Source organism: Dipodomys spectabilis, unplaced genomic scaffold (assembly GCF_019054845.1).
Source record: "Dipodomys spectabilis isolate Male_0828 unplaced genomic scaffold, ASM1905484v1 ptg000032l, whole genome shotgun sequence".
NCBI lineage: Eukaryota > Metazoa > Chordata > Mammalia > Rodentia > Heteromyidae > Dipodomys > Dipodomys spectabilis.
The window spans coordinates 9,849,465-9,921,553 of record NW_024870709.1 but is presented as its reverse complement, the minus strand read 5'-3'; positions in this window follow the sequence as shown (position 1 = coordinate 9,921,553).

Below are 72,089 nucleotides of genomic sequence, written 5' to 3'. Positions count from 1 at the left end.
GCTTAAAACGTGTGTTCAGAAACAACTTTTGTAAAGTCCCTTTTAAACTAAAATTGTTATGTCCTCAGAAAAAAAGTCCTCACACTCATCCAGTAAAAGGAGAAACTGAAAGATAGGCGCTGCAATTTCTAATGAGGTATGTTACAGAGCTCCATGATGTATCCAAGGCACAATGTGTAAAAAGAAGAGAAGGTGTCTACATAAAAAAGTGTTAACACCCACACACACCCCCCACACACACACTGCAAATGAACCACATCTGCCAGAGAGACAAGCCAGTCTCTAATTCCTACTTTCTAAATCAAACCATTTCAACTTGAAGCAGATGAATGTCATGGGGGAAAAAACCCCAAAACTTCTCCATTAAAAGTTTATCAGAGCCAGGCACCAGTGGCTCAAGCCTGTAATCCTAGCTACTGAGGAGGCTGAGATCTGAGGATCATGGTTCAAAGCCAGCCCAGGCAAGAAAGTCCATGAGACTCTTATCTCCAATAAATCACTAGAAAACTGGAAGTGGCACTGTGGCTCAAGTGATAGTGAGCTAGCCTTGAGCTGAAGAGCAGAGCGCAGGGACAGTGCCAAAGCCCAGAGTTCAAGTCCCAGGACCAACAAAAAGAAAAGTTTATTAGAATGTGAGTTAAAAACTGTATGTAATCCTTGTAAAAATAGCTCTTCCTTCCCCTCTCTACATATTATATATACACAATTTATTTATTTATTTAGGTATGTATATATTTAATTTTAGAATATAGCCCTCTAAAACATACAGAATTCAAAGAAAGGGCAAGGGGACAGCAATGAAGGAGTTAAAGCCTTTAGAATTCCATTTTCATCATACATGGGTGACTATCTCTTTAAATAATTTAAATCCTTTCCATCAACTACAAAGCTGTTTTGAAGCCATTTAGCTTTGTTCTTTACATGTGTTCTAATTAAGAAATGACCTTGTCATCACACACACCAGAAATCCGGGATTATTTCCTACAGCAAAAAATTCACAAGGCGCCCCCAAAAAAAGAAGAAGGAAGAGGAAAAACAGACTTCTTCCTCAGTTCCACACTAAAGGAAGTTGTTGGATGGCTGCATGCTGAAGCAGTTTCACCGCATAATTTTTTTTGTTGTTGTTGAATGTCACAGGGCGGGTTAGTGTGACCTTGAGCTGCATCAGCAGCACAGCAAGGGTCGAGATGCCTGCAGGCGCCCTTGTACTGGATTTGCAAGACAAAAACCTTCAAACTGGCTGAAGGACATCTTAAATCTCTTCAAAGGTTTTCTGAACTAATCTGGGCTGCTCTTAGCAGGATCTGAGCCAGTGTGAGAAGCAAAATTAAAAACAAGGTCTCCGACAGGATGTTGTCTCCTCTTAACCCTTCCTAAGCAGAAGAGAACCAATCTCCAGCATTCCAGAAAAGGGTTTACCTAGAAGCTTTCTTTCATAACAAATTATGTAAGCAAGCAGTCACAAAAGACTGGACAGTTAATAGTACTTAAAAAAGAGTAAACAACCCTTGCATTGTGCTTACTAATAAATTCTCCTTGATATTTTTTCCTTGTACATATTTTCATGTAATAACTAAAAGCCCTTTGTGTACTTTTAGATTTGTAGCACACCCACAACTTAGCATAACAGAAATATTTCCATCAACATTAATCTCTAGAATTTTCAATTTTAAAAGAATAAGCTTTTAACTGGTTAAACCACAAACTTCATGCATATTGCATCTGGGATACTAAAATTACAAAGAATAAAACTGCTTCCTATGGTTAACAGATTTCTTATTCCTAAGTGAATGGATATAAAGAAAGAGGGGAAAAATCAGAATATCAGAAGTGCACATAGGTAAAACAATGTCAGTCTTGTTGTAAGAAAGATTGGCATGTTGTAAGAAAGATTGGCATTTTGCTATTATTGCTTTTTAACATGGATAAAAGTATTAGCCACAGTAGAGTTGACCTGGAATGGGTCCCCCCAAAATTCATGCTTTATAAACTTCATCTCCAAATTCAGGAGTTAATGTTAATAGTCTTTGCAGATGGGGCCTTTGGGGGATAATTGGGATTAGATAAGGTCATGGAGGTAAAGTACTCAACAAGGCATAGGGACAAGGAACCACTCAGCTTAGCAGGTTTGAATCTAGCCACAAATCAACCTCTGACATCTTGTGCTGCAGCAAGACGACCCTCACGAATACCAAGTACCATATTCCTGGAATTCTCAGTCTCTAGAATCATGAGTAAATTCATCTGCATTCTTTATTAATTAATCTCAGGTATTTTGTATAGCAGCAGAAAACAGATTAAGACAAGTGTGTTTGATTTTTCCCTTGGCAATACCCCCAGATGAATGAAACAGTCCCAGCTCTCAGAAATGAAAAGTCCAATGAAATAAATGACTGTAATACTTAAGATGCATTAACCTAAAATCAGCATATTAACATTTATGATGGTAGTTCACCATGATCAGGTATAAGATACATCATGATTATTGCTAAAGAGTAATTAATGTAAGGTAAGAAGTTTCTCAATGTCTAAGAATGTGCAATGTATTCCCTTTAAAAAAACAATAAATCCAAGATTGTGTTGAATAACAACCACACACAAATTCATTCAGAGACACTTTCCCAAAGTACAGGAAAAGGGTAGAGTGATCTGTGTTCATAACACATGGGAATGAACAGTACACACAAATCCCTATGCAAAATGACATAGTAGACACTGACTGCATGAACTGCTATAACCGAAGTATGTACAAAGTAACCTAAAACACAAAGTAGGCTATGTATATACTATGTTTCTCATTCCTATCTCTATGTGCAAGTGATAATGAGAGATGTGTAAAGACTAGTCTGGCAGAAAAGAATGGCGGCTATTCTAGGCTGCACAAATACACTTGCAAAGTCAGGGAAGAACTGATTGTGTCAAGAAAGAGGACTCTTCCTCTTGACTGGAGACTAGGTTGGAAATGCTACTAGACCAAAGATTGTTTTTTTTGGTCAGTTCTGGGACTTGAACTGGTCCGTTCTGGGCCTGGGCACTGTCCCTGAGCTCTTCAGCTCAAGCCAAGCGCTCTACCACTTGAGCTATAGTGCCATTTCCGGTTTCCTGGTGGTGGTTAATGGAGATCAGAGTCTCCGGGACTTTCCTGCTTGGGCTGGCTTTGAACCATGATTCTCAGATCTCAACCTCCTAAGTAGCTAGGATTACAGGCATGAGCCACGGGCACCTGGCTTAGACCAAGAACTTTTGAGTCAAGGCCATGCCAAGGAGCTTCTGGCCTTTATCTGGTGGACAGTGGAAGGTTTATAGGCAGTGAGATGATTACATGCATATTTTAAAACAAAAACAGGAGCTCTGGGATTGTTGATAGCTTAGAGATGAGAAGAACTTGTAGAGCAGCTAGTGCAGAGAAGCATAGTCAAAATAAGGCAGGGGCGGGGAAGTAGAAGAAAAAGCTCTGAAAACAATGAAAGATTGTTTAAATATTCAGAAAAGTTTGCAGCAAATGAACTGTGCTATAAAATAGGAGCTATTTAACAGCTAACGATGAAAATAATTAAAATAACTGCAATAGTTTAAACCTAAGGTGTATAAAAAATTATGTTGGAGTGATTCGTATCAAGTTTTAAGGAAAACAAAAATTTTGTTAGTTTTTTTTTTTTTTAACAAGTCAGCATTAGCTCTTGTTTGGAATCTGAACTTTATACATTTTGAATATCAATCTTCACTAAGTATTAGGTAAGGGTTCTTCTTGTTAAGAAAGACATATGTACCTGTCCAGAATAATCTGGAGACATGTTTCCTTTGGCTCTGATAGGGAGTGAGAAGTGATGGATTGTTTGTCTTAAATTATCTGGTTAAGTTATTGTTGGAGTTAATAGTTTCATCTAACACTAATAAGAAAAAAATTAACTGGGTAAGTACTTACTATTTACACCTACTATGTTTGGACATAGCATTAAAAGATAAAAACTTCCAACATTCTGTGGGCTTTGGCTTCTAGATTATCACTCATTAATGATACTAAGTCCCCAAATTCCAGTCAAATCATGACATCATCTTACAATAAAAAGACCATGAGTTAAAAGAGCTGTTAATAAATCAAGAGTCTGAGTAGCAGCCATCTTGTATTGCCATCCAACTGAAAGGTACATAATGCATTCCCAGAACCCTCAGGGAAGACCCTGTACCTACGCAATTTGAAGAGTCGTTAAATACTCTAGAGACTGACTGTCCTGCTAAGACCTCAGAAAGAATTTAACAGAGTATCAGCCAAGGTAAGAGAGTAGAGAGTGAAAAAGAACAGGAGCCACTAGAGCCAAGTAAATATCTGCCAGAGAGCAGACTGTACTCTCAGAAAAGGAGTTCCAACATCAGGGATCAGGTTAAGGCAAGAGGAGGAGAAGGTCAGACAAAGGAGAGATGAAGGAAAGACTTAAAGAGAAATCTATTACTGCCACCAAAGAAGACATCAACTGTATTCCAGTGACTTCATTAAGAAAATTACTAAACCCCCAAACCTCGGCAGAAAGAAGAATCCTTTTAAGGGGAATCATTTTGAGGAGTATTTGGAAGTTCACAAGTCATTTAAAAGTCAGGGTTACTGTCAGGGCATAACTAGGAATGACCTTAACAGTATCCACAAATAAAATGACTTCTCCTTGAGTAAGCATCTCTTGTCTCATGACTGCCAAGCTAGCACTGGTAATTAGTTCCAGCACATTCTATGTCTAGACATTAATAGGAGAGAGGGTAATATGAGAGGTCTTGAAGATGTTTAAAAAAAAAAAAACCACCAAAACTAACCTAGAAACATGAAAGCTAAGTTGTATTACTAAAACAAAATACAGACTCTGAAAAGTCCTGCAACACAACAGTTTTCAAAGTGTGGTCCAGGGCTCCCAAGGATACTGATGATCTATTCAGTAGGGGCAGGAGATCAACTACTTCTATAAGACTAAATACTAACTGCTTTTTTGGTATTTTTCTCTCTTGAGTGTACAGTGGCATTGTCCAGAGGCTATGTCATTGCTCTGATAACAAATGAAATGTTTTCTGTGTTTTTAAACTTTTCTCATTTTAAATTTTGAATGTGGCAAGTATCATGATATATGCCTCCCACCAACAAAAACTTACTTGGGACCTGAATGGTTTTAAGAATCTAAAAGGATCCTAAGAACAGGAAGTTGAAGTACTTCTGTGCTACTGAGGTAAAAGAAAGACAGTCTTGGTTGTCTTCAAGCAAAATATCTACTTTCTAATTCCAAGAATTTCTCCCATAACTATCCAGATAAAGAATGTTTTTTATGCATCATCTAGTTGAAGTAAGAACAATCTTTTTGTAAAGAAGAATAATAGACTAAGGATGTCTTAAAACATCTCAGCATTATTCTGAATTTACTATGAAAAAGTACCAAACCCACAAATTCACAAATGTTTGTAAAGAAGCTGGCAGATGTTAACAGCTGAAACTACAAGGATAACTAAGTGATAAAGTAGAGTTTACTAAGTCTACAATTTGGTCATGAGAAAATATAATCTGTGATATAGTGTGACAATACTTAAGAAAAGGCATGGACACAAAATAGAGAAAGCGCCAAAGGGCAAATTTGGGGAAAAAGAACAGAAGTCAAAGGAGGGAATTATCTTCAGAGGAGGCATGTAGATAATGTAGATAACTCTAGGGATAATCAAGGCTTTGCCAAATGGAAAATAAACTTTAGCATTCTTTAGAGTGAGGGACTTCAGCCCAAGAAAGGGAGTATCCATGAAATAAAGTATATGTTAGAAAAGCTTTGCTGGGCCCTAGTACCTGCCTATAATCCTAGCTACTCAGGAAGCTGAGATCTAGAGGATCGAGGTTTGGAGTCAGAAAGGCAGGAAAAGTCGGCAAGACCCATCTTCAATGTAACTAGTAAAACTGGTCTGGAGTTCAAGCCCCATGACTGACAAAATACAAAAAACAAACAAACAAAAAACTGGTCTAGCAGACTAGCTCAAGTGGTGGAAGGGCAGCCGCCAACAAGAAAGTGAATGACAGTATAAGGCCCTGAGTTTAATCTCCAGTATCATAAAGGAAAAAAAAAAGGGGGGGGGGGGAATTCCTCAAAGAACAGAATTGCTAATAACTGGGTAACTTTTGTAGAATGAAACAATAACCCAATGTCTGCTGAATTTAATGACAAAATATTGGGACTTATTTTCCATCTTTTGCTTAATTTCCAAGTTGACATGGGCCAAAGCCTTTTAAAAGTATACTAGAGTTGTATACCTAAGTATACAACTCTAGTATACTTGAGTTACTCAAAAGTTGAAATAAAATGAAAACACACAAGCAAGAACTGGACCACCACCAGGGATACTTTGAGACGTTCCAGTCTAGAGGTCAGTCTACAATAGGCAGGGAGGGAGCAGAGAGGCCTGGCAACAGCTGGAGAATAGCTTCACAACAGAAGCATGGCAGTTTGGCAATAAGAACCATCTTGCATATAAAATGAAAAAAAAAAAAAAAGAGATCAAGATAGTTAAAAATTACTAGTTTATTTCTCATCTAGAAATGGAAGGTTCTAGTTTTTTTTTTTAATAAAATGTATAATAAAAACTCTTAGAATGGCACCAAATTCAGATGCGCAAACCACAGACTACAAGGTTGAAGGGCAAGTGTGAAAAGAATCAAGGAGAATATCAAGTTCACCAGTTAGCCCAAGCGAAAAAGACAAAGTGAAATGGCAGTACCATCCACAGATTTTTAAATTATTTTATTTATTGGAAAACTTTCAGAGAAAAGAATTCATATGGGGGTTTTAGTATAGTAGGAATTTCCCTTGATCAATGAAAGGACTAAGTAAAAGAGATAAAACATGTCCTGTTTTAAAGATATTATACTTAGAAAATGCATTAATTATAATAACATTTTCTACTGCAATAGCAAATTAAGGTTGATCATTATGCTATACAAATCACTACGTTTGTTTTCATAGAGAAGTGACATATACAGTGGCATTTTCAGAAGCTCTGGTCACATCAGTAAAGAGGAAATGATAAGACTAAAATAAGATGGTTGGCTGTGAGAAAGGAAATTAGAGTGAATGGAAGCAATGTTGAAAAGTAACAACACTTCATCTGAGCCAAGCAATCAGATTTTCTTACCAGGGTTGTCCACGAAGCCAAGGAAATGCCAATGAGACAGCCAAACTGGATAATGGCAATTATAGCCATGTTGGTATATGGCGATGAATGGTTACCGATTTAACTTACTCAGACTAGGTATTGATCTTGTTTTGCCAGTAACATGTTCTTCCTAAAAGTTGGGGGTAGATGTTTGAACAGTTTTTTATAAACTGCTATTTCTTCTGATCAGTGGCTTTGTTTTCTAAAGTTTTAGTCATCTGGGATTCAGTTTGGTTAGTACCATACACTAAGATATATTTGAGAAAGAGAAAACAACTTTTTGCTAATTTTATAGTAGTGTTACAGTTGTTCTAGTTTATTATAAGTCATTATTCTTCTGTTGTGCCTAATTCATAAACTATGCCAGGCATATAGGTATAGAAAACAGTGTGGAGCTGTAGATGTAGAATTCTGTAGTACTTTGACATCAGGCATCCACCTGAGAAGTATGGATAAGAAGGGGAAACCACTATTCTTCCATTGCTATTGCATCAACAAGCCGTTTGTAACAATCTGGCAACCTAACCTGTCAGAACTAGCTGAATCACTGGCTATTTTTGTATCATTATACAGATGGCTCTACATGTAACATAAAAGTAACACAAGAACTCAATGCATTTATGCCAAGTCATCAACAATTCAATCACACATTAATAAAAAGCACAAAAAAATACAACAAAGATGCGTTTTATTTTGTTAGCTACTATATAAGATGACTATATCCTTGACAAGAGGTTAAGTATTAAAGTAAGGAAGGAAAATTTGGTCTAACACATAAAACCTTTATGACATTTGTGAAATTCAATAACAAAATTATTTTCTCCCTATATTCTTCATTTTGCTCTCATTCAAAGTGACGTTCTTAAAAATAAAACATTAATCTTTTAGAATGTTACTATATGACAAAATATATAAGTACAAAGTCTTCAACTAGTCAAATACTGATCTATCAGATTCACCTTTTTTGAGACACAAGCTCCTGATGAATGGGAAGCCTACTGAGAAGAAATGAGACCCACATCTCCCAATTTATTTGACCAGGAGCTCCTCATTCCAAATGCTGAATTGCTTAATAATAAACGCATTATAGAACATATGCACCTGATGTATTCACTATTAAAATCTTGAAATGTTTTTGAAACACTTTTTATGCTTTTAAAGTTATTTACTATTTTAGAAAATCAATTTTTAATCTAGAAAGAAAATCCAACTCTGATTTTTTTCTTTTCCCTTCCTCCATCCCTTCCTCTCTGTCTCTCTCTGTACCCCGTTTTGCTTTGTTCCCTTCCATTTTTAGAAATGCCTTGACTAATGCCACATCCCATGTAGCCTATGCTGGCCCCAAACTCTTAATCCCACTACCTCGATCTCCAGAGTGTTAGATTATTGAATTAATTTGACACAATGGTATGATTATAAGATATGATAAATAAACATTAAAGAGCAAAACTGAAATGATTACATCACTTGGTTTTCTGAATATAAACAGAGTAATTAAAGAAATGTACTATAATCACTGGACAAGCATATTAATTCCTTTTTTTCTATTTTCTTTCCTTTCTTTCTTTCTTTCTTTCTTTCTTTCTTTCTTTCTTTCTTTCTTTTTTTGGCAGTCATAGGGCTTGAACTGAAGGCCTAGGCACTGTCTCTGAGATTTTTGTGCTCAAAGCTAGTGTTCTACCATTTGAGCCACAATGCCACTTCCAGCCTTATCTGTTTATGTGGTACTGAGGAATTGAACCCAGGGCTTCATGCATGCTATTAAGCCCATTCCCATTAAGCCCATTCCCAGCCCCAAACATATTATTTATATAGATAAAGGTTTGGCTCAAAGTTACCTTCCCTATTTGGAAATATCATGGTAAATTATTGACACCAAATTTTAGAACACTGTATCTTCCACCTCCCTTCTACCTGAGTCTGCAGTATATTAGCTGAAAGTGAACTCATCATGGTGCTTTGCACTTGCCCAAAAATAAATAGCATAAGGTTTAAAAGCATAAGAGATGGCAAATGAATTAGGTTGTAGCTATACTAGAAAACAGGAATGTTAGCCAGGCGCCAGTGGCTCATGCCTGTAATCCTAGATACTGAGGAGGCTGAGATCTGAGGATCTCGGTTCAAAGCCAGCCCAGGCAGGAAAGTCCATGAGACTCTTATCTCCAATAAAACACCAGAAAACTGGAAGTGGCGCTGTGGCTCAAGCATTAGAGTACTCACCTTGAGCTCAAGAGCGCAGGGACAGTGCCCAAGCCCAGCGTTCAAGCCCCACAATCGACAGAAAGAAAAAAGAAAAAAAGAAAACAGGAATGCTAATCCAACTAGAATTAACTACTCAATCATCTGTTTTGTTCACTGCTCACCTACTTATGTTAATGTAATCCAATTATTCTATCATTTCTCTGAAATGTCTTGTAAGTGGTAACCATTTTGCAGAATTCCAAAAGTAATCAGTGACCTATACCATAATTAACCCACAATAACAATACATTTTGCTATTTTTCTTGAAAACAATAATTAACTTTTATTTGAAGTCAGATTGCTATTTCAGGTTTTATATTAACTTTTTATTTCCTGTGGGTTTTTTTTTTGTTGTTAAAACCTAATAAAGTAACATCAGCACAAATATTATTTATTTTGTTAAGCTTCCCAACCCCTCTCCAGAAGTAGCCTGTCCATGGCATCCTCAAGAAGATGTTTGTTTTTCTATTAAACCTTTTTGTTGTGTTTAATTAATTTATTTATATTTATCCTTTACTTATAAATTCCTTCAAGGTAGGATGTTGGTCTCTTTATTTTCTTAACCACATTGTGTAGTGAAAAAATTCACACAGGTAAAGCACAGAATATGTATTTGGGATTCTAAGATAATTTACAACTGAGAAAGAATTGTCTGAAATACATTAAAGCTACAATGATTAAGCCCAAAGAACTCAGGAAAAATATTCTCACCCTCTGTTTCCAAGCTTTGAGTGTCTTGCTTTCCGAGAAGGAAAACTGAGAAGGCTGCTGAAAAGTAGCTCTGGTGTCATCTGCAGTCTTCAGATTCTCCCCTCCTCTCTCGGGCAGCTGTGCACCATAACAAGACAGAAAAGGTAGTTTGGTAACAATTCCAAACAAGTTGCAAGTCCATCTAATGCGATTCAATAAATGTGGTACCTTTTCTTCTTCAAGTACAATATAGAAAGAGTCCTTTGGCAGGGAAATATAAATTGTGAGTATGTGTGTGTGTGACACATAAGTATGTCTTTTTTGCTTTGATTTAGCTATTCCAAGCCTAGAATTACTCTGATTAGAAGGAACAAAACAAAACAACAACAACAACAACAAAAAACCCAGCTGTGGAGGACATGTACATATATTTAGCTTTAAGGATGTTCCCTATACACATTGTTTCTAATACAAAAAAAATTAGAAATATCTATTAAATGTCAATTTTTTTTAAAAAACTAGAGGTATATTAAGAGATTATTATCCCACTGGGATCTATGTAGTTTCTAAAATATTATATTAGGAAAATCAGTTATACTGGAAGCTATAAGTGATAAAAAGGAAGTAACCTTTTGTTCAACATAATTGCATTTAAAATTTTACAAAAATAAATGTAGCAATTACTCCTGCATTTGAAAGTATTATTTTATCTTCCTTATAATCTATTCTAGTTTCTCTACAATAAAAAACATATTGCTTTCCTAATTAGAAGATTAAAGGATGAAAACAGTCATAATTTTTTTTTTTTTGGTTGGTCATGGGGCTAGAACTATATGGGCCTGGGCACTGTCCCTCAGCTCTTCAGCTCAAGGCTAGTGCTTTACCATTTGAACCACAGTGCCACTTCTGTTTTTTTCTGTTTATGTGGTGCTAAGGTATGAAACCCAGGGCCTTATGCATGCAAGGTAAGCACTCTACCACTGAGCCACCTTCCTAGCCAGAAGACAGTCATGATTTAAAACTACCTACTTCATAGTAGAAGTATGAAATAACAATTCTAAGAGGGAGGTACACACTATGGAGGTATTTCTTTCTGGATTTTCATGCCATCTCCATTGAATAAAGAAGCAGGTTTGGTCAGAAGAAGGAAAAATGGAAGCAGTCATTAAGCAAGACACATGCTTCACCAGTTGGCTGCAAAGTTCTTTCACAAACAGTATCTTATTTGATCTTCTAACTCAGTGAAATAACTAGAGTTCAGATATTGAGTAGAAACCCAAAAATGTATCTTAAAATCAAATCAGTCCTTGATTTTAATTCTGATAAAAGTTTTCAGAGGAGCAGGAAATAATCATATTCCTTAATCATTTATAACTAGAAAAAAGCTAGTTGCACATGTATTTAAAAATACGAAATTTGCAGTAATACTTATTAGAATGTGATAAGAACTTCAGGAAGGGGGACTGGGAGGGGAAGAGGGAGAAAAATGAGGGAAGGGGTAACAAGTTAGACAAGAAGTACAATCACTACCTTACTTACGTGACTATAACCCCTCTGTACATCACCTTGACAATAAAATTTTTAAAAGAAAAGAAATGGATAGAACTAAAGAGGAAAGGAAGAATCATGAAAAAATTTTAAAATAAGAACTTCAGGAATTTTCTCAAATTATAATCTCCAACCTTGGATACCATACCCAAAGCAAACCCATCCAGCAGCTTGTCAATGTTATCTATCAAATCAGTGAAATTCCAGCAGAATTTAATTGTCCCATTCTCAGTTATATTTCTCTCCTTCTTGAAATATATTATTACCTTCTATTTTAAAGTTAGAACAAGAAAGTAACCGTGACTATATTTAAGAATGCTGTCAATGGTGACCTACAAATTGACGTCAAATGATTCAACTTGATGGGATTTTGAAATTTTATCTTTCTAGCTTACTCTTTTTTCAGTATAGTTACCCAGAAAAGAAAGTCTCCAAACAGACATATTCTGTTTTAAAAAAAGCAAACTACCAACTATTATACAAGAGTAATAATAAACATTTTAAAGGAATGTTATTAAAGGGTACCTCAGAATATGATGCTCCAAAAAAGCAAGATCCTGTTCATTTGCAATGAACATAACTTAGTTCAACACTGTGCTGGAATTACTACATGAGTAAGACAAACATGGAATCAGAATAAAATAATTGAAGCAGTGAACCTAAGGAAAAAGAGAAAGCTGCTTTACTAAAGCCTTGAGGAACTGCTTCTTGGAAGAAACAATGCTATGATACCCAAATATCCTGAAGCTCTCATCATTAAAATAATAATAACCAAAATATTTTCCAAAGGCCAAGAAGAAAACAGGATTTGATTACCTCAACCTGAAGATGACAAGGAGTGATAAGAAGTAAGCAAAGCAGAAAAATGGAGAAAAATGAGAATAGAGTAATTCAGGTTTGTTTTCAGTAACATGTATATGGACTAAACACACAAAGACTCGCAATATGGCAAGAATAAAGACCACAAGATTAAGTGGTAAGTCTAGAAACAAAGTCTACATAAATCTAGAAACAAAGTTTCAGTTTTTGTTCATGTTTTCTACAAGCTCAAAAATTAGCTGTATAAAACATCAGAGTGAGAAAAACTTTCTCTAGAACCTACAGTCCAATGTTGAATCAAAGTAGTACTCTGTTCCCAACTTTTAAGGGGAGAAGTCAACTTTTCCCTACAATTATACATTAGCTGTAGGATTTTCTGTTGTTGCTTTCTCTACTTACGGTTTGAGTTTGTTCATTTGCAGGATGCTATCAAAAGCTTTTTCTACATCTACTGAGACAATCAGCAGATTTGGGTCCTTTGTTCTATTAATAATACATATTACATTAATTGACTCTGTTAAAAACAACCCTTCTAGTGTGAATGTGAGTTACACAGCAAGCATCATGCAAGTGGTACAAGACCCAATGCATTTTTCTGTAAGGTCACAAAAAAGGCAAGGAATATAAACAATGATATCCCCACAATACAATAAAGCAAGAAAAATGAAGCTAAATGGATTGACAAAAAAAAGTTCAAAATATCCTTGTATGTAGTCCTTATCATTTTGTGTGTTGGTAATTCTAAGAAATCTGCTCAAAAGAAACCCTTTTTCAAATGCTTAGAAATATAAACAATAAGATCCCCTAAACCAAGACCCATTTGCATTTCATTTATATGCTAGGAATGCCATTACCTATTCTAAAAATGAATTCATTCATTTACAACACAGCTAAAAAAATGACTTATTAATAAGCTTAACTAAAGGACAAATCCTGCATACTCAAAACTACAAAGCATTGTAGACAGAAATTAAAGATCTAAACATAAAATGATATAACCCATTTTCCTCTTGATAAGACAAAAAGATTCAACTGACAATCAAATTGATTGGTCAATTGCCCAAACTAACAGAGCAAAATCCCACCTTGATTGTTTTTTTTAACATTAAAGTTACAGGTCTTAAGTTACCTGACATCAAAACTTACTATAAAGCTGTACACAAAAATATAAATAGGAGAACAGAATAAGTGTACAGAAGAATAAATGCACATTTGTGTCATTTATTTTTTTCTCAATGTATCATCGCAATTTAATGAAAAAAGTTTGTCTTTTGAATAAATGGTGTTGAAATATTTGGATAGCTATGTGCAAAAGTGAATAGATATGTCAGTAAGTGTAAATTTTTATAACAACATAAACAATTCAGATCATATTTGAATCAATTAAGACAACCAGACCTCCAAAAAGAAGAAACAGGCAGAAAGCTTGGAAACTTAAGCTAGGAAGATTGCTTAAGTAGAGCAAGAAAAACACAATCCATTTTTAAAAACTGAAATACTGCAAAAATCTTCAAATGACACAAGAAAAAAAAAAAAACAAATCCTAGAGTGGGAGAAAACATTTGCAACTCACAAAAAGAACAAGAATTGATAACTATAATTTACTAAAATCCTCAGAGAACTCACCAATAAAATGAATTAACCATTTTAGCCATTTTTTTAAATCGGCAAAAGACACAAAGGCAATTCACCCAAAACAAAACAACATATGAATATTAAGTTAACATATAAAGAGATGTTCAATATAAATCATTAGTCATTAGAGAAATGCACATAAAATCCTACTAAGATAGCTATAACTTTTAAAAATTGATCAAATAAATGTCAAGGTGGGAGGGAACAGAGAGAAATAGCTACCTATCACAATGCTAGTAAGAATACAAAACAGGCTATCTGCTTTGGAAAACAGTTTGGTAGTTTGGTAGTTACAAAGTAGCACACATTTTCAATGCCCAACAATTTAAAACTTAGACATTAAACAAATAATGATAGCAGTGTCCATCATAAAAGCCAAAGTTGTAAACAAATTGAAACTATACATCAATTGGTAGAGAGATAAAATATAGTGATAACAAAAATAAAAAAATGGCTAATGCAATGAACTGATAACAAAAAAGCACAAATTGCAGCAATGTAATACTTAGTAGAAAAAGCTAGACTCAAAGAATATTGTATTAACTGACTCTATTTATGTCTGAAATATCTAGAACTGCTAAAATTGTATTTTAAAACAATTTTACCTCCTGAAGAAGACAAAGAGGGAAGCAGTACAGATGAACATTAAGAAACTATTTGTGGCAGTCAAAATGTTCTAAACCTGGACTGTGGCAATGCTTTCACATCTAAATAAACTCACTCAAATTTATCAAATAGAATAATTACAATTGGTGCATTTCATAGGATTTAAATTATACACCCATTTAAAATTTCAGTAGGTGTACACTGCCTGGCACAGGTGGCTCATACCTGTAATCCTAGCTACTCAGGAGCTGAGGATCATGGCTCGAAGCCAGCCCGTAGTCTCTTAGCTCCAATTAATCACTCAAAACCAGAAATAGAGCTGTGACTCAAAGTGGTAGAGAGCTAGCCTTGAGCACAAACACAAAGTGACAGGGCACAGGCTCTGAGTTCAAGCCCCACCACCAACCAAAAAGGATATACACCAAGAAGGTATGGTGGTACATGCCTAGAATTCCAAGTACTAGGCAGGCAGAGAGAGATACGAGGATCATAGTCTCAAGCCAGCGAGGGAAAAAGTGTAAGACTCTGGGAAAAACAAAACCAAACCAAATTAACCAATAGCAAAAGGACTGGGGTGTAGCTCAAATAGTAAAGTGCTTGACAAGCAAATGCTAGGCTGAGTTCACTTACCCCCCAAGAACCCACAAGAACAGGCTTCTTTTTCTTTTTAAATAATTTTTAAAAAATGTATCTTTAAGTAGTTGTAAAAAGGACTTGCCACTTAAAGCAGTTTATGAATATATCTTGATCAATGTCACGCCTTTCAACATTCTCACTGATCCCTTCTCCACCCACCCCTCCCTTTACTCTTCTTAATTTTTTAGGATGTACTTGGATCTTGTCTATATTTCTCCCCTCTTCTCCTCTATCATTTGTCTACTACTTCCCCCTTGATCCCTTTCAAGTACAGGCTATCTGGTGTGTTTTCTTTTTCTGAACTTTGACTTTGACTTTCTAAGGAATCATACCATTTGAGATCTCCCTTGAATCTACCATACTGCAATTAAAATACATTCATATACACTTGCATACCACCCAATGTTTTTATTTATGAATTTGTAAGCTAAATTTAGCTTCCACATATATACAGGAAAACATACATCCTTAGTCTCTCTGGGCCTGAGTTTTTTCACTTAACACAATGTTTCCAAGTCTTTCCATGTCTTTACAAATGGCACTATGCCATTCTAATAGATAAATAGAATCTCACTGTAGATATATACTGCAGTTACTTGATCCATTCATCTACTGAGGGGTATCTGGTCAGATTCTAAACACTGATTCTATAGTGAGGCAATAAACACGGTTGTGCTGGTAGCTTTACCATATCCTGGTTTATAATCTTTTGGGAAAATGTCCAGGAGCAGAATTGCTGGATCATAGGTTAATTCTATGTTTAATTTGTTGAGGAATCTCCACGCTGCTTTCCAAAGTCATTAAACAAGTTTCCAGTCCCACCAACACTGTATTTGGGTTCCCTTGTGGCTGCATCCTTACCTACATCTATAATTGATAGGAATATTCATTCCAAAATCATTGTACCACTAGTTAGCATGCCAGCACAGTCTGAAATCATCTAGGTGAGGACTCTGAAGGACATAATCTAAAATGTCATACCCCTTCTCTCAGATCTTCCATTCTGCCTTCTTTGCTTCTACTTTATTCAGCATTTATTAGTAAGATACCATAACGGCCAGTTGGATATACACTGGTATACAGTGGTATACACTGGAAAGGCCAGCCTTTTGAAAGGTAGAGACAAGAAGACTGCTTTTTCAGACCAACCAAATATTAGAGTCCCTATCTAAAAATAGACCAAATATGGTGGCAGGCACACACACACACACACACACACACACACACACACACACACACACATGTAATCCCATCTAGGTAGTGAAAATAGGAGGATCATAGTCTGAGACTGGCTGGAAGCAGGAGGAGGGACAGAAAGCAAAACCTATCTGAAAAAATAACAGAAGCAAAAACTAAACTGGAAGCATGACTCAGTGAGAGTGTCTGCCTAGCAAGTACAAGGGTTTAAGTCCCAACCACAGCAATGCAAAGAAAAACAATAACAACAAAAATCACCAGAAGATAGAATGGATTTGTCCATTTACCAAAAAAAAAAAAAAAAAAAAATGTAAGCTCCACAAAGACAAAGAAGGATTTTCTTCTCTTTAGTTGAGTGCTAAGGCCCAGCACCTAGAACAACTATAATTCATTAAGTAGGTACTCCACAAGCCTGACTATTTTGTGATCTCAGAGGAGAGTTGGAAAAAATTTGAAAAACACTACAATCTTCACTGGATATGAAAATGTTATGGCCTCAAACTTACTTGCTGGCAGAGCTCACCCTCTTTCTCTTAGGAGATAAATCCTAATTAGGCCAAGCTACTTGTGACAAGTAATGTTTACTCCAGTAATAAGGGGCATGGACTTAAGTACATGATGCAAATTTGCCCAATGGAACTTACTAAAAATGTCTTTGTACTTCAAATAGTAGAGGAAAATGCCAACTGCAGCTAGGAACACTGCCACTGTCGATGTTCAAGATGCAGGGAAGAGAAGGAAAGTACCAGGTAGAATGGTCTTTGAGAACATCTTTAGGACAACTAACTACTGGTACTTTGAATTTCCAGGTGAGTGAGTTGAGATACTACTGACTGTTTTAAGTTAGTATTCATACAATCTTCTATAACTTATGTTTTCACTAACAGAATATTTTTTCAACTATTCACACAATTTCATGTAAAATGCCACAATAAATTAAAATGTAAGTGGGTTCATTCACCTGAGGGAAAAGACACATAATTTTAAGTCACATTTTCTCATGGGAACCTTACAAACATCAGCATAACATTTCACTGATCCTAATTAAATTGAAAATAAATATATGTCAAATCAAAGGCTTTCCAAATATATTATTGAAAATAACAAATGGTAAAATCATGCTCCATATTACCACCTAGCTAATGATGTTCTGCAGAACTGTACGTGCTCATCCAAAGGAAAGAAAATGGGAAGGAGAGGAAATGTAATCACTGGAAGAAGGAGAAAGGTCCCAAGGCCAAATACACTCAGGAGATGATGAATTAAACAGAGGATGCAAAGACACAGTGGAAACAAGGGGAAATAACACTGTAGGTGAATGCCCTGTAGGAGTAAAGTGGAGAACCCTACCAGGTGAGATGCTCCCCTGTCATTCTTCAAGTAGTCCTACATTACAGGTCAAGTTGGAAACGGAGTGGATCAATAATGGTCTGAGTCACAGGACTAATTTGAGTCAAAGGGCTTTTATTTCTAACTCAAAGCTAGGTATTGATGGCTCACACCTATAATCCTAGCTACTCAAGAAGTCAGACTAGGGAACGAAAAATCTGTTAAGACTATACCTCAAATTAACCAACAGTAAGCCAGAAGTGGAGCTGTGGCTCAAGTAGCAAAGTGCTAACCTTGAGCAAAATAGCTTAGGCACAGAGCCCAGGCCCTTGAATTCAAGTCCCAGAACTAACACAAAAAACAAACAACAAAAACAAAACCCTACAATTTTAGTTAGTAGCCGTTCTAAAACTTTATTAAAATCTAGAAATCTTCAAGTTTTATAACAATGTAACATGTCACAATGCCTCTTCGTACAATATTTAGTAATGGGACTTAAGAATTCTTATAAATTCATCAATTTCCCACTAGAACTCAAAATGGGAGATTTTTAAATTTTACTTAAAATAAACAATAAACTTGAAAATAAACTTAACTCTATAAGTAACATCAACATTTGGCTATCATTTTCAGAAAAATATTTAATCATGTCTCAGAAAAAACAATACATGTAAAGCCACTAAAAGTAAGAGATTTCCTTCAAGAAGTTTAAACCATATTCTCTAGTACTACTGGAATTTTAAATTGGTACAGTTTTAAAATACAGTCAGTGAGCTGGGCATTGGTATTTCACACTGATAATCCTAGCTAGTCAGGATGCTAAAATCTGAGGAGAGAAATTCAAAGCCACCTGGGCAGACAAATCCAACAAATTCAGTAGCAGAAAAAGCCAAGCAAAAATTCAAGGCTCTGTGTTCATGCCCCAAAACTGGCACAAAAATACCAAAAACCAACAAACCAACTCACTAAACAAAAGAAACCCAACCTACTTTCATTGAATCAATGCAACTAAAGACTTTAGAGAAGATAGATATATGCTGAAGGCTAATAATATATTGATCTTAAGTAAGAGTTTTCTCCCATTCTCCCTTGCTCCTTCTTTGGACCCAAAATACATAAGAAATCTAGCAGAAGGAACAGCAAGATTAAAAGTCAAGCTACCAAATGAATAATAATACATATGATATTAAAATCTTTGTAAAATAATCTCTTAGATGACAGAGAATCAGAATATGGTACAGATAAAAAGTAACAGAAGATAAAAATTAAAATAATCATCTTTGAACTACCTTATATTAACATAAATCAAAGAGTTAAGTAGTATTCAAATAAAATGAGAAATTATTTAATCCCCAAATTCAAACATTAATCGCCGCATCAAAGAACTCCCCATGGGCAGAGAAACCCAAACAGCCATACAGAAAAATAAATATAAGTTTTCTCTTTTAAAAACAACAGCATTATGCATGAGGCTTTCATTTGTATTTTCCAAAACAACACAATGAACTGCCCATTTTATAGAACAGAAGATGAACATTAGTTAGGGCATCTGCCCAAAGTAACCTATCAGTGAGTGAATAGCAGAGTTGGGATTCCCACTTAGATTATCAGGTTCTATGTGAAACCATGACAGTGTTGATTTCAATCTTCTTGGGATCAAAGGTGGTAGCTTAACAACTTCAAGCAGATTCAAATATCTTTTTCTGAACCTGGATATGTGGGAGGAAATGAGTTCTACACTGTACTCTCAATATGAAATATAAATTTATATAAACATAAATTTCCCAACAGGAAATATATAAATTTTAAGCTATTTAATGAGCTATTCCTGGTTATTATGTTTAGCTTTTACAAAGCAGATGCAAGTAAATACCAACTATTTCTAATACTACTGAAGTCTAATATTACCTCAATCATTATCCATAAATTAGATAAAAATAGATATAATCCAGTTTACAGATGAGTAAAGATGAGTCGTTTGCAGGGAAGAGGCAGAACTAGCATTCAAATTCAAGCCAGTCTGTTTTTGTAATATGTTTCACAAATGCCATCTAATAAAGAAGTCCTACAAAGTCATAACTGCTTTAGTCAGCCCTGTCTTGATCATTTTCTGAGACTGACACTGTTTATAAGTCACTGGTAAAACATTCCATGTCTAGAGCTCTGCAAATGACACAAATATAACTACAAGTCTTTGCAGACCCTACTACACACTCAGAATAAAACAACATTCCTCAGGAGTCTAGCCTCTGGCAAACTTACCAACTACACTTCTTCTCTTAGTACCAGTGCATAAACACTCCAGATTTTCCTTACTAGGAGAAACCCTGCTAGTCCCCCCGCCAGGACTTTTTAAGTATCAAAAAGCCAAGGAAATATTGGTACTTTAAAATAAATCTTGACCCAGTAAGAACTGGCACTGGGCCTTTTATTTTCTTATACTCAGCAAAATACAAACCTATAAAAATTCAAATAGTAGTGAGTCACTTCCAAACACAGACCTTATACTGAAAACTTTTTTTTAAACCTGGAAATATGGGAAGAAAACATATTTAAAACCTGTAACTCCAATATAATGGGAGGAAAAAGCAAGTCTATGAGGGATTTTACTAATTGTTTTTCTGGAAATCGTGTGCCCTAGGGGAAAATCAATAACTATTATTACTACTGACTCTGATATACCACCTTACCTTACAGTGGAAAGTCAGAAACTGTCAATCCTACCTCTGGACTGGTCTAGATCTTTGCAAAAATGAAATAAAGGCCAGTTTAATCACATTATGACATTTGCAATAAAACAAATGGATATGGGGAGGGAAATGTGTTGAAAGCAGAGAACTGGGTCAAGTAGATAGCAGTCTTAACTGGTTCAATGATTTTACTATTAGGGATAATTGCTATGCATAGGTTCTATGGCATTTAAAAGAGGGCCCCTGTGGATTTCCAGAGGCAGTCCTGATCAACTTATCCATGGACAAAAAAAGGATGACTCAGTAGTTGCCCTTTATCCAAAGCTTTACTTTGCACTCATTTAGTTTGTCTGAGATCAACTATGATCCAAACACATTAAATGGAAAAACCCAAAAATAATGTGCAAGTTTTTGCATTACGTGTCATTGTGAGTGGTAATGAAATCTCATGCCACATCCATGAAGAGAACCACCTCTTTTTCCACGGTATCCAATCTGTTCCTCATTACTTCCCATCAGTTACTTAGTAGCTCTCCTATCACAGTACAGGTGTTCAGGTAACACTTATTTTACTTAATAGGAGCACAAAGCATAAGAATAGTGAAACTCTCCATTTGCATATACCAAAAAGACAAACTTTTAAATAAAAAAGTAAAAGTTCCCTACTTCATAAATTGCTAAGATGTACATAAGAACAATTGATTCATGAAATTGTTAAGAAGAAAAAATAAATCTGTGTTACTTTTGTTGCCATATTTCAAGCTAGAGTTAAGAAATACACAGCACTAACCTAGCATATGCTCAGGAATAAGCACAGTACATATGAAGATCATCAGTACTATTGTTTTAAGGATCCACTGAAAGTCTCAGAATGTGGACTAAGAAAGATAAACTCTATTCATTTTATACAGTGGTATATAAACAAAAGCCAACTGGATCACACTCTTAAGCCTATCTATTCAGGAGACTGAAATATAAAGGATCATGACTTAAGACCAGCCTGAGCAAAAAAAAAAGATGTCAGAACTTACTCAATTAACAAATTGGGTATGGTGTTACTTGTTTGTTATCCCAGCTACCTGGGAAGTGTAATAGGAAGATAAAGATCCAAGCAAACCTAGGCATATAAGCAACTGACAAGCAGAGGAAAACAATGCTTCTTTGCCAGTAGTGAGTATGCTTTAACACAGTTTTTCAAATGTTTATTACCATAAAAAACTGCTTCCATCAAATCACAGAAATGCCTACTGACAAGTGATTCAGAAAATGTGTAAAAGTGGTTTGTGTTATTTTATATGAATAGATACCATGAATATTCAGTATATAAGTATATATTTAAACAATTGGTCTAGTCGCTGCAACATAAACAATATTATTTTATTGTGTGCATTTATATACCCTTCCTTTATCTATTTCTATTCCAAGCTAGATGTCTACCAAAAAGGTGTTGTTGTTGTTTTTGGTTTTTTTTTTTTTTTTGTCAGTTGTGGGACTTGAACTCTGGACCTGAGTGTTGTCCCTGAGTTCTTCAGCTCAAGGTGAGTGCTCTACCACCTGAGCCCCAGTTTTCTCATAGTTAATTGGAGGTAAGAGTCTCACAAACTTTCCTGCCCGGGCTGGCTTTGAACCGTGATCCTCAGATCTCATCCTTCTGAGTAACAAGGATTACAGGCGTGAACCACCGGCACCCAGCTCAAAAGGTTTTTTAAAAGAAAAAAATGCAAGTCAGCAGAGCTATAAAGGTAGAGAAACACTAAGAAGGAAGCCAGGGTGCTCTGGTCTGAATATAAAGTGTTACTGAAAAGGGATCCTGTGTGAGTTATCAGGATGAGGGTGTAACCTGTATCAATGGATTGCTCCACTGATGAGTTCCTAGGTAGATGTATGTCACTGGGGCTGTAGCTCTGAAGGTTGCGTCTTTCTCTCCTTGTCTTTCTCTGTTACCTGGCCACCATAAGGTAAGCGGTTTTGCAAAAGCATACACTACTGCTACCATGATCTACCACTGCTTCTTCACGGGCACAGAAACAATGGAGCTGGCGAGTAAATAGACTGAAACCTATAAAACTGTGAGCTAAAAGAAATGAAATATTTCCTCCTGGCTAGTGGCACAGGAGCCAACTACTTTGGAGGTAGAGATGGGGGAGGATTGTAGTTTGAGGCCAGCCAGAAGAAAAAAACCCTCCCTCAACCAACAATCTGGGCAAAGAGTTTCAGAACTGTAATCCCAGCTTCTCGGGAGACAGGTAGAAGGATCATAAATGAGACCAGGCCATAGGCAAAAGTGAGATCCTACCTGAAAAATAGAATCTTACCTGAAAAATAGAAAAAGGGGCTGGGAGTATGACTCAAGAAGAGCAACTGTCTAGCAAGTGTGAGGCCCTGAGTTCAAACCCCACTACCAAAGGGCAATCTGCTGAAGTTGTTTTGTTACAGCAATGAACATGTATCTAGTGCACTTGGATACATATCAGTAGGAGTTTGTTTACCACAGACTTTATCCAAATCATCTTTGGGGTATGCTACAGTGAATGTTTGTATCCCTCAGATTCATATACTATTTATAGATGGTAGTGCATAGGAGTGGGTATTGAAGAAGTGATTAAGTCTTGAATGCATTGACATCATGAGAAGGAATTAATAACTTTACAAAAGAGGCTCAGGCACTCCCTACCCGTTTCTGCTCTGTGAAGTTACAGCAAGAAGATGGCCAACCATGAAGATGAGGGGCCTTCAGCAGACAAGGAGTCTGCTGGACTTCCAGCCTCCACAACTGAGAAATAAACTTGTTCTTTAAAAGCTACCCAATCTGCAGGGTACCGGTGGCTCATGCTTGTAATCCTAGCTACTCAGGAGGCTGAGATCTGAGGATCACGGTTCAAAGCCAGCTTGGGCAGGAGAGTCCATGAGACTTTTATCTCCAATAAACGACTAGAAAACTGGAAGTGGTGCTGTGGCTCAAGAGATCTCGCCTTGAGCTGAAGAGCTCAGGGACAGGGCCCAGGCCCAGAGTTCAAGCCCCACAACCGACAAAAACAAAAACAACAACAACAAAAAATAAGTACCCAATCTATGCCGTTTTGTTATAGCTACCCACATAAAATAAGATACAAAAACAAAAACAAAAAAGAAAAAGCAGATAGGTTTCTCAACTAATGATCTTTAACATCTTTTCTTCTCATCAACATGTCACATATTACTAGGTCTACAAGCAGATCAATTACAAATCTACCTCAATGAAACAAAGGTGGAAATGCTATGAGGGAACTTAGCTGATGGAAGGAAGCTCAGAGGAAGAGCCAGGTGGCCTGGTGGAAAAAGGCTATGGGCCTTGCCAACAGGCTGACAGAAATACAGATGGCAGCTGATCCCTACATTGGAGGGGAGAGCTGTCACGGACAGGGGTGACTGAGATTGCCTGCCTAAGCGTTCAGTAGATGTCACACTGTCTTACATAAACAGGAACTTTAAATATCTCATTTTCTAATCAAGGTATTCTTTAAATGAATGCTATACTTTCTAGTAGCAACCACTATACTTATACCTGACTTATACTGTTATACTCTAATAGCTACAACTTTTTAGTAAAGTAAATCTTTCAGATGATTAAAATGGATAGAATTAGTTTAATATAAATAAGAATTTGGGGCTGGGAAGGTGGCTCAGTGGTAGAGCGCTTGCCTTGCATGTATGAGGCCCTGGGTTTGATTCCTCAGCATCACATAAGCAAAAAGAAAAAAGCCGGAAGTGGCACTGTGGCTCAAGTAGTAGAGCGCTAGCTTTGAGCTGAAGAGCTGAGGGACAGCGCCCAGACCCAGAGTTCAGGCCCCACGGCCGGACCCAAAAATAAATAAATAAATAAGAATTTTTACTTGCTTATAAAAAAATTCAGATATATCAAGACTCAAATAAATTCAATATATCTTAAGTGTTTTACTTTCCTATCATTGGAAAAACTTCATTTTGTGAGAGGAAATATAGAAAAGTAAGATAAAATACAATACCTTCTGTTTCTCCCAAATGTAAAAATAACGTGCCCTGCGAAAAGAGTCCTGAAAGGTTTCAATCCAAACACTTCCTGAAAATTAAAAGAAATATGTGTTACTCTAAGTGCATCTCAATACTCTAAATTACTCTAAGATACTCTCAGTACATTTCAGTAGTGTTTTAAAATGAGAATTTCACTGCTGACTAAAACACATCATCTCAAAAACTAGCTAAAACGTTGTTAAAACTGTAACTTCTCATACATGCTCCCCTAGAGTAGAACTGCTAATCACAATTTACACTACAAAATTATTTACAAAACTTTAAAAAAGAAACTATTTACAAAAAATGACACTATTTATCTGTCTTTGCGCTAGCATACAAGTGTCATCTCTTCTCAAGGATGTGAGAAGTTTAGTGCCAAGATAAAAAGGAATTTAGTTCGTGGATTTTAGGAGGACAATATTAGAATTTTCTTAGAACCATCGTAAAGACCTCATTCTTCTCCAGGATCAGAAGGAATGAAAAATATTAATCAATCTTATGACAGACAAACACACATGAACAAGTTTGTATTTTCAGGCAATAAAAAAGAATGGATGAAAGTTTTTGGCCTTCAAGAGACAGAGACTTTTTTGTATGGTGATGACAATAGTGGAAACTTTTAAGTTGGTCAACATGCCAATGAGCAGTGAAGCTAGCAGGTATTAAGGAAGATAGGAAACCGCCTCTCTGGTTCCATTACAGCAGGGTACCATGTGGAGCCACCATTTACATCTGACTGATACAGCTAGCCTCCTCCATTTCTAGCCTATGCTCAATTCCCAAGATCACAGCTTTGACTAAAATTAAAACCATCTACCTGAAATCTAGCCTCCCCAAACTAACTAGCTACTGTTCCCTATTATTTCATTTCATTCTCCTTGAAGCATATATAGAGACACCAAATTTCTTAGTGGGATGTTACCCTGAGCCAAGTATCAACCACTATTTTCTCAAGGTTGCTTTTCCTTATTTTCCTCACTGTAGCTGATAAATTAATCATAAATCTTAAATAATAATAATACTTTGAAAGGAAAGGAAGTAGCTGTATGGGCCAACTACAACGAAAAGCACTTGTCTTTCTGCTTATTACTTCCACAGACATTCACTCAATTCTTCAATTCACTCCGTTTTTATGAGTAAAACTTCTAGTGCCTATGTTGATACAGTCCCAGCCCCCGACACTTGGTCAAATTATGCCATAAGTTCTCCATTTGCCCATGTGATTTAAGGTTCTCAATTCCTGCTATTTAAAGTCCTGCAACATCTGGCAGGGTAAAAGTACATGTATCAGCCACACCAAAGCTACCTTCCACAAGTAGCAAGCAATATTACCTACATGTATACATCAACTATAGCTAGGATTATACCTAAGTGGAGAATGTCTTCAATATCTTAGAAACAGACAGCATCTCTTTAAAACAGCTTGTAATCAGGGAGGAAAAACAAAACAGAAAAACCCTGAAAAAAATTCTCCATGTGATAGCAGAAAGAAAGAAAAAAGGGAGGAGGAGGAATTAGGAGGGAGAGAGAAAGATAGTGTGTATTACCATTTTCTATTAGGACACCTCTTTTTCAGCAGCTAAATAAAAACATTACCAAATCATTTAGTGTAATAAAATTTAACCTTATATTGACCTTCCTCATAAAGCAAACAGACTCTATCCAATAAGGTTTCATCTGAACTATGTAAGATGATAAGCAATACCTTAATTGCCTTCATTTACATGACTTTGAAACTATTCTGGGCTGAAGTCATTGACTGCAAGGTCACAGAATACAAAAAAGCAGAATATATACAATTTACTGAGGAAGAGCAATCCTTTTCAAACAGTGTAGAAGCACCTTCTCTATATCTCATTAGGAATTACTAGCTGCTTAATGCAATCAACAAGTGTTGCCATCTCTTCTTGAAATAAATCACACACACATACATATACATGCATTGATTTTATAAGTGCATATAATGTATTAAGAATATATATTTGAAAAAATGCACCACATATTATAGCTTTCTTATTAAAATTAATCTACCTAGAAACCAAAAATAACTCTGTACCCTACCAGCATGTAAAATTAAGACACAAATAGGACTATTCTTTTTTTTCCCTTTTTTTTTTTTTTTGGTAAGCATTTCATAAATCTAAAATCCAAGGTACAAAACAACAGTTTTAGGAAAATATTTGCAAACCAAGGATGTTAAGTATATTCAGAGTTGCTGATTTCATTATTTAAAACTTAATTCAGGTAATTTGTTCAGATGTATATGCTGTATGTATTTCATACCAAATAATATTGAAGAAAACAAAATACAACAGACTGACAAAAATCAACTATCATAACTTACAGGGGACAATATGTATTCTTCAAAAATAAATTTGAATATATCAAAACACATCAAAAACAGTTAACTCTATTGAAAGGTTACCTTTAATAAAATTCAAGCTAGATATCATTGGTATTTGAATTTACTAGAAAAGAGCACTAAAAGTATTTTTACAATGTTTACAATATTAGCACAATAAATAAAGGTATTTTTACAATGTTTACAATATTAGCACAAATGTGGAGGCTCAAGTAGTAGTAATAGGTTTAAACATAATATCACCACAACATTAATTTAAGAGGCTTCTGTTATCAAATGAGGTAAATCTCTCATATTTAATTTGCAACCCAAGCACTTTTATATAACTGAAGCCAATTTTTTTAATTTAAAAATGACTTAGGGAAAGAGATGTAATGATATTAGAAAGTTTATATTGCTGTACATTCTCTCCCTACAGAGAAGCACAAGGCTGTTCCATGAAACTATGAAACAATCCATCCAAATCACTGCAGCTTATCATTCTGTACAAAGAACACGGGATGAATGCATGTTTATTTCAATATTCTTAAACTCTGATACCATGATGTCACTTTGTCCTTTTAAAAAAGGAAATTATATCTCTCAACTTCTATCTATGAATTGAGCCACTCCACTCTGGATGGATGAGCTAAGTTTTAAAATAAATGCATACATAGTTAACAAAATATTAACTACACGTAATATTAATATTAATAAAATATCAACTATTATTTACACGCAACTTGACCACATCTTTAGGTGTTTTGGTTTTCTTTCTGTAAGAAGATCAGATGAGCAACTTCATAACTGTGCAAAAAGAAATTGCTAGTTCCCATTTCTTGATAAGAGTATGTGAGGTCAGTCAGAAGCTGGGAACCGTGTTAACCATGTTCTGTTCCTGTTTACTTATTTTTTTAAATGAAATCTCAGATTGAAGATAATTCTCTGATACAGTATTTTGTTTCTCTCCAGCACTTCTTTCTCTGCTCACCCCAAAAGACTGATTTACTTTATGCTCTTAACAGATTGGGTATGAGGACAATATCTGAAACTCTACTCCATAAAACTTGCCTTGTGCAAAAGCCTATCTTTATAACCACAACTTAACCTCTGTATATCTTTAAATGAGCTACAATTTTGAATTGGAAATGGATTATATGAATGCCGTCACTCTCATAGTTTCCATGAAGAAAAAAGTTAAATTCCAGTTTTGGTTAAGATGCAATCCAATCTTGGGTGAATACAGCAAAACCCAGAAAAAAAGTGCATGTATTTATGCTTACATTGATAACAGTTTCACTTTCTCTAAATTATGATGTGGTGACAATTGAATGACCTTTATCACTGCCTCTTGGGGGCTAGCTAGCTCTTCTTTTTAGTATGCGACCATTTTAATTGCCACATGGCCATTTTCATGAGAGCGAAGAGTTGGATCTCAAAACAATTTCCATTTAAGGTTCTTTTATATAGAAACTGCCATCATGACTGATACTTAAAATATCTGCTGTGTTGCAAGACTCATTAGCCAACTCTTAAGAGACAATGAAGGAGGCCGGTGCCTGTGGCTCATGCTTATAATCTTAGCCACTCAGGAGGCTGAGATGTGAAGACTGTAGTCTAAAATCAGCTGGGAAAGGAAAGTCTGTGAGACTCTTATCTGAAATTAGCAAAAATGCCTGACTGGAGGTATGGTTCAAGTAGTAGAGCATGAGTCATGAAGGAAAAAAAAATAACGGAAAGCACAAGATTCTGAGTTCAAGTTCCCATACACACACACACACACACACACACACACACGTATAACTCCTAAAGGTTACACTGCTCTGGCTTGCTTTTCTAACAAGGCTTACAATCTAAGCTTTTCACTAGCTCTTCTGCCCATTGCACTGATCAATGCTGCCATTCTCTCCTTTTGCCTGTACAGCATGCCATATCTCCAATGACCCATGAGTCTAATCAGCACCATTTTCAGGAGCTTCTCGTTTCTCCTCTGTGATTGCACCTGACTAACCACATAAAAGAATACAGAACTCTATGTGGTGTGTGTGTGTGTGTGTGTGTGTGTGTGTGTATACATGCACTGATGCATGTGCATACCTATCTTCATTTCCTGTTTTCTTTCCCTTTCACCAGGGTTTCAAAATAAACAAAGTGATCACTTTAATATATATATACATATAAAGATATATATATAAAGATAAAAAAAATATAGGATCCAACTGCTTGAAAGTAACTTAAAAAAACTAGCAATTCTGTATGCAAAGTTAAATCCTGGACTGCCACTGCTGCTCAACTAACACAAAAGAACAATGTGACTTTGCACTGTAATGGACAGGTCAAAAACACTTCATAAAACTTGAAACACCTGTTATGGAATATGTTAATGCATAATTTAATCGAGGAAATATTTCTCTTCCTCCCTCACCTGTTCCCCCACCCATCCTGCATTCAACTCCATAAACTGCAGTTATCCCCCATTATAAAACAGTTGACGGTTAAAACAATGAGCCAACCAAGAAAGTACGATATTCTATAACTGACATTTACTGCCATTGGCCTTGGACTTCTAATCTTTACCAGACGGGCACACAAATCAATCCATCAGCTCATAAAGGTGTGCTTTTTTAACCTCTAAAACAGATGGGATTGGCCAGAAGTGTCTGGCATGTCAAACTGCTAATCACTGCTGCCCTTTGCACAAAATAACCCACTTAAGTTGAGGCATGGTTGCACTGTAACCGACATTAGTCTGTGGGAAACCCATTTAACTGTCACACACTCCTGCCACTCCTGCTCTCCCTTAATTAAGCCTAATGCCTTATGCTTTGACCTTTTGTTCTAGCCTATTAACCCTATCTAGTACAAGTTCAATTATGTTAAACTAAAAACTTTGCTGTAAAATATTAAATGTCAAGTTCAAAAATCATAAGGAACATCCTCCTAGCCTTAAGTTCTATGCACTCTGATATTCCATACATTCAAAAAATAAAACCTCATGTTTGTTCGAGGTAATTCTGACTCTCCGAGAGTTAAGAATTTCATTGCTATTCTAGCCCAACTCATCCACGCTCTGCCCCCAATTTTTTTCCACAAAACAAAGTCACAACCAGAAAATTTCAAATAAGAAAGCATTTCAGAGTCTTTCCTCAGCAAATTGATGATGATGATGTTGATCATGATGATATATCTAATCTACAGTTTAACCACTCAGCACTCTAAGGATACTAGTATTCTCACCATAAATTGTCATTTCTCGAATCTTCCAGAACATATTAAAAAGACAAATCTAAATAAATAAATAATGAATTTCATACAGTGTAGAAGCAATTTTTCCTTTCTCCGCTCACATGCCATGGTCACTAAGAATTGCTAAATCCTGCAACACTCAAAAATATGTAAGAATAATATATTTATTTTTTCTTTTCTGCATGCTTCACTGAAGTAGTAGATACAGCCAACAACTTAAGTGATCACAAGTATTGGACAAATTCACAGGTTTAAGGACAAGTACTTTTCACACTTCCATACTAAAGATGGCTGTTCACATAGCAATCCTAAAAAACAAAACACTTCAAAATTCACAGTAAGTTACTATAGCTTCACATGTATTCTCCACCAGCATAATCATCACAGATGTCTCAGTTCTATCACTCAGTGATATGTGCTACTATTTCCCCCCCATTCACTTCATTCAACTAGAGAAAATTCTACCACTCTCCCTATAACACACACTAAAAGATCAGTGACATAAAATTTTAAACCCTACACTAAACATGAAAAACAATGGATAGTAAGTCTTCTGTGTGGATGGTCCAAAGGCCCATTTTTGTAAATTATTCTCAATATTAATGGTTATTGTCATTTTCTGCCTTGACAACCCTAAGGTGTACAAAGTTTAAGGAAAATTTCCCTTAAATGAAACATGTATAGTAGAAGGGTGTTTACAATGTAAAATATGCAGATAAGCAAGTGGTCAAAACAAAAGAAACGTTTGCTAAGAGACATCCATTGCCAAGCATAGGTAAAGTAAGTTCTGGTGAAAAACTTGGTCTTCCAAAAGCAGGAAACTAGGTTGAAGTTATTTTTAAAGCATCCATTAAAAACAATGCCATAAACACTTATCCAGGAAACGTACTTTATTTAAGATTTGGAAATTAATTTCTCATGTAAAATTTCTGAGTCAACTTCAATTGAATTTTATTTTCTGCCTTTCATCAGCAACAATTAATAATTAAAAAGCACGATGACATCACAATATTACCCTATTTATTGTTTAATATTCTATTTTTAATAGTCAGAAAATCCTACATTTTTCTGGTTTTTATTGTCAAGATGATATATAGAGGGGGTACAGTTACATAAATAAGGTAAGAAGTACATTTCTTGTCAAACTTGTTGCCCCTTCCCTCATTTTTCCCCTACTTTCCCTCCCCCAAATCCTACATTTTAAAACCTAACAAAAGGGTTTCATTTATTGCTTAATTCCTGTAACTTTATCAGGCTTTGGATCATCAGTCATCCTTGATAACCTCTAACTTTTAAGGTTATTGAAGAGAGGAATAATGGCAGGCAGGAAATTTTGAGATGATTTCATGTTACCAATCAGTCAAATCCAACATAATTCAATGTGTCAAGCAAGTGGATCCTTTGACTACTAGAAGTGACCTAAGAATACTACCTAAAAGTCTTTGAAATAGTTTGCTTCACTCCCTTAACAAGGAAAAAGAAAAAAGAAATTAAATGTTGCCTCTAAAATTTTGCTGAACATGTTTTCTAACATATTACAATATCCATACTTTGAACAGAATCAAGATTATAGCAAGTTTCAAGGGACAATGGCAGTGTCACCAACAGTTTCATTTTTCCTTTTCATAACTAATGGGTGTGGAAAGATGGTTATTTTTTTAAGGCTACAGTGTTATTCTTGAAAGGGGACTAAATCAAACAGACTAAAGAAATACAGAAGAACTATTATTTGCAAGTTACATATAATAAAGAGCTGTTCCCTATAAATATATAAAAGCTCCACCCCCTGACTTAAATGAGCTAGATTTAACAGCTCAAATCACCAGTGCTTCCAGAGAGCCTTGAAGATGGCCAGGCATAGAGGAATGGGCCATACAGCGATGAGTAAGCTCTTGGAGCTTAGAGTCTATTGAGAAAACAGATACTGGCAAGTCTGATGGTGAGACACACTACAGCGTGCACAGAGGAAAATAATGATTCAGGCTTGGGAACTGCAGTAAGCCTTTAAATACTCTTACCTACTGTCCCTCAAGCAATTTGCATGTGGCCACATAAAGAAGGGGTTATTGCTAGCTTTACTCTCTTCTTTCTCCCTAGAATTGTGATCATCTAGGTACAAAGCACATTATCACTGCTTGTTTACACAATGTCCCTTCATTTATTACTTTCTATAATAGAAAGCAGGAATGGGGTCCATAACCTTTGTGTTATGTGCTCAATTGAACCAAAGACCCAAACACCTCCACTGATAGTTGTAGGTGATAAATTAGACCAGTGTTCTGCTTACATCAGTCAAGTAAATGTACCTGATGTTTGATCTACAAAAAGAAAGCTTCCCTATTGCTTACTTGTTTGCTTGCTTGTGTGGCTGCACACCCAGGTGTTATGGCTTGAATTTAGGGTCTGGGTGCTATTCCTGGGCTCTTTGTGCTCAAGGCAAGTGTTCTACCATTGAGTACTACTTTGGCTTTCTGTGGTTACTGGAGGTAAGAGTCTCAGACTTTTCTTAACCAAGCTGGCTTCAAACTGTGATCCTCAGATCTCAGCCTCCTGGGTAGATAGGATAACAGGTGTGACCCACCAGTACCCAATCCCACCCCCCTGACACTGCATTTCAAACAGAACTTTAAATGCCTATGTATAAACAAAGCATGCGTTCATACTTCTCTCTTCAAAATTCTCAGCCTACAAATTGTATTGAATTATAGAATTATCAAATGGACTCAAGACTGCTGAAGATTACAAGGATTTAAGGTACCAGATCCAAGGTAATGTATCGACCCTTTCACACTCTACTTCTCAGGACCCAGTATTGATTACAATAGATCCTATCTTGGCATTAGCTTGGGCTTTACTCTTGGATCCATTGACAAAGGTGGGTAACCTTCCTTCACACACGATTCCCAAACTTTTCTTCCTGAGACTGCCTAAACAAAAACAAATAAACCAATTGTGTCAATAAGCCAAGATTGACTTCTCTCACTCTGGGTCAACCTAATTGCCATCTAAATGACTTTCAACTTATTTAAATCCTCAGGGGTTCCATTTCCTGATCTGTAAAATGCAAATGATAATGTGTTAGAAATTTTACACTAATAACAAGAGAAACCATTGGAAGATAAAATATTAACTATCAAGTTTTAGCACATGGATTCCTAGTCAATTAAAGAAAATGGGCTAGGAATTTGCCAAATTAAGGGACATCTGAAAGGAAGCCAAAAAAGAGAAAAGAGGATCAACAAAAGAAAACAGTACATATGTGCTGAGTGTTCTATAGCTTTTAGCACTATTTGATTTATAAACTCCAACGTGTGCCCTCTTATAGAAAGGATTCCTCTATAAACTGTTTGCTTAATAATGGAGAAGGTAGGAAAGATGCTTCTAAGAGAAGAGTGCTGAAGTTCATAGCATCCATACCGTTTGGTCACAGTCTTCTATGAAATGATTTCAATGTGTTAAAGTCCAGGCAAAAGAAATTCAACATTGAAAAAAAAATGTTTTAAATAAAACATAACACTGATCCCTAGCAGTCAAGTATTGCCAGGCGATGTGAAAGATTTTTTTCAGAACTAGAGCCAGACAATGCCTTGGGTTTTGCTTAAATAACACCAAATATGCAGCCATTGGGAATGAACTGGATAGCAAATTAAAGACTCTTTATTTCAATCCCATGTTGGCATCAGCTACACTTGTCTATTTCAACCAGCTCTTTTTTTTTTCCACAAAGAGGCATGGATGGTTTAGAGAAATAATACAAATATATATCTAAAGCTGAAAAAAAAAACATTTCTCCCAGGTACCTCACATTAACCATTTCTCTCTTTGTTGGCCAAAATACAGTCTTCTCATAAAAAATAGAAACAAAGCATTCCTCTCAGCTTTATATGAAATCTTTGTTTTCCCAACATTTACTCAGCAATTCCAAATCCAGAGCACGCTAGAAAATATTACAAATACATGCCTTATTACTCATCCTATGTCTCTATTATAGTTTCCATTTGTACCTTTCAATGTATAGAGAACCACTCAGCTAGAGTGGTTTGGGGCTCAAAATTCCATAAATTTTAAATGAGGAAAGCAAAAAGAGGTAAAGAGGTTTGGAACTCCATTTCTCATGGACTCAACACTAAATACACATACCTGGTATATACTAAAAACTATAGAGCTTGCCACAAACCTACCTAACTCAGACCTCTTCTTCCTCCAAGGTTCTATTCCCACAATGAAACCAACCATCTATCTCTCTACTTCCGAACAATTCACAACTTCTGGTTTGTATTACAGAGAATATCAACATTGCACCATCTTTAACACAATTGTTGTGGGGAAAGCCAGGATAATAAGAAAGGGAAAAAAAATTACTGTAAGAACCTTCGTAGTCAAGGGTTGTTACTTTTCAGCCAGGAAAAACTATGGCTCTGAATTTGTTACAACTGCTCCTTGAAGTGGACAAACATAATTAGCCTTGGGAACACTGAGATTAAGACCATGACAAGCTATTTTAATGAATTATATCAAGAAACACAGTTGCTTTCACTGCCTCAAAGAGCACTGCAGTAATTCTGTGGCACACTTCAGCAGAGCTAGCCCAGGAGGGCAAGGTGCCACTGCCCTTGGGTATCCAGGTTCTCTTTTCTCTCTCACACACACGTGGTACAGGTGGCAGCACAGCTCAGAGAGAACTAAGTACATCAATTGACAGCCATGCGCCTTCCCAGGCTAGGAAATTTGTACATGCTGCCTGAGTTTCACTGTCACATATTAGGTAGGGAGCATGATTGCCTGAAAATCTGCTGGTGACTGATTTTCTTCTCAAAAGATGGCACATTCTCACGAAAAACCAAATTATCAATGAAATTAGCTGTAGGGCCTCAGGCAAGTTACCGACACCTCTCACATTTCTTTATCTATACACCAGAGAAAATAGCCTATGTATTTCAGGGAGGTTGTAGGCATTAATTGAGAAAATGTATATAAAGGAGCTATTACAATGGCAGGCACAAAACACTTGCCCTCAAAACAATAGTTTTCTTCCTTTTCTGGCTCCTCCCCCACAAGCTAAAAAAAATTGTCCAAGCATTTGGACAACTTTCTATTCCATGTTTCCTACTTTTAAAAACCATATGCTTAAAACCATAGCATATACTGACATAGAGTCCAAACTTCAGAATCTACTCATGCTATATTGTCCATGGAGATAAAAAGAACCTATTATTTTTTGTACCATTTATCGAGTTAGTAGAAGAACCTAAAAAATAAAAATAGATTAAGATAATTTTTAAAATTTTATTCAAAAATCAAACCTGTATGACCCATTGTGTAAATAATGCCTTCAGGGCAAAAACGGCAAAGGCTATTAGCTCATATGTGGACGCTGCTTTTCCATTTCCCGTTTGGGGTATTTCACTCACCTCTAAATACTTTTTCTTGATTCTCTTTACCTTTTGTCCTGCTTCTTCCCCATTATACCTCTACTTCTTCATTACAGATTATTAGAAATTCTAAACTAAGGCGCCAAACCATTTAAGAAAGGGTTCTTTGCACAAACCAATTACCATCCCTTGTACATTTCTCCTTTGAGAGATTCTTTAAGAGAGAAATAATATTTTATTCTGAACTTCTAATTCTCAGATGTGTGTTGTTACATGCCAGGTTCTTATCCACATTGTAAGCACTATAAGACTGCATATCAACATAACCCCCTCTCTCCTCTCTCACTAATAAATGACCATTTAACATTTAATACAGTAACATATTTAACATGTTCATACATTACATATAGACAAGCTCCACAATTGAAAGTTCATAAATGTAAGTAGTTAGCTTAGTCTCTGCGTGTGACTTAACTAGCAGTCCTTTATCTAGTACTCTCACTTAGCTGGTAAACAAGACAAAATAAAATAATCAAAGCAGACTACTAACACAAGCTCCAAACTCCACTGAGTTGCCCTCAATAGTTTGCAGGAGCTGAAAATTACAGTTTTGAAAACAAGCAGTGGCCTTGACTATCATTTACCAGGTGGCTGAGAAATGACTTGCTTAATTAGAAGGCTCAGAGTAAGAGAGACTCCTTTCCAGCAAAGCTCTGAATAAACACCTACATCAGGTCAATCAGAGTTGTCCTGTCCCAGTGGTATCTTAAGCTGATGACTCAAATTCCTCTCAAGGCTTCAAGTTTAATATTTCTTGAAACCCTGGGCTTAGTCACAGAGAATTCAGGGCAAATAAGGCTTTCTTCCTTTCATTGTCAAAGATATTTTCACTAAACAACACAAAGTTAAAGTGGCAAGATGGATTTTAACTTAGAGCTTTTATTCCCTGAGGTGGCAGAAGTTAAAAATTTTCTAGGGAGATGGAACCATGGTAGTTTATAATTTCAAACACAACTAATAACTCTGCCAGAGACAACCTTATTTCCAAGTTGAACAAAACTCTTTTACCTCAGCCCTAGAAACTGAAAGTGAGGGAGGAAAGGAGGAAAGAAAGAACCAGTGAATAATGAGGAAATATTACAATCACCTGTCTAGCTTAAATTTCAACATATGATGGTGCTTTTTAAAATTATTTAAAAATAAGGTGGCTCAGTGGTAGAGTGGTTGCCTCGCCTGCATGAGACCCTGGGTTCGATTCCTCAGCACCACATAAGCAGAAAAACCTGGAAGTGGTGCTGTGGCTCACGTGGTAGAGCACTAGCCTTGAGCTGAAGAGCTGAGGGACAGCGCCCAGGCCCAGAGTTCAGGCCCTTTTTTCCTCCACAGGTTTGAACTGCCAAATTTCTAAGTTCTTCAAAATTGTTTTTTGTTTTTTTTTTAACAATTCTTCCAAGAGGTCTAGCTAACTATCTCCAGCATAATTCAAAGGATAAATTTCAACAAGTTCCTAATACAATGGTAAAACTATCCCACTTTATATTACTGTTCTCTGCTTTATGAATATAAGGAAAACTAGAGTATGTTTTTGGTGCAATGATTTTCTATAATATCACAAATTTTGTAATGTTTTATTCATTATATTTGCAGAAAAGTGTGGGGATCAATGCATTTGGTATAACAGTCATACATTAGTATACTATCCTACTCATCTCTGAATCTATATTAATTATGGAAACCTGTAACTACCTTTGCTACCTGTAGCAAAACCTGAGGTGATTTCTGTTGTAAATTGGCTCTAATCTTCACAATGCTGCACATTCAAGATCTATCCAATTGAACATTAAATTTCAAAGAAAGAAAAAACAGGCAGTTATTTAACAGCTTGCAAGGAAATTCTGGTAGGACTTCAGTTCTCTTTGGTCTCAATTTCACCTCGCTTTTAACAATAAGAAAACATTTTTCTATATTTACATCAAGTCTATCAAAGATCCTATAAAAGATTTCTTCAGTTCACCACCCAAACCTCATCAAGGAACTCATTTTCCTTGTTTGACAAGGATCCATGTGAAACTCCAGATCTTTAAAGAATAAAGAAGAGACTTAATGTTCATTCGTTTCACCAAAGCAAAGGATGACTCCTGGTATCATGCTAGTCCCTAATTTTGACCATTTACTTTAGATATACTTAAGACATATTCAAAAGCAAAGTGTGCATACGCACAAATGAGGAACTTGTCATTTTTCTCTGCCTCAGACAACCACTATTTATTTATATAATATTGCTGGCCTCATAAAAGGGAATCCATTACCATCAGCAATTCATGTCTCTGCTTCAGCATCAGATGCAAACAGGATACGGAAACAAGATCTCTCTCCTCCATTTACTTTTTGTTCATTCCACCCTCTGGATAAAATCCTCAGCTCCATTCCATTGGCTTGCTTCACCATCTGACACTCCTAGCTTTTACCTTCTCAAGCCTTAGTGACCATCCTGGTGTTAGATTTCTGATTGTTGTTTTATCTAAATACTACTGAATGAGTTTGCTCATCCCACATCCCCACAATCCTCAAAAAAAAAAAAAATACTACTTAAGAAAATAAATCTTATTTAACAGATCCAAATATCCACACCCTGAAAATCACCCAGCCTTGGCCTGCTGAAAATGTTTGACTTTTCAAAAGTAATTAATATTTTTTTAAATAATTGTTTTTCTAGGTGGAAGACCTGAGCATATAGAGTTTCAAGACAGCAAATGTTTTTTCCTCAGCATTATCCATGTAAAAAGTAAGGCATTAATTTAAAAAATAAAATCCATACCTGGTTGATATCAGTCACCTAGGTGACTGGAAAAAAATAAAAGAATAAATAAAAGAAACTTGACCTGACCTCCACAGATAAAATTTGAGAAGCTACAAATTTAAGGCAGGGAAAAGAAGAAAATACCAAAACTTGTAGAATCTCTTTTATGCCAGAGAAGATAGAAGGGAGAGCAAAATGGACAGGAGGAATGAGTGTAGAAAGAGAAAAATAAACCTTCTCCATTAACCCATACTTTAAAAACTTAAGTCAGGCAATCAAAACTTTGAACAGTCCATCTGATCCTTATCACAATGTAAAGTGAACTAAGTTATTAAGAATTATATTTTGTAAACGTTTTAATCAGAATTGCCTTTTTAACATTATACACTAAATACTACTGCTTTTCTGGACCTCTTAAAAAGAAGTGCTTAACATTCTTTACCTTTTAAAAACAAATGGAAGACTTTATTCCTTTAACCTCATGTGTCCTAGTCACTCTGATTTAAAATTACTTCTACATCACAGTTTTCTAAGTGCCGGTTTGCAAAGGAATCTGTGCAATTAATAATAGCCTTCCCTCAGTCTCCTCTTTCTAAAAAGCTGAGGATGGCATATCTCCTTATCTTCCTATTTGTTCCATTAGATTGACATATTTTGCCTCATCTGTCACCTCCCATAAAACTCTGCTTTCAGATATGAGTTAATTCATTTTTAGTTGTCCTCAATGTTCTAAAATAGTGATGTTTGACAGAATTAATACAGTGCTCCAGTTCTTTCTGTTCAACTGATATTTAATTAAAGATCTTGGAGGCCATCTTTCTCTAGGGCTACACCATTTAAAGGTGGAACAACACTTCCTCCTTGGACAATATAGTAAGCCACATGGCAGCAAATCTGCCTCCCTTAAGTCTCCAGTAACAGGCTGCTTTACTACATATAAAGTATGAACAAAATGGATTATCACTTTATTTCACATTGACCTGACTCCCATCTCTGAACCACAACTCTACCTACATTCTCCTTAACCTTTCAAGTTCCAGAATTTCTATAACTGTCAGGGCCTCATTGTTTCAGCATGGTTTTTGCTCCTGCTGGATTTCAAAAGGATCTAATGGCACTTTATTTGTAAGGTTTATTGAACATCTGATATCACAGACAATCTACCTTGGAGCACAAACTGAAAATTCCCTCTTTTAAATTCTTTTAAAGTAATATCTTTTGGAGACTAGCCCACTCGACTTGATATGTCATAATAATTTTCTATTCAAAAGGTGGCACAGATAATTTAAATTGGCAGTTGCTATTTATTACATAAATAATTGTTCTCTTGGATGGCCTTTGGAAAGCTTGTAATACTTAATCATTTTTTGTTGGTTTTTTTTTTCCTACACTGGAACCATAAGAGGCATGTCAATTTAAGCAAACTTCTGGAGCAATAAACTAACAAACAGACTCTAGGTGGTGGTATAGGTTATTTTTTATCACACTGTTTTGCTCTTAAAACTCCAAGAGTCAGAAGGGCCTTCACCTCCTATACACACATTTTTTTTTTTCTTTTACTTTGAGTTTACAATACTTCAGGGTACTTAAATTAGGAAAGATCTGAATTTTATCGTTCGAAGCTGCAGGTAAGACTTGATTCTAAGTTAAGTCTTCTTATACACACTCAACTGATTTTCAACTACTTCCAAGGCTTTAATAAGTAAAACTCAATGTGTAACCCCACCCCCCACCCCCCCCACCCCCCCCCTCCCCCCCCCCCCTTTTTATTTTAAAAATAACATCTTTCTTTCCTAGGGGATTTTTAAAAGTCAGTTTGGAAAGAACTCTTTCCACACCAGCATGAAAAGCCTAGAGGAGTGCTTGCTCCCCTGACTGACTCCTTCCTTTGTCTCTAGGAAATCTGTCCAGGCAGAGAAAGTTCCTAATGGTGATGGAGCCACTGTTCCATGAAGAGTCAAATCCTATCCTGGGAAAAAGCAGAGCAACTCACTTGGAAGTTGAAACACATTTCAACATACTTGCAGACAGCAACCTACACTTAGGGGCCAGGCAGATGAAGCACCATTTGTTTAAAAAGTCAACTGATTTCACTGTCTCTTCAACAAAGGTACCAAACCGATGATTAAACATTGGATAATCACATCTGGAAGTTACCACCCACTTGCTAAGCCTATGATTCACTAATAAGCAGGTTCCATGCAATTCATAACTTTAAAGAATGAATTACTTAAACCCTATGCTTCACAAATTCCCCTGAGAGACAAAAAAGAATCTTCGTCACGTGGATACAGGTAACCTAAATGTATTTTACTTTGGCCTTCAACATCCTCTGGCCATCTCGGATCCTCTAATAGTTTGTTCCCTCACAGTATCACACAGAATCCACTTACATTGCCAGAGACTAACTCAGTTCCACCAGCTGAGTTGAAAGTTCCTGCACCTAGAAACACCTCAACTCTTCCCGAAATAAAATGTCCTAAAGAATATTAAAAAAAAAAAAAAAGTACCTATCATTCTGCTCTTCTTCAGAATCGGATGATATTACTATCCTGGTAACAGCGAGGCAGAACTCCTAGAATGCTTCTGAGATCAACATGTGTCACAGACTCCAGTGTGTCCGCCTCGACAGCACAGTCGATCCCTTTGTTCTTTTAGCCCCGAACACCAACTCCTGATGAAAATCTGGACACTACTTTGGGAAGGGGGTAGGGTCTGCACGAGATAATCCACAGAAACCCTTTCTAAACTAACAATGCTCAGTCGCAGGAGTGGGGAGGATACAGTGTGAAGTGGGCAATGCAGCTGCCAGGACTACGGGGGAGCCTGATTCCTTGTCCCAAGGGGTAAAACGACGAACAGGCCTAGGGGTCCCAAGGACCTGGGGGTCCCAGGGACCTGGCCTTCAAGAGGCCAGAAGCCCGGGCGAGCACTGGGCCTGGCCTGGGACTGAGAACGGACTCTTCCCATGCACTCTTCCAGGCCGAGAATCGAGCGAGCCCGGGGCAGGGAGGCGCCGAGGCGGAAGGCGGGGAAGCGGTGCCCAGCGCCACCCGGGACGCGGCTGGGTAGCACCGGACTCGCAGCGCCCGGGAGGCCGGCGGGACACGGGGTGGAGAGGACCCCAGCCCCGCGCCCGAGCCCCGCGCGTGGGTCCTCGCTCAGGGAGCGCACGGCGGCCACCCCTCGGCCCAGGACGGACGGACGGACGTGCGAACCCCGCGGAGCTGTAACTCCACAACTTGCCAGCCCCGCCGCCCGGGCCGTCCCCCCCCCCCCCCCCTGCTCCCCGAGTTCCGGAAGGAGCTTCGATAGCCGGGACGAGTAGCACGATTCTCCCCGGCAAGCCGTCCGTGCCCGCGGCCGCGTCCCCGCCGCCGCCTGCAATCGCCGCCGCGTCCGGGCCGCGCTGCCCAGGGGCCGCCCCGACGCCCCCGCGGCCCAGCCGGCCGCCGCCGCCGCCGCGGGCCGCGCTCCCGGGTCGTTTCCGGCGCCGCCGCCGGCTGCTGCTCCGAGCTTCCCCGGGGCCGCGATCACCACTCACCCGGGGCCGCCGGACTCCCAGTCTCTCCGGCTCCGTCACGCTCGCTCCGCCGAGGCGCCCTCGCCGCCCCGTCCCGTCCTTCCCCGGCTGCTGGTCGCCCCCCGAGCCGCCGCGCCGCCGAGCGCGCAGCGGAGGACCCGCGAGGCCCCCGGGCGGGTGCGCGCGGCTGGGTCGAGCCTCCGCCTGGGCCGCCTCCGCCTCGGCCGCCGCCGCCTTCCTTCCCCGCCGCCGCCGCCGCCTCCCGAGTTCGGGGCTCTGCTGCAATGTCTGCGAGGCTGACTTTGAGCGCCTCGCTCGCCGCCCGCCCGCCCGCGGCCGCGCTCCTCCCTCCGCCCGCGACTCCGCCGCGGCCCAGTCCCTCCCCTCGCCGCCCCACGCCATTCAGCTCCTCAGCCAAGTTTCTTAACCCTTTTCCTCCCCTCCTCCCATTGTCACCCCGGCGGGGGGGCGGGGAGCGCTCCGGTCGCGCCGCTCGCTCGGGAGGAGGAGCCCCGCTGTGTGTTTGGTCGGGGTGCTTCGATCTTATTTTTCTTTCATTGTCCCCTATCCCCCGCCATCCAGGTGGCCTGGCCCGGAACCCTCAGGGCCCGGGAAATGGGGTGGGGGTGGGGGGGTAGCAGCCGGCAAACGTGGGTGCTTGGGGCTCCCGAGGGAAGGGGGGGTCCCCCTTGATTCCCCGCCTGGACAGATCCTCCCCCGGGGGGGGGGGGGACAGGCGACACTGCTAGTACCCCGGCCTAAAGGCTTACCGGCGGGAGGGGGTGTGTGTCACAGTACGGGAATCGGGGTGTCCTGCCCTCCCCAGGAACCCCGGCCCGGATGCTGGCGCCTTAAATGTGTCCCTCCTCCCATTCCAGCCCTCCCCGCGCGCGCGCACGCACACACACACACACGCACACGCACACACCACCACGCGTTTTCTTGGCTTCTGTTTCAGCCACCCTCAATTTCCACCTTGTAATCTTGTGTCCTGCCTGTCATCTGGGGGTGGTTGGGAGGAAACAGGGGTACCCCTATAACTCTAGGTCACTCTGGACACCCCCTCTCCGCTCCTCCCCTCCCCCTTCATGTCTAACTGCGGGTAATAAAGGTTCAGAGACTCCCGGGAAGGAGAGCTGAGGAGTGAAGGGACCCCCCCTATCCCCCCACCCCCCCCCCCCCCCCCCGCCACCCGGCTCTGCCGCCTCTCACTCTCGCTCCCCGGAGGGAGGAAGGGACCCCGGGAGCTGGGTTTAATCTCCCGCTGCTTTGTCACTGCCAAGTCTCCAGGCCAATCTCCACCCTGCCCGGGTGCCCAAGACAAGGCACCCGGAGCCGGGTGGCGACTTCTTCTTGGGCAGCTCTCCTGGGCCCCGTCTCCGAATAAATAACAATTACATCACGGGGGCCGGGGAGGCAGCGCCGTGACACCCGCCTGCTTCTCCTGCAGCCGAGGCCGGCTGAACCCGCCTCTACATGGTGGGTGGGGGAAGGGTGGGGAGAAAAGGGGTACAGATTGGTGAAGCGAGAAAGTAGGAGGAGAGAGTCACACGAAACCATAACCCCCACCCCGCTTCTTGTAGGATGCTGCTTTAAAAAAAAAAAATCATCATATCCTCCAGGCTCCCCAAATATGCAACTAGAACCATGAACGCCCCCCAACACCTCCCCAGATGTCAGCTTGCTTTCTGACTTTTGCATCTAGCATTTGGTAACTCGCCATGAAAAAGAATTTTTAAAAAAAATATTGTTTTTAAAGTGCCAGGGGAAACGAGAGCTTGTTGTTGCTGAAATTGTTTCAGCTTGACAGAGAAACGCTTTAGTGTAGAGCTCAGGCTCTGAAATGGCAAGCCTGTGTGAAAACATTTACTAGATAGAGGAGTGCACGAAGCTCTCTCTCGTCGTCGGTAGGTTTTCATATCCTAATGAACTGGATAGCATTTCGAAACAAAAGTTGTTAGTGTATACTTCAAAGCAAAGCAAAACATCCGACTCCCAAAACTGTATTCTGTGCCTGTTATGTAATCACTGTGTTGTGCATTCAAAATTTAACCTTTAAAAAAGTATGAATGAATTCTGGAATACCTTCTCAATCTGGGAAGTGAAAGCAGTTTTTCAAATTAGTTCTTCATAAATCTAGTTCCTAGCACAGGGCTGGATAAAGATTAGCAACGTTTTACTCAATGGCAACGGTGCATTTTAAAACGTTTATCCTGCATCACCATAGTTATTCAACTATGGAATCCATTGCCACGTAATAAAGTGTAGACCTCATATATTAAATAACATATGTCTGTATGCTACAGTTCAAACTCTGCTAAAGAAAAGTTAGTAAAGATTATTTTTCTATGGTGTATCCTTTATCCAGAATTGATACAGCGTAAATCAAAAAATAATAATCAGCAGCATCAGAGCTTAACCCTCTAAGTGGGTCAAATTTCTTTAATCTATAATTATACAAAGGCTTTCTAAAATATATTTCTGATTTCTCAAGCATTTATTTGGTTTCCTTTGAAAATGCAGTGCCAGTACCATTAAAAGTAATTATTATAATAGTTGGTAGTAAATTCAAGAAATACTTTTCAGCTGGGGTCCCAGTGGTTCAGAGTGTAATACTAGCCACTGGAGGCCAAGATCCCAAAATTTACATTCAAAGCTAACCTGAACATAATAGTGTGTGGAATTCCATCTCCAAAATAGCCATCAAAGAGCTGAGCTGGAGATATGGTTCAAAGGGTAGAGAACCAACAGAGCAAGCAAGCCAAGCAAGGAGAAGACCTTGAGTTCAAACTCCAGTACTGCCAACAAAGAAAAAAAAAATATATATATATATATACATATATATATATATATATACGTGTATGTATATGGAGGTAGAGAGAGAAACAGAGAGTGTCAAGCATCATATTTTCATCACTTAAGAGAGAAAACAAAAGCAAATTAGAGGCCTGTGTTACACAGCAAGTCCATGACTACTGTGAGCTATGTCTGAAGACTTGTTACAAAAATACAAGAGCTGGGGATGTTGGGAAGTGGGGAAATGGTAAAATATTTACTTCTCTTTTCTGTCAGTGGCTATTCAGACTGCTCTGGCTGCTTGATTACCTCTACACTTTGTAATATACCTCTCTCCCCATTGACTAATAATGTATTGTCTTTTCCCTGTTTTTAGCATTTCTGCTTCTAACATTGACTCTTTGTAATTGGCAGTTTTTGAGTCTGGGAACCTGGACAGCTTCACTTGTCATGATTCTGTCTAAAGTAGAACTGAATAGATTGTATGTAAGAGACTGATGATGTGTTCAACCACAGTGTAAGGCAGATGCACTTTTCTGCATAGATTTGAGGATGCCTATTTGCATTACCCAAATGTAAAGCAAACTGGTTTTAAAACCAGGTTTTGAATCATTGAGATTGTCCAACAAGCCAAATGTTGACTTTGCATTCCAATGTAAGTGTTCAAAATCCACTGACTTATGTTAAATGACTTCCTGAAGAAGCTACTCAAGTCTTGTTAATTTATCTTCTCAACCCCATAGAAATAGTCATTGAAACCCTGAACTCTATTTGATGGTGGATTAGTGTTAAATTAATTGCACACCTCTTGTAGAATTCATTTTAACGTAATCATGCTAATTGTGTAGAGACTATTTTGTTGTTGTTCTTTGTTTATTAAAAAATCAATAGGTATGTTGCCAGGCTAAGAGTGTCATTGCAAGGATATTGGGGCATATAATTAATACAAGAATGTCTATACAATTATGTATAGTTTGAAGTCAACTTTCACCAAACCATTTGTGATGGGGAAATATGCCAATTCCATTTCTTATTCCCTAAGATCATCATTCCTGTGCGATCTTATACTATGTTTTAGGCTTCCTATACCTATCTGGCTACTAAGAGTCTTAAAAAGATAAGTTGATATGTTCACTAAATCTCTCATAGTTGGCATTTTCCAAAGCATTTCTTCCAAAGCATTTCATGACAGAGTATGTACTCATCGGTGGCCTGTTCTATGTGAGTATATACAGGCATAGGGTGCATTCCCTGGTGAGTACATGCACTTCCCTCCAGCCACTGTCCCTATGCGGAATGAACAGAAGTCACTCAGTAGTTGTTGACCGAGATGCTGCCATATCCCAGAGCAGATGTTTATTTCCTATTTGAGGTATAGATGATGTATAGTTGAGGGAGTCCAAAGAAAATTTTTACAGTGAGAAACATACCTCCTGTGGCTATTAAATGAGCAAAATAAGAAAGGGATTCTCAGGCTGTTGAACACTAAAATAGTATAAGAAAACAAAAGTATTCCCTGAGAATTGTGCCCTATTAACACTCTAGATTGAACTAGGACATCTGGGAAGATGTATATAATTGATAATATGCAAATGGAACCACAGGACAATAAAGCTATTAGCCTTTCAATTCATAGTATCTTAGGAGAGCACAGATTCATAAGAACATGAAGTGATCAAATTTAAGCTACATGCATAATTTAAAAATTCTTAGTAGCCTCAGTTAAAGAGTGTGCACCATATAGATACTTTATGTTATATTTTATTCTTTTGAAGATGAAACCTTCAAAATCCAGTACCTTTCATATGCACATCATGTCTCATTTTAGAGGAGATTTCAAGTGTTTGGCAGACGTGTGGCTACTGACTACCAAACAGAGTAGCATAACTCTAGACAATGTGGAAATCACATAACTGTTTAGTGGTATAGTTAAGGAAGGTTATTTTTCTTACAATGAAAATCAAAATCTTGTAAAGTTTTAAGATTTTATTTGTGTGGATTACCAGGTTTTAATAATACTATCCCATAAAGCCCACTTTTGTATGTCTAGGCTTTTATGCCAATTAGAGAATCAGCAAAGTTTACATTTTATGTACTCTGTCTTCATTAACCATACTGTGGTTACAACGACTCCAATGTCTATTAACTCTGGTGGGTGGACTGTAAATGTAAACTGCTTTATGGCAGAAATAAAACACTATAAATTGTGGGTTGAATAAGCTTTAAAAAAGTCTTCCTTAGAATAAGAAACTGCCTCTATTCTACTTACTGTCAAGTATCTTCCTAGCTGTATAGCAGGGAATTGCTTTTTAATTCCTCCATGCCCACTTATTTGCGGCCTTCCGATTCCAGCCCTGCCTTTATTTAGGACAGTTACCTATCTCAAGCTGCAGCGGTAAGGATGTATGACTCCTTGAATACTGAGAAAAATCCTAAAAACTAAAATGAAGATATTTAGACTTTCTATATGGTTTTCCCTAATGGGATTGGAGTATTTTTACTTTGAGTAGGACTTTGGTGCCAACAACTGGTAAGACCAGAAAAAGGCAGATGCTTCAGTGAAAGGCAAATTTGTACAATTCCTTATCATTCCTTCCCAAAATAAGAGAATATCTAGAATAGTTCATTAGACCAGAAAGCTAAGCCATCCCAGAGAAGCAAGAAGACTCTATCAGGTGTGATGATATATCAACTTAATTTGTGTAAACAAATGAGAGTAAATTTACTATTTGTGCAATTGTTTGACTCTCCAAAGAAATGGAAGTACACTTGTTTCTAACTTGTTTAGATTGAAAAGGCCAAATCAAAGGCCAAATCAAAATTATCTTTACCTTCAATATACCAAAATTTAAAAATGTTCACTTTTTATGTGTTTTTTAATAGTATTCACTTTTAAGCATTCATTCTCTCTTCTCTCTGTTCTCTCTCTGTCTCTGTCTCTCTCTCTCTTTCACACACACACACACACACACACACATATACACACATACACATACACACACACCTGTAAGATTTCACAAAGTTCAATGGGAAAGAATACTCTTTTCAACAAATGATACTTAGAGACTGAGAAACCTGGAGATACACATGTAAAAGAAATAAATTAGAACCTTTCTTCCCACCATATACAAAAACTAACTTAAATGGATCTGAGACAAATCTGTAAGAACTAAACTAGAAAATATCTTGAAGAAAATATAGTAATAACTCATCCAAACCTTGGTTAAGCAAAATGCTCTAAAATATGACACCAAAGGCACAAATGGCAATAGAAAAAAGGGTATATTTGATTAAATCAAGCATAAATTATTTTAGGCATTTATGGATGCTAACAAGAAAATGAAAGCCCACAGAACAAAAGAGACTACTAGCAAATTATGTATCTGATAAAGTATTATGTCTAGAATATTATAAAGAAAATTCATATAATTCAATAGTAAAAAAAATCAACTTTGTAAAAATCACTCGTGAATTTCAATAGAACTTTCTCCAAAAAAGATGTATAATGATCTCTTGAGAAGATATTCCACATATTTATTTAACCATCAGGAGAATATAAATCAAAACTATAGTGTGATACTACTTTACATTCAGTACAAATGGTTACAATAATAATGATGATGACAATAAATAAGTTACTGGTGAGAATGTAGAGTTGATGAATAACAAATCTCAAAATTTAGTGGATTGAAACCTGAACACTTAATTACCACGTGATTCTAGGGGAAAAGAATGCTCGAAAACAGCCCAATAATCCTGACACACCTATGTCTTGTGATTGCAGTATGGACACCAGCAGACACTTGAAGATTTCCCTAGATCTGGAGAACGAAATTTTAAAAGGCTTTCACATGGCTGTTGGAAATCTCAGGTCCTCAGTACATTGGTGTCTCCACAGGTTGCTTCAACAACCTCACAGATAAAACAAGCATCCAAGAAGAGCAATGATGAAGTCATGATGTGTTATGACCTGACCAGGTCCTAATTCACACATGATTATTTAATTGTATTCTAATTAGAAATGAGTCACTAGGTTCATTTCACATTCAAGGGGAAAGTCATCTTGAAGGTAGAGTTATCAAATAACATTTAGACATGTGTTCATACATGTAACAGGTTCCCTGTCTTCCTTATAGGAAAAAGATCTAAGTGTCTTCCAAATCTACTGCCCAAGATTTCTGAAGGATGTATAGCTTTCACCTGGATTGGGGCCTCTTGGAAGAGGCCAATCAATAAACTAAAGACATATTTAACTACCAGTCCATTTAAGTTTCCAGTGGCAAAGAAGGAACTGAATCATGGTATTAAATCATTTATTTGGAAAAGGGAGCATAAGTCACGATTCCACAATAATTTCCAAAATCTACTGAGTAGGAATAACCAATAGTCCTTTCTCTTTATAACAGCAGAAACTTCTACATTTTTTCCAATTTGCTGGTACCAGAATCTCTCAAATGTTCTTTTGCCATCTCTTCTGCCATTCCTGGAACTGCCCTTGGGAAATTCATAGGTGAAAATTCCCCTCAAGAAATATATCTGAGTGAGGCACGGGGAAGAACAATCTTCTTGAAGATCGCATGGATTTTTCAATATTGTGACCCAACTTAAAATTTCAGTGATCTCAGAGAACTGTGGCTAAGTTTGGGATCTCTCTGGGAAGTCAATTCCTTTAAATGTGTAGTAAGCTTGGTTTGTTTCCATTCCACTCCATGTACAAGCTACCACAGTCAAAAGTCTTGCCAGCCATGGTTTTTTAGGGCTGCAATTTCTCAGCTTTTATTTAGTAGGCTCTGCCCATCCTCCTAGCTTTTAAATTAATAGTGGCTACCTTGAGAACACCTGAAATAATAGGCTTAGGAGGGGAGGCAATACAATTTATCACCTCTTGCCAGCACTATCACTGCTGCTTTATGACAGAGCAAGAGTCTTACCTCCTGCTAAGCCTGCAGTTTCATGGTCACAGCTTAAAGTTTCTTCAATTTTAGGTATAGAACAGATAACTTTTAACACGGCAAGGACCAAATCACTTGATTCTCCTTCAGGGTAGTTAGCTAGCAGGCATAGGCAGAGTCCATTCCTTAGCAGATCTTTGCTTCATCCATCCCTGATTCTAAAACCTTTGGTTCTAGTTTTAGTTGATCTGATTCAACTAAAAATAATAAATATGGATAACGACCTAACAATACTATGAAGTTTATGTACCATTTCCCTTAATGTTAAAGCCTCTGTCAGCAAGCAGCCTACTTTCCAAAGTAACAACTCAACTTTTTGCCACATTGCAAATGGACTTTCATTGTATACTGCCAAACAGTTCCCCTTAAATCAGTGATACTTTTATCTGCACATCCTATTTCTGGTACCAGGTGTTACAGTTGCCTTGGTTAAAAAAAAAAACAACTTTACTAGTTGGAGCAGAAATGGATTTACTATACTATAATAGGTAGTGATCTAACTTCTGCTGATACCCAGGACCCAGATTTTGTGATATAGAAGAAGCGTGTAGCTACATATAGTTTACCAAGTAAAAATTCTGCCCAACTATATGTCGCTTTCTATTACTGTGACAAAATACCTAAGACAACCTTCTTAAAGAAGGAAAGACTTATTTTGGTTCATGGTTTCAATGCATGATTGCTTGGCCCTGTTATTTGGGCTCTATGATGGCAGAAGCACAGGGTAGGACAAAGATGCACACCTCATGGGAATCTGAAAGAAGAGACACCGAGAAGGAGGAGCTGGGGACCCAATATACCTTTTAAGTGACACATCCTAAGTACCCCACTTCCATCAAGCAGGCCCCACTTCCCAAAGTTTCTACCACCTCCAATTGCACAAACACAGGAGCCTTTGGAGAACATTCCAGATCTAGCTGCACACCAGTACTTCCACTGCAGCATTTAGAACCAAGAACTTCCACTTCACCCACCACACTTGCCAAACCGCACTTTACATCCTGCCTCATGACATGTATTTCCATCTTCCATGTGTTATGCTGTTATGTTCCATCTGGTTGATGGAAATCAGGAACTATACAAAACCTTACTTTCACCTGAGTGTGTGAAATGTGTATCTTTCTGCAGTATCTATCAATAACCACGTGTTTATTTCGGAATTTTACTTGTATTTTAACATTCTCAACTTTGAGGATCATCATAAGATCCTATAACATAAAATTAATAAACACATTACACTGACTTACTAGTTTCCCCTTTTTACCTAGCATTATTTTTCTTCTAATGGGTAAAACTAGAAGAGTAAGATGGGTGTAGTAGATCAATAAACTAATTTCTCTCCGAGAATCATTATCTTTTACATCACATAAATTAAGACCTGTGTAGTAGCTGTTGTAGTTTTTCTGGCATACATTTCTATTTTAAAGCCACTAATATTCCAAAAATTACATATACACACATACATATGTATATATACATAAGTATATATATACACATATATATGTATATGTATATATACACATACATATATACATACATGTTTCTTTGTGCAGGAAATCAATAACTACACTTCTCACCCCCACAGTTTCCAATACTAATAAAGGATTCTCTTTGTTCTTGCTCTTCCCAGTATAAACACAGGAGTGGAACATGGTGTGAGACCACATAGTGGAGCTGGTAATAGTCATAATTGAGTATAGAATAGAGCTGAGACCAAGGATCATAATTGCATGGTGGTAAATATATAGTCTCATCTGGGGTAAACATGGGTCAAAATTAAGGGAGAATGAAATATATCTGGTAGAAAGATCAAGACAAAGTTTCTGAAGTGCATGAGTATTTTAGATCATAAAATGAACAATATTTAATTCATCCAAGGCTCATTAAGCTTGGGTAAATTTTGCATTTATAGTTCATTATATCTAGGTCTCAGAAAGTTGGCTAACTTTAATCAATACATTATATAATGCTTTTATGGGAATACAAATATGTATACTTACTCTCTGATAAGGTTCCTTTGGTTTTAAGGGATACATACATAAATTAACTTGTTAAGAAGAAATTCATTTTATTATCATTATTAGTAGTATATACTAACTATGCAAAAGAATGGGTTTCATTGAGACATATTCATGCATGAATATAATGTGTTTTGATCATATCCATTCATGAATTACCCTTATGTTCTACAGAAAAAAATTAAGACACACAGTCATGGTATGTAAAAAAAAGCTGTATCACCATCTTCAAGAAACTATAACTTGTCATTATAATTCTCCATAAATAATGTACCTCGGCTATTAATCAGTCTTGAACATTGGCCCAATTCTCCAAAAAGAAAATTTGATTAACTGTTGCATAGCCAATGCACTATTTCTTTTATGGGCAATCTGATCTAAAAAGCCAAACCCAGAGGAGGTGAAGGAAAATTCACTTTGTTCAAAGGATTAGCATTCCCAAGTCGGCTCATAGAGCTGGTAAAGCTAGAAGAGTAAGACAGGCATAGTAGATTAACAAATAGTCTTTAATAGAGTCATTATCTTTTATATCACAAAATTAAAACCTATCATGTTCTAAAAGACACAACCTCACTTAAAAACTGCTTGCTATTAGTGCATGTGTTTTTATATGCAAAATGCATTAAATGCATTTATTCTCTCACCAGTTCTTCACATATTGTCTACAAAGTATCCTGCTGTATATTATTTCAAGTGTCTTGATACCAAATGATCAAGTCATGGTGCCTTCTTTTGTGGTGCCTAGGGAGAAGAAGAGCTAATATTTAATCTTTTAATAAAGGCATGATTAAGTTAGAGATGGCAAGCAAAGTATCAGGTCCTATTTTGAGAATTCAAGGAATATTTTTCCCCTTAAAAAAGTGATTTTGGAAGAAAATCATAAATGATGAATTGCCAAGAGCTTTATTCTGTGATCATCACTCATCATAACATCTTGCTATCAAGTCATGTTTTTCAGGTGTTACTATCCTACCAGGATCTTCATTGCTTCACAATGTGTCAACATAGTTGTTTATAATGGTATTTTATTATTTAACAGCAGATTTAAAAACCTCCCATTACATTGTTTTTCCTTTTGGTAATAATCCTACACATTGCACGCATGTCAAAACTTTTCAGGTTAGCTGGGCTCCAGTGGCTCATGCCTGTAATTCTAGCTACTCAGAAGGCTAAGATCTGAGGATCATGGTTCAAAGCCAGCCCAGGCAGGAAAGTCTGTGAGACTCTTATCTCCAATTAACCACCAAAAATCCGGAAGTGGTGTGTGGCTCAAGTGGTAGGACGCTAGCCTTGAGCTGATGAGCTGAGGGACAGCACCCAGGCCCCAGTAGTTCAAGCTCCACAACTGACAAAAAAAAAAAAATCAGGTGCCTTTACTAGTTGTGGTCATTTTCTTTCTCTTTTCCTTGATGTCAAGGCTAGTCTTTTTTTTTTTTTTTTTTGGGTCCGGTCGTGGGGTCTGAACTCTGGGCCTGGGTGCTCTTCCGTAGCTCTTCAGCTCAAGGCTAGCGCTCTACCACTTGAACCACAATGCCACTTCCGGCTTTTTTCATTTTGCTTATGTGGTGCTGAGGAATCAAACCCAGGGCCTCATGCATGCAAGGCAAGCACTCTACCACTGAGCCACCTTCTCAGCCCTCAAGGCTAGTCTTAAACAAAGTTGTGAAATGTTTTGAACTTACATTTGATGTCGATATACGTTCTTCTTGAAAATGACTTTTAATATGACATTATTTTGATGCCTAGTAACTCCACAATATTGTATTTTATAGACCACATGTTCTTGGCACTGCCATATTAGCACCCTTTTAAAGACTCCTAAAAAAGAAGATTTAACCAATTAAACAATGGCAAATGCTTTCTTTTCATATAGAATTATAATTTCACACTTGCTGGACTAGGTTTGTTAGATTTATTTGCTATAGATTTGTAGTCTAATATCACTCTACATACAAATAAGAAGGTAATATAAGTGAAATATATTATCTTTTATTGTTTTTATTATCTTTAAGTGGTTGTAGTGAAGAGTTTCAATTCAACATGTCAGTTTATGAGTACAATGTATCTTGGTCAATGTCATTGCTTTCTTAGTCCTCCATCTCTTCTTTTTTTTGGGGGGGGGAGGGGGTCCGGTCGTGGGGACTGAACTCTGGACCTGGGCACTGTTCCTCAGCTCTTCAGTTCAAGGCTAGTGCTCTACCACTTAAGCCACAGCACCACTTCCAGCTTTTTTTCTTTTTGCTTATGTGGTGCTGAGGAATCGAACCCAGAGCCTCAGGCATGCAAGGCAAGCGCTCTACCACTGAGCCACCTTCCCAGCCCCCGAGTCCTCCATCTCTTCTAACCCCACACATGCCTTGGAGTCACCGGGCTCCATTTTCACAGATGTACATTGAGTACTATGGCTGTATTTCCTATCCTTCCTTTCTGTCTGAAATACAGTCTTAAAAGCAACTAAAACATTGTCATATTGAATCTGTCTTCCAAGAATCGCTGTTTGACTTAGTCATCAGTGTTTGGATTTTCTTAAGCCCAGTTGAGTCCTTTGTGCCATCAAGCAATGCTTGGGTTGATAAAGCATTTCTTGAAAGTGTACTACAATCTCTGGAATTAATTTTTCTAAGCTACTAGAGAAGATGACAAATGATGACCAGTGCATGGCTACTTGGTCTCATAGTTTTGGATATGTTTTGATGTAGGTGTGTGCAAAATGGTCCCATGGTCAGAAAGGACAGGCGTGTCCCATTTCAGAGATGTCAAAATATCAGAAAATCAAATTGTCATGACTTAAATCAAACATGGACAAGTGGCATTACTTGATCACTTCCAGAGTGTTAAGGCACATATTGTATCTCTTCAGTCCTCATAATACTGTAAGTCGGGTAGATGTCGATTCTCATTTTATAAATGAAGTACTGTATGCCTCAAAATAAAAGGAACTTGATCCAAAGACACAAAGCTCTGGAACTATTGTTGGTAGTATTGGAGAATTTTACTCATAATTCCAGAGTCTTTGGCCATTTTATGAAACTTCTCATGATATTTCTTAGCTATTCAAAGATCTGAAATATAATTCTCAATGTCCTAAACAACAATAAAAACCCAGCAGCACTGTGTTCTAAAAAGCACTGATGTCTAAGGATTTTTTTTCTTTGTAAAAATCAAATAATATTCATCATCTCCCAATTTGCAGAGGAATAAAATCACCTATCAGATAATTTTTTTAAGCCAAACTTTTATCGTATTTCCTTTAAAATTTCTTATTGATTCTATCATTTGAGGAAATAAGCACTTTGTTTCAAAAGGTATCACATTTACAGAAAACATTTTAATTCAACATAGCAATATTTTACTCTAGTTTTGTTTATTAAACAAATATAAAACCACTTTGATTTTATTCAATCTTTGTAAAGCTGCTCTTTTCTAGATTCATAGGTATGCAGGGGCTCAGACACACTAACTTTTATTAGTAAGTTGGTGACTTACTGTACTAGACTGCTTATTACAGTCCATTTGAAATTCATAATGAATAAATTAAGGAGTGTAAATTTGATACACTCAATAAGACAATGGAGGGTTGTTTTTCATGAGCCCATATTTTAAAATAATTTCTTCAACTACTTAATATGAACAAGACATTCTCATTTCGAGACAACCCTACCTTTGAGCAGTACTTTTCCAAGCCCGTTCTAGAAAAAGTTTCTCAAGCTTATGTCAAAAGAACAAATTTATAGCTCGTTCTACCCAGGAAAGAGCTGATGCACTTAATTAATCTATCCAGGAAGCCAGGCAGACTTTCATTCCTTGAACACATTGTATGTTTAAAGCATGTATAATTCAATCCTATTTGAATGATGTGTGAAAGAGAATTGACATAAAATAGCAAGAAAGCTCTGAAGTGAACTGAGCTATGTAATTTGAGCATAAGCATTCTTAATATCACCTTTAACAGAACTTGAAATGTATTTGCTGGTGGGAGAAATTTTAGTATAGACTTGAAAACTATCAAACTGCATCTGCTGCCTTCTCCATTTCGATGACAACATGCTCATAGGGAAAACAGGGGCTTATCTGCTAAGTCAAACACGAACAAAACATTTATTAATCTCTTTAATTTGGACAACACTTGGCAATAAAGTGCACTCCCTGGATCATTGGCCTGTATTTTGAGCCTTCAGAGTTAACTGAGCACAGCTAAGTCTAGTATGGTAATGAGCTCTTCGTTGAAACTTGGGCATATGCATTCCTTGTGCTCTGTTGTGTCCTACTCTGGTGAAGAGAGATAAGAAATGTTATTGTGATGGTATTAGAGTTTTCTCATTGACACATCTAAATACCATGAACCTGAGTTGTCCTACTCCAGTAAGTCCTATTTCCATTATATCTTCTGGATCAAAAGGTAGGGATCATTAAAGCTCAGGAAAAGAATGAGGATAAGCACTAGTAATCAAGTCATCAAAATAAAAGTTGGGAATTAGTGTTCAAAACTGTGTAAATCCTCTTTGAATTAGCATATGATAGCTCATATGCAAATACCATACTTCTGGCATGTGAAACTAAGTCATTACAGGAAATATTAACAGTGGAAGATAGAAATAACTTTATTAACAATGTTCTGTGATTTTATTTAAAATTTAGAATTTTCAAATTAGTAGATTACTATTTAAATTGTGCTTTGTGTTGGCATCCACCATTTACAATAAATTGGCAAGTGGACATAAATAAGATTTTAAAAAGCTATACCTTGATCTTGTACTCTGTATATTCACACATGTATACTTGGAACAACAGACCCATACATAACCAGGCCAGTCATTATTTTGAAAGCTTTTCTTGCTTTTATGTTTTTGTACTATTAAAACAATAGAAGAATGATGACCTTTTTAGCAGCATTTACCATTATCATTGTCTGAAATGGTCTTTTATTATTCCTTGTCTCTAAAAAAAATCTTTCTACTTAGCCTGTCAGCACAAATAACCCTCTTTTCATAAGGTCTTTTCCTTCCTGTTTAGTATGTTTTGTATACTTCTTTTACACTTACTTTATTTCCATATTCTCTTGTTCTGTTAGATTGGAAGTTCTTGGAAGGCAGGGATATTGGCTGATCTGGGAGCAGCTAAAGAAGCTGCAAAGGGGCAGAGGCTGCTGCAAAGACATTACTGCCAGAGGCTCTGCCAGTGGCAGACCATGAATAAGCAGACAAGACATAAGTCAGAGGAGCAGTTCCTCACTACAAACAGATTCAGATGCTTCAATATATTTCCATACTTTCCCTTCCACTGACAGATTTTATAATTAAGTTTTGAAAAATAATTTGCAATTACTCTCTTTTTGTCATAGAAATATGACTAAAGAGTTTTTTTTTTGGCGGGGGGTGGGGGAGGGCACATGGGACTTGAAATTGGGGTCTGGGAGCTGTCCTTGAGACCATTTGCTCAAGGCTAGTGCTCTACCACTCTAAGCCATGGTGCCGCTTCTGGTTTCCTGGTAGTTAATTGGAGATAAAGAGTTTTAAGGACTTTCCTACCCCAGCTGGCTTTGAACAGCAATCATCAAATCTCAGCTTCTTGAGTAGCTAGGATTACAGGTGTAAGCCACCAGCAGCCTGGCTAGGCTAAATTTAATCATTGTTTCTCTGGATAAGTTTCCTCCATCCTTACTGCTAGAAAAATAGTTTCTCAAGAATCTACTTAGTTGAATCTACTTAGTTTCTCAAGAATCTACTTACAGGAGCAACTTGGTATCAAACAAACTCTCAAACAATGTCCTTTACACCAGGTAATTGTTAAGAGACTGTTTCTCTCTCCTTAGTCAAGTATTTTCAGGGATTGATTAGCACACTACCCAGGATACTTATAAGCTTCAGTAAATATTTGTTAACTGAAGGATTAATACTAAATCATATTTACTTGGAGTTTGTCAGACATGGTGCAAACTATAAATACCATGTCATTTAATACTAGTTACTACTATTACTGTTTTATGAGAGAACTTGAGAGAGTAAATAACTTGCTTGATGTTACATAGCTAGTAGGTAGTAGAACTGGGATTTGCACAAAGTGCCAGAACTTTTAAAACTGTATATATTACCTCCTTATACTGAGAAAACATAAGAAAGAAAGAATGAATGCTTGGTAGGAGACAATCATCCTGTAGTTTAATACTACTTCAGAAGCATAAACCTGGTTAATAACAGTACAAGAATTCAGGACGCTTTCTATCCTTCTACACATTTTGTTTATGAAACAGTAACTAATTTTTGGCTTATTTTCATTTAAAATTGGATGACATGTCCCATCAAATTTTTTCAACATTATTTTTAAACATAACACATCTACATGATAAAAGACACTTAAGATGATGACTATTTCAGCAAAGAATGATAAGCAAAGCACCAGATGCCACATATTTCCAACTGCAAAAATATCACGAGGAGCCAGCTGTATCTTCTAAGATTTCATGATGTCATCATATGGTTTCAGGATCTATTTAGTTGGCTCATAATCTTATTAGCTTATCGCTGCTTCCAGTCATGCCCTAAGCCTTAATTGCATAGGTTTGTTTATAACATTGTTAGAATTAGAGGTCTCATATTTCATGTAAGAAGCATCTTACAGGATAGTGCACGAAAACTTGCCACCCTGAGCAATTCTTAGTGACCCTTTGCAAACTGATGTCACTGTCCCAGTTTTTCAAAGAGGTCATTGCTTCCTGGCATTGAGCGAACACACTAGTGACTCAGTTTTTGATCTTGTTCAACTTTTCCAAAGAGTTCAAATTTAAGATGATGATTTCAAGTCTAAGATGATGGAAGCAAAGTGGTACAGCTGAGCAACTTTCAGTGGCAAAGCAGAATTTACCATGTTTTCCAAGCATCACTTACGCTGCCAGGTTCAGAGAGATTTCAGTTATACTGGGGATGAGAAAACTGCATTTCTCATACTTTTCTGTGAATTTCATTGCTCCATCTCTTTGAATCTCCACCAACTTTAATTTTTGTTCATGTTGTGTTCACTCACTCTTAAATCTACTTTCTTTCACATGTTGATATTTTTTCTTATTAAAATTTACGGAAGCTAGAGGCAGATATTTTCTTAAGGAAGCTCAAGAAATAAGTGGTATCTACCACTTGGAAACATTTTGAAAGTAGTGATACAATTATTGCTCACCATTGTTCCCATGCCACCACCAGAGTTAAGGCTAGGTCTTCGAAGGAAATGATTAGAAAATCATCTTTGTAACATATTATTCCTGCCCCTTATCTACTGTTAGGATGGTTACAAAAAATGAGACTATATTTCTACCTCTCACTTTCTTTCATGAGTAAATCCTACTTATTAGGACATTTCTCTGTGCAATGAAAACTCAGTCTAAACTGACTAAAGGAGTTTTAAAAAATGGATTACATCATGTACTTAAGAAATGCAAGAGTACAGACAAGTCAAGGCATGTCTGCTAAGCAAGAGCTGACGTGGTTCCATGCAGGTCATACTGGCTTTCAGTCCTTTGTTGGAGCCAGTGGCCCACCCTTGTCAGGTTCACTCAGTCACAGAGACAAAATGGTAGAAATCTCTCCTGACTTTAGTTTCCCAAATTCCTAGCCCAATAGACTATATCTATCTATTTATCTCTCTCTATAGTCTCTCTCTCTCTCTCTCTCTCTCTCTCTATATATATATATATACACACACACAAGTGTATATGTGTGTGTGTAATTAATTTATTTTTCTCAAACAAGCAATATAAATTTCCCCAAATCACTGTCATTGGCTCTGACTGATCTGACTTATTCTATGAGGTCACTGGGAATCGATTCCTGTTGCCAGGAATATTTGATGCTGATTTGTCTGAGTCATGTACCACCTTGGGAGTCAGGGTAGCATTTTCTCCAGAGACTCCAACAAGTGAGATGTGAAAAAGCATACATCTCTCACATAGGTAAATGGGGGAAAAATTGCAAATTGGGATAAAAAAATATTAGATACCTACTAACAAACAGATGTCCACTGTAGTACCATATCCATTCTCTTTATCATATCAAGGATTTTTTTTGTTTGTTTCCTGTTTCTTTCAAAAATAGAATAAATGTGGAGGAAACAAACAGAGAAGGCCCCCACTGGGTGTGGATCCTGCCTGTAATTCTAGCCCCTCAGCAAGCTGAGATCTGAGGACCAAGGTTCAAAGTTAACCTCCTAGATAAATCTAGGAGACACTTAACTCCAATTAACCAGAAAAAAGATAAAACTGGAGGTGTAGCTCATGTGGTAGAGCATGAACCATGAGTGAAATATCCAAGTGAGAACACAAGGTCTTGAGTTCAAGTGCCAGTTCTGGTACACCTCTCTCTCTCTCTCTCTCTCAAATAAATTTAGAGAGGGAATCAGAAATAATTTCAGATTTTTGGCTTAAGCAATTGACTAGAAGCATTATAGATGCTGTAATTAATATTATTTATTTCTTGATAGGCGATAAGTTTTGTTTAGTTTTAAATTTGCATTTCTCTTAATGTGTCTATTGGACAAAATGGCCTTTCAGTTTAATTATTTTGTTTTTTGTTTTTGTTTTTGTTTTGGGTCAGTTGTTGAGCCTTGGTGCTATCCTTGAACCTCTTTGTGCTCAAGGCTAGTTTTCTACTACTTGAGCCACAGCGCCAGCCCCAGTGTTTGAGTGGTTAATTGGAGATAAGAGCCTCAAAGGGACTTTTCTGTCTGGGTTGGCTTTGACCCGCAATTCTTAGATCTCAGCCTCCTGAGTAGCTAGGTTTATAGGTGTGAGTCACCTGTGCCTGGGTATTTTATGTTGACTATCATAGCAAGTATAATATTTTTTCTAAATGTTAAAATTGATAATAAATGAGATATTAAATTCTTTGTTAGAAACTAAACCATTGGAAGTTATTAAGATGTATTAGTAAGTGATAACAAAGCAGTATAGGGGGCTGGGAATGTGGCTTAGTGATAGAGTGCTTGCCTAGCATGCACAAAGCCCTGGGTTCAATTCCTCAACACCACATAAACAGAAAAAGCCAGAAGTGGGGCTGTGGCTCAATTGGTAGAGTGCTAGCCTTGAGAAAAAATAAGCTTAGGGATGGTGTTCAGGACCTGAGTTCAAGCCCCAAGACTGGCAATGTGTGTATATATATTCTACGTACATATGTATTAATACACATACATTTCTAGATTAACTATATTTGCAAATGCTTTGACTGTCAATAATAGGACATTTAAGAGAACTGGGAAGCTAGGAGATAGAGGGAGATTTATTTTCCCTGTATACTTTGTCTGCCTTTTGAATTTAATACCATATGCAGATATTGTGAGCTTCAAAGTTATATCACACTAATAACAGGTTTATCTGATGGCTTTGCTTGAATAAATATATGACAGACTTTACAATCTAATGATCTTGTTATCTCCTGGCTATTTTATCAACTGGATATGGTAAGTATACCCAATAGTTTGTAGAAGAATTCATTTTAGAATATGCTTTCTCAAAAATATATATTGTCATAACAACTCAATATTTTAAAAACTCATTATTAGTGAATGGTTGCTGGCAACCTGAGACCTTTAGTGAAAGTAGTTTCTGTGCATTAGTGTATTCTATTTGTGTACTATATACACCCATGTACCAATTATTTACTACTCACTATTGAGCTTGTACTTCACTCGCGTTGATTCATAACTGTGGCTCCTGTGCCACCTGCCACTTAATCATTTCCTACTCATTAACAGCTCCAATGGGCATGGTCATAAAGGGAAAGCAAAACTCAAATTTATTTGTTATTGTTAATTGCACATATGAAAACGGCTTTATGAAAAAGGTTTAGTGTGGTGATTAAGGTGAGTAATTTCCGTAAGTTGAATTTATTATTTTTCACTTCCAGTTCTTTCATATTGATGCACTCTACCTATACCAAGCATGACCTTTTCTCTTTTGTGACTCACTAAAAAATATTATCTGCTGCTTTGTACAACTACTTGGGCATAATTTTTTAAAGTATTGTCTAAGTAAAGGACTACTGAGGAGCTCATTCAGCTTTCTAACATTTATCCCCAAGTACAAGTAATTTCAAAAACAAAATAGTAATAGGTATTGATGTGAGTTTCAGGATTTAGAATTGTTATCATGTATAAAAGAAAATAAAAATTTAATACTATATAAAAAACACAAAACATACACACAGAGAAAGAAAGAAAGAAACAAAAAACCCCACAAAGTGATGTGAGCATGAACCACAGTAAAGGCTACAATGTTGTTCTTTAAATTGATATGTTAAATAAACACATGGAAAAATTGTACCCAGCTTCCGACTCATGAAAAAGGTATGATGCTAGTAATGCTTTTGGGTAATTTGCTACATATTAATATACTCAATGCATATTGCATAGCTTATTTTATAGTCATACTTTGTGAACTTTGTCATTAAACATTGTGATTTTTTTTTTTTTTTGTCAGTTGTGGGATCTGAACTCTGAGCTTGAGCACTGTCCCTCAGCTCTTCAGCTCAAGGCTAGCGCTTTACCATTTGAGCCACAGCGCCACTTCTGGCTTTTTCTGATTGTGTGGTGCTGAGGAATCTAACGCAGGGCCTCATGCATGCAAGGGAAGCACTCTACCACTGAGCCACCTTCCCAGCCCAATCATTGTGATATTTAATGTATTCATTCTCTTCCTTTTTGAAATACATACCCAGAGAAAAAGAATCTTGTATATTTGATCTCCAAAATACCTATAGGACTTATAATTCTGAAAAATATATGGTAAATAAGTGAAGTGACATTCTGGATATATAAAATTATCTTTAAGTGAATTTATCACTTTTATTTAAAAAAATCTGAAGTATGCAAATTCTTTGAACCAGAAATTTCTTATTAGGCATTTATCTGAGAAAATAAAATTTTATCTAGAATAATGTTTATTATAGCTGTGTTTAGAGCAACAAAGTAATGTAAACAAACTATGTTTAACAAAAGTATTAAAATATAGTACATCTGTATCAATTAACAATTATGACACTTTTTTGTTTTACCAATATTTACTATATTTACTATACACTGCTAAATGATGAAACCAAGTTACAGATCAGAAATACAATATTAGATCATGTTCACTGAAAATTTAGTGTGTTCTAGTCACTGGAATATGCATCTTTCCTATGTTATCTCATATACACATGCTTTTATATAAATAATTACATAAACGGAAAATCATATATGGTGTGTGTAGTAACAGACCTGTAATATTTCTACAAAGATATATCACCAAAATACTTCCAGTGATTATCTCTTAAAGGATAAGTAGGATTATTTTTGCTTTTGGTTTCTTTTCTTCATTTTTCTACAGTAAGAATGAACCTAAGGCCCAAAATGCCAAAAGGAAAGTTGCCAAATGATAAGGGTTACAGATACTAAAGCTAGAAAATGGAGCCAGAGAGACAAAGAGCAGAGCAATAGATCAGGGCTTGGGCAGGAATCCAGGACATGTCTAGAATAAGGAGCTATTGTTAATGGTTCTGCTGGGATATGCTGCCACTTTTCTGAGATAATAGGGATCCTGTGAAGTATGAGCAAGATTCTGGGTAGTATTTTGGTTAGGCACTGATGTAGGCATTTCTCGTGGATACAGGGTTTAGCTGGGCGGGCCTGGAGGTCCCCAGGTTCCAGGAGTGTTTAGAAAAATCCTTCTCTACTGAGACTTGCTAGTTTGTATCTGCTTGGTGTTGATTACTCAGGAATGAAGCATTTGAAGAACAATACCCATCTTACCCTAGGTACAGTATTTTGGCTACCTTGATTCTCCTAACCAACAGTATTAAGGGGCCTTGTTATCACTTGCTTAGGGATTTGAGGTTTCAGTCAAATCCCTAAGCAAACCTCAAATAGACTGCCAAAATTTCCTTTTCTGTAACCCATGATGATGTCAGATGGGAATTAGTGTCTAGAGAGACGAGTTTGGAGATTTCCTGAGCCATGGTGCTGTAGTAACAGAAGCCCCAGTCTTGGTGGAAGGTCAGGCAGCATTGACATAAAAATATGAGTTATCTACTTGCTGTAAAGCTAGAGGATCATCCATGAACCAGATTACTCACATCTTAACGATTGTGGTATAAAGGTTGAGCATGAGGTGTTATTGGTGTCTAGAAAATTACAGGAATAGCAATACCATTTATTTATTTATTTATTTATATATTGTCGGTCGTGGGGCTTGAACTCTGGGCCTGAACACTGTCCCTCAGCTCTTTAGCTCAAGGCTAGTGCTCTACCACTTGAGCTACAGCGCCACTTACAAGTAGTACCTATTAAATTATTTTTCATCTCTGTGATTAAAGATAGTTGTGTCCACCAGGAATCCCACTTCCATATTTCCTCCATATATGTTATTAGCATTTGTGCAGTATTCACATTGTATTTATAACAGTCCCAGGAACTTGAGGAAAGGAGTTCAGTATTATATATCAGGAAGAGTTCAACATTTAAGATTCTGTTTGATTCACAGACTTCTTTACAATCAACCATTGGGACATTAAATGTAATCTCAGTGCATTTTAAAGCTCAGTAAATTGTCATCCATTTGCCATCCTTTCAGAAATTAGATGAGACCAAATGATCCCAACCATCATTAAGCTAGTCCTAGCATGTGTGTTTGAGGACACCAAAAGGGAATGCTACAGATATGGAAAACAGAGTTTTCACTTGTTTTCCAAAGGGCTTCTATGGGATTGAATATGTTTTCAATAAGTATCCTTATCCATATTACTTTGAATATGTAAAACTGGATATTCCTGCTACGTGGGGACTTGTAAGCAATAATGCTTTCACAGACCTACCCCAGAGTACATCATTTGTGCTATCAGAGTTCCCAACCTGGAGTCTCTAAAACATGATCTAATCACTACGTCCATTTGACTCTAAGTCAATCAAGATCAGATTTAGATATGGCTTCCTTCTAGCTTTTCTCCATCACTTGCAAATCACTTGACTTTCTTCTCCACTTGGGGTGTAGTGAAGTATGAAACAGGTCCTGACTTATTCCCTTTCTCTCATGCTCTTGGATTGGGTATATGCATACAAAGTACTCTAATTTGGCTACTTCTATTCAAAGCAGTGAGTGCAGTTAGCAATTTCCAAATTTTAAACTTGGTCCTCTAATGTCACAATTCCTAGCTACCAGGCATGAATATTGGCTACAACCACACAGATTGTTCTTGGAGAATGGGAAAGAGTAAAGACCAAGCAGGCCAACAAGGTTCACTGGATCATAAGCAGAATGGGTAATGATGCTCAAACAGGTTTGAAAGAGATGTTTAACCAAATTGTTCATTTAAGTATTGTTTATGTCAACAAAGTGTTGTTAGTTAAGCTATTTAGTGCAAATCCTTCAACCTTTTCAATACTACTAGGGAAAATTGTGTAGACTGAGGAATAGATCCATAGACTTCATGAATTATTTAATTTAAGCACAAACTGGAAGCAAAAACTTAACAATCTATTAAGTCAACTATTTCCTTTAACAAACCTGTGTTTTTCAGAAAACACAAATGAGAGTTAAAAAAAAATCATATTTTTCTGATGATGAGACTAAGGTTAAAATTGTTCCTCAGCATGTCGTATATAGGAATTTTTTAATTTATTTTTTATTTTTTATTTTTGGGTCCGGTCGTGAAGCCTGAACTCTGGGCCTGGGCACTGTCCCTCAGCTCTTCAGCTCAAGGTTAGTGCTCTACCACTTGAGCCACAGTGCCACTTCTGGTTTTTTTCTTTTTGCTAAGGAATCGAACCCATGCATGCAAGGCAAGCACTCTACCACTGAACCACCTACCCAGCCCAGTATATAAAAATTTGACCTGAAATGAAATTCTTAAATATTCAATATTGAGTCTTTATGTGACAAGATTATTTACCACCCTCTAGCTTAAATTTATCCTATTGATCTAGTAAGATAAAAAGAGATGAAATTTCCTGGAAAAATTATGGCTATTTCTTTAATGTCAATATTATTACTTGATATCTGTCATGTTACCTCCAAATTTGTTTGTAGTCTTTTTTTGTTATTAGAAACTATTGTTTTATGCTATCATTTCAGGATGCAAAATCATTCTTTCTGGAAAAATTACAATAAAGTATGTTTGATCACCTTTCCCTCTGACCCAGCTCTATCCATTTCAGTGGGGAGAAAAAAAGCTGTAGAAACAATTTGAGTCATTAGTTTTTGAAAAATAAAAAAAGTTCTTCAAAGCTCTATTGATTGCCAAAAAAACTACTACTGTGAAAAGAGAAATCGTCAACTACCTCTAAAATAATTGACTGGGCATATGTTATATGTGACCCAATGACACAAAAAAGCATTTCATTTAATCAACAAAATAGATCTTTCACATAAAAGTGAACCTGCTATAATGACATATAATAATCACCAATTTCATGGTAGACTCCAATACTAAAGAAGCCTTTCTGAAAGCAATTGGATTTTAACTGCTCTTTATATATATATATATATATATATATATATATATATATATATATATATATATATATATATATATATATATATATCTGATCATACTCACCTGCTGCACAAACTAAATTGTACTGGTCAGTTCTAATGTAGACTGGACAGCCAAGAAATCCTCTTATCAGAGGAGCTTTTGGAGAGATTTCACCACCATAAGATCAGGATGTAAGGCGATGTCCACGCAAGATGGCTTGTCTTGGATTTTGAATGTAAACTGTGAAGAAAGAATTCTAAAGAATTCTTTAGAAGAATGATGTTTTGTTTTTGTGTGTGGTGCTATGTATATGGGGATGTATGCATGAATGTAGATTGAGATTTAGGAAATTCTGGCTATAATCTGGGCAGGTCACATGGTAATAGTGTATTGTTTATTGAGACATCTCATCCTTACCCAAGGTGACATCAGTTTTATTAGGACTTGCAGCCAGAATTTCATTATATGATTAACTTTCCAGTCAATTTGAATTAATCCTACTTTTCACCTTAATGCCGACAGAAATTAAAATTTTGTGAGCAAAAATTCCTTCAGTAGTCACAAAAGTGAAAGAATACAGGCCAATAGCTTCCCCTCCCCCACCTTCACAGGAAATTCTTGGAAACCATTGCATTTTAGACTCTGTTGAGAAGGTTGATAGTATAGAGTGAGAGAATGGAGAAAGGAGAGATGTTAAGTACTCAGAACAATCTATAACCATTCAATGGTGAAGACATGAATTTAAAGCCATAACACTGGTCAAAATTATTTTATACTTTCTCTTTTGACTCGTTTTGTGGCTTAATTTCATTAGTAATTAGCATAATTGCTGTACTGAAAAGTCAGAACTATGTATTTTTGGTTTTAGGCATATTTGAATAAGTTTTACAAAGCAAGTATTTGCCCTGATTTTCTCATTAGCTTGATACTAAAATTGATTCTGTCTACAGGTGGCCACTGGATCAATTACTTTTATCTGAATTTCTCTTTTCATCTGACATCTTGATCATTTAGTTGTGCTCAGTTGATCACATTGATAACCTGATTTAATGAAAAGATCGTTGAAATATCAAAACGAGCTGTTCTGCATGCACTTGAGTTTTTATTTCTTCATGCAAATTTAGTACAAAGGTTCACTTTGCATCCATTCATTTATGCTGTCTGAAAGTTTTCCAGAGTTTATGACTTAAAACTATGTATTCCAGATCTCAAGTAAGCTGCTTTCTTCTCAAACTGCTGAAGGAATGCAAAATTGCTTCACAATTTAATTACATTCAAATAGTTAGCCTATCTCTATTATTTTCTTACATACACACACACATACATTTAGTTACTTAGAGTATTGTCTGTATTCTATGTAAAAATCAGGGAGAAATTGGAACCTAATACACAAAAGGCAAGTGCTCTACTATTAAGCTATATCTCTTCACCTTAGTCTTTTATACTTATTTTTTCTCATATATAAATATAAATATATACTCACAAGTATTGGGTTACAAGGATGAATCAGCTTTGTAAGGAAAATATAGATAAAATTTGAAACAAGTTAGGTAAAAAAATTGAATTTATCATATATGCAGAATAATTCCATTGCTATGAGTTTAAAAATAAACAAGAGGATGTATTGCGTATAGATTTGTTTCAAACTAAAGAAAAGGGTATATTGCTTATCTGTATATTGTTTATGTTTCCATAGTATATATATATATATATCATATAGATAAATTGTTTATAGGATATATATTTTATAATAAAATGATAAACTAAAGGCATCTCTCTCCTTCAGGATAGTAGCTGTCTTTGAGGAGTGAGTGCGTGAGTGTATGAGTGAGTAAGAAAAGGCTGGAAAAAGGATCAGGAGTGATATGAAAGGCAATAACATCTCTTGCCATTCTAGTTCTTTAAGAACTAAAATCAGTGGGCTGGGAAGGTGGCTCAGTGGTAGAGCGCTTGCCTTGCATGCATGAGGCCCTGGGTTCGATTCCTCACCACCACATAAGCAAAAAGAAAAATGCCAGAAGTGGCGCTGTGGCTCAAGTGGTAGAGCTCTAGCTTTGAGATTAATTGCTGAGGGATAGCGCCCAGGCCCAGAGTTCAGGCCCCACGACCGGACCCAAAAAATAATAATAAAAAAAAGAACTAAAATCACATTTGGCAAAGTATTAATATTTGGCATATTTGGTTGGTGACTAAAAGAGCAGAGTTGGCCCTCTGGATTCATGGGTTCTGCATGTGCAGATTCAAACAGGCAAGTATATGTGTAATATATTATATATGTGCATAATATATACATATACAGTGTTATATATGCATACATTTATAATATACATATATACATTTGTAGGATATATATATATATATATATGCATGCATATATCGTGTTGACAATGGCTGTGAAACTGCCACTTTCTTCATTGCCAGCGGAAATGCAAATTAGGACAATTTGCTAATAAGTATCATGAGCCTGTAAAGCACTGCCTTTTCTAACTCAGTGGTTCCTTCTTGTAAAGAAAGAATCCACAATAGAGAAAATCTGAACAGCAGTGTTAGTTTGTCATAAGACAAACTACTATAAACAGCTTAAATGTCTAACAATAATGAGATAGACAAATTATCATTGTATACCTACAATGGAATATTCTATAACCCTTTAAAAATAGAATACTTTGCAGCCATTGACAATGATACCAGGGGAGTACATTTATTAACGTGCATAAGGAAAATATTCATGATACATTTTGTTCAAGGAAAAGAGCAGGCTATAATGTGGTATATATAATAGTGCCAATCTTATAAAATATGTATGCAATTTTATATATACAAATGGCAGAGAGAATAGTTTAAATGTTATTACCTTATGATTTTTATTTGTTCTTCATTCATTTCTATTTTGTAAATGTCCTACAATAAACATGTTTTAATTTCCATAATAAAAAAGTTCAGGAAAAAAAATTGAACGCTAAAATTGTAAACAGTTTTGCAGTCTTCCATTTACTTTTTACAACAATCATTTCATGCAGAAAGCAAACTGCTGAATAAGTCAAAAGATTCAAATTGGCTTTCATCTAACATTTTTTTTTTGTGGTTTCGAAGTTCCCAGATTTGTCATCTGTAAAACTTAGTGATAATACACAATATCCCTAATGAGTTAGTGTGCTGGATTAATACCTGGCTTAAGAAGTCATTCGAAATCTGTATGTTTAAGCTTTCTTTTTTTCTACTCTTTCCAGAATATTGAATCATCTCTTCTGTGTTCCCCATTCACTTCCTCTTTTTTTCTACACACTTTCAAATGAGCCCATGTAAAAGTTTGGGCCCTAATTCATAGTATGTACCATGTGGTGTTTCAATTACTTGTTACCATTTACACTTTAAGACTCTTGGAGTCAGTTATCGTGTTTTATTTTTCTTTATCCTATTAGTACCCAGCACAATTTCTGAGTTGCTATCAATTACTATTTTTCCAGTGAATGGATAAATTAGAATGTATACCATGAACAAATTTGCCAACTGCAAAGTGCTAGAAAGCATTATTTATGTGTGCAAAGCTTTATGCATTCAGGGTGTATTAGCAAAACAATGTAATAGGAGTTGAACAAGACATTAGGCTATTTTGTAGACTCTAAAATGAACAAATTTTCCTAGACTCGGCCACCAAGAAATTTCAAAGCAAGCAGTATTTGAAATAGCTGAAAAAAGAAATCCTATAAAATCCTACAAGAATAGCATATGATGACAAATAAATCAATAGAAAAAGTGAGCAATATCAACATTTAGTAGGAAAGGCATAGCTGCAGCTGTAATCTCAATATCATGGCTATTAATTATCCACACAGAACAACTTGCCACAGTGTGAGGTCTGCTGTGAGTCCATGGTTATGAAAGCTAATATAACATGAGGATGAACTTGCATCCACCACAAAGCACAAAATGCTGCAATTGCCAACAAACCATCTAGAAGCTCAAATGAAGCCAGGCACTTAGAAGGCTTTGTCCCATTTGGGGCTCTATATTTTTTAAGTGATTTGGAAACTTGGAAATGAACCAGAGAAGAGCAACAAAAATAATTAGTGTTGGCAAATAGACCTATCAGGAACAAAAGGGAAAAGAACTTGGAATTATTTGAGCTGGAGAAGAAATTGCTGCAGGGTGACCTCATAATCATTTTCAACTGATGAAGGGGTATCATAAGGATAATAGGTACTGGGGATTGAGCAGGCCAATTAATTATTTTCCCTCCTCACTTCCGGCTCTAAAATTTCCAGAACCAAAATGAGAATAGATCAAAGCAACCAGGTGAGAATTTAAGGATAAAATCCACTTTCTGTTTCTGTTGGGCAATGCAGCCTGAGATCTGAGTGAAGATTACTATCCCTGCTTTTTCTTCCACTCACAATCCTACATTCACTCTTCAAAGCCACCCAACTTATCCCAAGGCTCACATAATGTCACAGCTGGGTGTACAAAGCGATACATCCACCAGCCCATGGATGTTAATCTCCTGATGCAAGCAAGACTTCTCTTAAAACCAGGAATAACCAAGATAGCTGTCTGAAAGATAGCTTAACTTTTCTTTGACACTCTTCTAGTGATTCTAATCATTGGATTAACATTGCTCAAAATTTGAGCCTATGTAATTGTAATTCCATGAGATCTCAGCAGGAGCCCTGTTTTTCAAAATGGTTCTGTAGTTTCATTCTTTCGGAAAACACTAGATTACACTGCATTAACAAATTTATTCTTCTGGCTGAGTAGATTACTTAGCTTAGATTTGAAGACATATACTTTCAAAAATGAAGCCTTTGGATGCTTCTGTTAACCTAACCTAGATAGTAAAACCAGAGTCTGTCTACAAGCCCCTTCGAGTTCTGTGATTTCATGAGTAAGTTTGATGCAGTGACTCATCTTATTACACACTAATCATAAACTTTCACCCAGCCTCAACCTATGCGTGATTGGTCTAGGTTTATTAATGGGCATGACACTTGAATCCAGTAGACTATATCTCATTGTTAGATGATAATGTTCTGAATTAACAATACCTCCTGGCAAAACTATGGATAAAAAACCCCACAATTCAAATTCACTTACAATTTTTTTTTTTTGTCTACATTGAGCAGTAATGTGCTTGTTGCTCAGATGGTTAGAAAAAGGTGCTAATAAACACGAGTTTAATAATAGACAGTGTTACTTTCTTTCACTGTCGTTTATGATTGTATTTCACCTTTCCATTGGAGAGGCACACAAAAAAAAAGTGCACTACAGCAGGGAAATTCATGGTTGCTTCTGCTGAACAAATCATAGTATGTCTTTTCCTATAGTAACATCACACCACCCTAGAGAAGAAAATTTCCTTTTTCCTTTCTCAGGAGAAAAGGATAATATGAACCCCCAAAGGCCTCTGGTATCTTTTATTTGGCTTTAAATAAGAGCCTTATGTCAATTTTCACATTCTGATAATGATCCCTTTAAAGTTTTCTGTTCTTCTGGATAATGAAGTGGTGTCTGAAACAACACACTCCATTCAGTTCGGTGCTTTGGCAGGAAGTAGTGGATAGAAATTGCTTCCATAGGCAGGGAAACCTGCTGAGGCTGCATGACAGCGGTGGAGGGAGGACTCTCAGCTGCTTTAAGGCTTTTGCAGCTTGGTTGGTTAGTCCAGAGGATGGTAATTAAAGGATCCCTTCAAGGGAAAGAATTGCTTCAAGAAAGTGCAAGATTTATGAGTAAATTAGGAAAGCTTCACAATTCTGGTGCCGCATGCTGCCCGTATCTGGGAATGCGTACCTGAATGCCTCTGAGAAAACACAGCCTCATTTTATTTCTTGTACAGGGCTCTGAGTTCCTTAAAGAGTTGCTCTGCTGTCAGCATCTGTGTGTACCACCTTTTACAAGAGAGTACTGGGAATGAGAGAACATATTATGTTTCCAGTTCTGACGTACTTGTTTTGGCTATATTGTT